General features: G+C 29.8%; 8 protein-coding genes across 15 annotated transcripts; 3 read left to right on the top strand and 5 right to left on the bottom strand.

Moving 5' to 3' along the window:
* Window positions 1–13,094: 13,094 nt before the first annotated feature.
* Window positions 13,095–19,188, bottom strand: LOC101503689 (uncharacterized). 3 transcript variants are annotated; one of them, XM_073365500.1, is made up of 9 exons: window positions 18,888–19,185; window positions 18,686–18,777; window positions 17,955–18,026; window positions 17,749–17,855; window positions 17,288–17,343; window positions 16,137–16,311; window positions 15,858–15,941; window positions 14,420–14,710; window positions 13,095–14,116 (listed from the first exon to the last, which is right to left on the bottom strand). In XM_073365500.1, exons 1-9 carry the CDS (start codon window positions 19,056–19,058, stop codon window positions 13,278–13,280), a joined length of 1,887 nt encoding a protein of 628 aa, XP_073221601.1. In that variant the 5' UTR covers window positions 19,059–19,185; the 3' UTR covers window positions 13,095–13,277. The 3 variants fall into 3 exon arrangements, with proteins under 3 accessions (XP_073221601.1, XP_073221602.1, XP_004491237.1); XM_073365501.1 differs by lacking the exon at window positions 15,858–15,941 and having other exon boundaries at window positions 17,273–17,343; window positions 18,888–19,188; XM_004491180.4 differs by lacking the exon at window positions 15,858–15,941 and having other exon boundaries at window positions 18,888–19,186.
* A 6,526-nt stretch (window positions 19,189–25,714) lies between these two features.
* On the top strand, window positions 25,715–33,386 carry LOC101502714 (dihydropyrimidinase). 4 transcript variants are annotated; one of them, XR_012162021.1, is made up of 15 exons: window positions 25,715–25,881; window positions 25,977–26,144; window positions 26,722–26,773; window positions 27,446–27,715; window positions 27,838–28,049; window positions 28,441–28,561; window positions 29,269–29,356; window positions 29,456–29,534; window positions 29,640–29,727; window positions 29,825–29,865; window positions 29,961–30,013; window positions 30,169–30,325; window positions 30,929–31,215; window positions 31,958–32,281; window positions 32,970–33,386. XR_012162021.1 is itself a non-coding variant. In XM_004491176.4 (13 exons), the coding sequence occupies exons 1-13, from the start codon at window positions 25,810–25,812 to the stop codon at window positions 31,118–31,120; spliced, it is 1,593 nt and encodes a 530-aa protein (XP_004491233.1). In that variant the 5' UTR covers window positions 25,715–25,809; the 3' UTR covers window positions 31,121–31,388. The 4 variants fall into 4 exon arrangements, 1 of the variants encoding a protein (XP_004491233.1); XR_012162020.1 differs by having other exon boundaries at window positions 32,967–33,386; XR_012162019.1 differs by having other exon boundaries at window positions 31,958–33,386.
* LOC101503143 (uncharacterized) lies at window positions 31,259–33,427 on the bottom strand. Of its 2 annotated transcripts, none has more exons than XM_004491178.4 (3): window positions 33,290–33,427; window positions 31,947–32,288; window positions 31,259–31,546 (listed from the first exon to the last, which is right to left on the bottom strand). In XM_004491178.4, exons 1-3 carry the CDS (start codon window positions 33,302–33,304, stop codon window positions 31,499–31,501), a joined length of 405 nt encoding a protein of 134 aa, XP_004491235.1. In that variant the 5' UTR covers window positions 33,305–33,427; the 3' UTR covers window positions 31,259–31,498. The 2 variants fall into 2 exon arrangements, with proteins under 2 accessions (XP_004491235.1, XP_004491234.1); XM_004491177.4 differs by having other exon boundaries at window positions 33,284–33,423.
* A 2,668-nt stretch (window positions 33,428–36,095) lies between these two features.
* Window positions 36,096–36,782, top strand: LOC101502414 (splicing factor 3B subunit 6-like protein). Its single transcript, XM_004491175.4, has one exon. It carries the CDS (start codon window positions 36,171–36,173, stop codon window positions 36,543–36,545), a length of 375 nt encoding a protein of 124 aa, XP_004491232.1. The 5' UTR covers window positions 36,096–36,170; the 3' UTR covers window positions 36,546–36,782.
* Window positions 36,783–38,780: 1,998 nt separating this feature from the next.
* LOC101502089 (calcium-dependent protein kinase 34-like) lies at window positions 38,781–42,224 on the bottom strand. The gene is made up of 8 exons (XM_004491174.4): window positions 41,430–42,224; window positions 41,144–41,287; window positions 40,712–40,864; window positions 40,477–40,592; window positions 40,022–40,189; window positions 39,766–39,893; window positions 39,571–39,670; window positions 38,781–39,214 (listed from the first exon to the last, which is right to left on the bottom strand). Exons 1-8 carry the CDS (start codon window positions 42,085–42,087, stop codon window positions 39,119–39,121), a joined length of 1,563 nt encoding a protein of 520 aa, XP_004491231.1. The 5' UTR covers window positions 42,088–42,224; the 3' UTR covers window positions 38,781–39,118.
* A 1,565-nt stretch (window positions 42,225–43,789) lies between these two features.
* LOC101501765 (rhodanese-like/PpiC domain-containing protein 12, chloroplastic) lies at window positions 43,790–47,432 on the bottom strand. Its single transcript, XM_004491173.4, has 8 exons — window positions 47,163–47,432; window positions 46,854–46,979; window positions 46,153–46,244; window positions 45,842–45,942; window positions 45,522–45,632; window positions 44,841–44,949; window positions 44,694–44,744; window positions 43,790–44,274 (listed from the first exon to the last, which is right to left on the bottom strand). The coding sequence occupies exons 1-8, from the start codon at window positions 47,368–47,370 to the stop codon at window positions 44,194–44,196; spliced, it is 879 nt and encodes a 292-aa protein (XP_004491230.1). The 5' UTR covers window positions 47,371–47,432; the 3' UTR covers window positions 43,790–44,193.
* An 831-nt stretch (window positions 47,433–48,263) lies between these two features.
* Window positions 48,264–53,356, bottom strand: LOC101501340 (protein CLT3, chloroplastic). Of its 2 annotated transcripts, none has more exons than XM_004491172.4 (10): window positions 52,706–53,350; window positions 52,128–52,273; window positions 51,663–51,700; window positions 51,258–51,373; window positions 50,788–50,887; window positions 50,664–50,699; window positions 50,358–50,408; window positions 50,129–50,252; window positions 49,444–49,569; window positions 48,264–48,776 (listed from the first exon to the last, which is right to left on the bottom strand). In XM_004491172.4, exons 1-10 carry the CDS (start codon window positions 53,107–53,109, stop codon window positions 48,616–48,618), a joined length of 1,302 nt encoding a protein of 433 aa, XP_004491229.1. In that variant the 5' UTR covers window positions 53,110–53,350; the 3' UTR covers window positions 48,264–48,615. The 2 variants fall into 2 exon arrangements, 1 of the variants encoding a protein (XP_004491229.1); XR_012162115.1 differs by having other exon boundaries at window positions 48,753–48,776; window positions 50,354–50,408; window positions 52,706–53,356.
* Window positions 53,357–55,776: 2,420 nt separating this feature from the next.
* On the top strand, window positions 55,777–59,148 carry LOC101501023 (vesicle-associated membrane protein 711-like). The gene is made up of 3 exons (XM_004491171.4): window positions 55,777–56,356; window positions 56,986–57,149; window positions 58,647–59,148. Exons 1-3 carry the CDS (start codon window positions 55,949–55,951, stop codon window positions 58,732–58,734), a joined length of 660 nt encoding a protein of 219 aa, XP_004491228.1. The 5' UTR covers window positions 55,777–55,948; the 3' UTR covers window positions 58,735–59,148.
* The last annotated feature ends 7,961 nt before the right edge of the window (window positions 59,149–67,109 follow it).

The following is a 67,109-nucleotide window of genomic DNA, read 5'->3' as shown; positions in this document are numbered from 1 at the left end:
GCACAAAATCAAACCTCTTCTGACCATGAACAGGATGAAGAAGAAAGAGAAAATGAAGAATATTCTAACAAAATTGAAAATTTAGAAGAAATCCCAGAGGATTTCTTGTTCGTTTTAAGAACAATAACAACAAGAAAATATTTAATCAAAATTAATTTAGTTTTTTCTGAAGATTTCAAATTTGAAACAATTGCACTTTTTGATACTGGAGCAGATTTAACAAATTTGAAACAATTTCACTTTTTGATACTGGAGCAGATTTAAATTGCTTAAAAAGTAGCATTGTACCAAACAGATTTCTACAAAAATCTAATGAAAAACTTGTTGCGGCTAACAACTCCAACATGATTATAAAAAATAAAACCGAAGCTTCCATTAAAAATGGTAACGTTTCAATCAAAACTCTTTTTGTTTTATTAGAAAATATTACTCATACTGTCATTTTAGGGACTCCTTTCATTAACATGATAACTCCCTATTCAGTCAATTACGACAGTATTTCTTGCAAAACAAAAGAAGCCAAAATTATTTTCCCTTTTATTGAAAAACCCAGAACAAAGAATTTAAATCTTTTAAAAGCTTGCTCTGTTTACAAAACTTAATTAAATTGTTTAATTCAAGGAAAAGAAAAACATTTATATTTCCTAAAACAAGATGTTTCTTTTCTCAAAACTAAACAACAATTACAAAATAGTTTCGTAAAACAAAAAATTTCAGATCTCCAAAAAAAGAATTGAAAACGAAATCTGTTCAGATTTACCAAATGCTTTTTGGAACAGAAACAACATATGGTAGACCTACCATATGAAAATGACTTTTCCGATAAACAAATTCCAACGAAAGCTAGACCTATCCAAATGAATTATGAACTTGAAACACATTGCAAAGCAGAAATCCAAGACCTAGAACAAAAGGGTCTAATTACAAAGTCTAGGTCGCCTTGGAGCTGTGCAGCCTTCTATGTGAACAAAAATTCTGAAATAGAAAGCGGTACACCTAGGCTAGTTATAAACTACAAACCTTTAAACAAATCTTTAAAATGGATTCGTTACCCGATTCCAAACAAAAAAGATCTTTTACAAAAATTACACTCTTCATCTGTATTTTCAAAATTTGACATGAAATCAGGATTTTGGCAAATACAAATTGATCCAAAAGATCGGTATAAAACAGCTTTTACAGTCCCTTTTGGTCAATATGAGTGGACGGTAATGCCCTTTGGATTAAAGAATGCCCCTTCAGAGTTCCAAAGAATTATGAATGAAATCTTTAATCCATTCTCAAAATTTTGCATTGTCTATATTGATGATGTCTTAATATTCTCTGAAACCATTGAACAACATTTCAAACATCTTAGAACATTTTTAATGATTACTAATCAAAATGGATTGGTTGTTTCAAAATCCAAAGTTTCGTTTTTTCAAACAAAAATCCGTTTCCTAGGACATTATATCTCTCGGGGTACTATCACCCCTATTGAAAGATCCCTATCTTTCGCAGATAAATTTCCTGACAAAATCCTTGACAAAACACAATTACAAAGGTTTTTAGGCCCAAATGATATGACTTTTCACAAGGCGTCGACAAGAGGATCACTTTTGTCTTTAATTGCGTTTAGTAGATACAGACGAATCAAATTAGGCATTAAGGCGCATTGATTAGAATCACAAAGAGACACATTGATCATAGGCTTGACTTGGCTAAATAGCGGAGGAGTGAAAAACAAACGTTTTATATTTAGGTGATCACTATTAGAGTTTATGTTAGAGAATCTTCTCATCTTAGAAAAATACATTAAAACATAATTGTTCTCACATATATTTTATTATCAGGAAAACAAAAATTAAGGGTCGTTATTCAAATCAACTTAGTTCTAAGATCGTCGTTGGTACATTATCCATTTTTCCTAATAAACATGAAAAGGGTTACAAAGTCATATTAATTATAAAGTCATATTAATAGGGACTGGGGAAATAATACGTACTACCATTATCTATATATATATATATATATATATATATATATATATATATATGAGACTTCTGTGGTACATTTGTACATTGATATGTTTTGATATTATCAAATTAATTGATCAATAGTTGAATAACAGACTTTAACAAATCAACGTAACTAAATTATAAATTTAACACCATAAAAAAAAAATAAGTTTTACATTTTGGCTCTCTTTTTATTTACTATGATTTTTAATTAAAATTTGTAGAGAAAATTACAGCTACCTCTCTGGAGATCACCTTAAATGACACTAATACCCCTCTAGTTTTGAAAAAACACTCATCTATCTTATATTTATTAAAAAAATTGTGCATAAGTTTATCTGCCATTTATCAAAAAGACACTAGAATACACGTTTCAGTTGTACTACTAAGAACTTAACCATACCTTTCAAAATTATATATATTTGATGTATAGTGGTACCTTTATAAATTAAAGTGAAAATTATAATCGAGTTATATAGTAAATGACATGAATAGATGTAAGTTTGACAAAAAAATATTTGATGTATTTTTTTTTAGTGAATATAAGAGAGGTGACTAATTTTTCAAAACTAGAGAGAGTGTTTGTTTAACGTGGTTTTAGGGAAGTAAATGCAAATTTCCCTAAATTTGTAATTATAAAAATAATTTATGTAATTGTTGGGAGCTGAAATCAATAGACTTGATTTAGTCAACTTTTAATATCACAATTTGAATATACATTGATTTGGTCATTTAGATTTCATAATGTTAACAACTATTTAGTAAAGTTTTATATTTTGTTATGGATGATCTTGCTTACTATTTTTGGAAGTGAGATGTTTCATTGACCACTAGACAGACGTTCCATCTCTATTGTGCTGCCTTCGAAAATTGTTATGAATATTATCAAAAATACAATCTCAAGTATTGATAACTGTATTGACCACAATATAAATGTGTTTGCTACAATGACATTTGGGTAAATGAAAAATTAATTATGTCAGCAAATAACTTAACTATATGAGAATGAAGATTTACATTGCATTTTTATCTGAAGATGAACATGGCACGTTACATACATTTTGCTTTGTTTTTAATTTTTAATAAAATAATAAATGAAATGTTAATTTTTTTATTTATTAAAAGTTTAGTCTGATTTTTCAGATCAAATCACTAATATTTACGTAATTGTAATGGTCGCATCGATTTTTTTAATGTAAATTCTAAAAAGTCAATATAAACAATGTTACAAAAATTAAATATATATTCCGTATATTTTATATTGTCTTATTGTAAAATATAAAACTAACGTAGAGTTGAACTATTTAATCAAATTTTCAACATTTAATTTTATCCAAGATTGTGCTTTTATTTACTATATATCATAATTGAATACTAACTTTTCCGTGTCTTTTCAATTTTGGAAAATAGTAAAATTCAAGATGAATTTTTTTTTTAAGTTTTTCTGTTTTTTCATTTTTATGATCAATAAATAGAAACAATTTTTAAAAATACTTTCTCAAAGATGAGTGATTAAACAAATTTTAAATTTTTAAGAACTAAAAAACATTTTTTTAAGAAAAAAATCATTCGGATCCTAATTCTTTACAATAAAACAATATAAAAGAAGCGGAAAAGTTTTTACCGACAAAAAATTCCTTTTATATATATATATATCACTAATAAGTTCACGTGAATATATGTTATTTGTAGAAAAATGTTTTTGATATATGCATCATCTCATAAGATATGTAGTTGAGATTTGGTTAACAATTAAGCCTATGATAAGAAACTTTGCATTGGTGAAATTTTGAGTGAATTACCTAGAAATACTGAGAGAATTTGAGAGTCGTGTGTCCTATTGATGAAAAGTATGTTTTTAGATGAGTTTAAGTCACTAATTTGGAAGTGAAATTGGTTATCCATTGGTTTTGTAATTTTCCTATTGCCTACACTTGAACTCAATGTTGAGTTCCCTATTCATGGTTTCTACCCGTCCATAAATTTTACCTGAAACAATTGTTTGAGGACAAGCAATCATTCAGGCATGGGGAATTTGATAAGTTAGAATTTGATAGGTTACTTTGATGCTTTTAATTTGGTTTTAGTTATTAATTAGATTGCAAGGAGAAGTGAATGAATAAGTGAAGATTTTTTGTGCAAAAGAATCTTGAAGTTAAGTGGTGCAGTCATGGTGCATCATGATCAAGAAAATGAAAGAAACTTAAGTTCCAGTCAGCATTACTGTTAGGCCGTAATGGATGAACGAGAGAAAAACAAGAATTTGCCACTCCAAGGCAGTAAGGATTATTGTCGTCAGGCAGTAATGATCATTATGGCCGTAATCTGCTCATCTTTTGTTGTTGAACCTCTGCTTGGCAGTAATGTCTGTTATGCTTATAATCTGCTCCTCTCCAGCTGCGGAACCGTTTTGCTTCTGTGGAATTATGATGGTTTCTAGTAATTAAAACTCATGAAGACACTTAAGGATATAAAAATGACGAAACTATTCAGCTTTAAACACAGATTCCTACTCGCAATCTCTTGTTACTCTTGTTCTTGTTTTTCGGTTAGTAAATTTCTAGTTTTGATAATATTCATTTTTCTATTTTTACTTTGTTGTTTTATTCTATTATTTTATATTTCCAATGTTTTTATATTTAATATTTTATTCTACTATGATCATGCATGAATAGATCTGCCTTGTTATGGGATTGTATGATCTTCAATGTTGGATCTTTAATAATTTCTATTTCTTTCTGTCATCGGTGCTGATCATTTAATCCAACCTTAGTAAGAATCATGTTCATACTTAGATATCAAATAATGTATCGAAAGGTAGATTTGATATTTGACCTCTAAGATTGGACAAGAGAATCAAATTATGAAAAATATATTCTCTTAAATGATTTTTCTAATACATCAACCATGAAAATAGGTTGGTTATTAGTTTAAAATACATTTTTGTTCTATGAAAAAAGACATTAGTGATAATTAATTATTTGATTTTTAAGAGTTTAACACTCAACTTAAAAAATGTTAATTTTATTGTTTCAATTATTGTGAAAAACTCTAATCCCAAAGATTTATTTTTATTGCGAATTTTAAACCAACAATAATTATCAACATTTATTGTTATAGCTAATCATCATACTAAAGAGATACTTGTACTTATAACAAAATTATTGTGGGAATGATAACTTTTACTACGTGATAATATCGTGCAATTGCGATATATCAATTATGCAATACTCAAGTTCAAAATTTTGAATACCGAATTGAAAGACGGAGAAACAAGTTGGAAGAGATGTATACATATACTATTTAAAAATTGATATTTCAATATTTTGTAATTGATTTTTCCTAAAATTAGAAGTTGAAATATACTTCTCTATTGAAGTTAAATTAAATTATTTGACTCAAATTTCAATTATTCTTATTAATTTTATAGTATATTTTATATAAATGAGTTTTGAAACTATGTTAAATAATAAATTAGTGTTTTCCTTTAGTAAACATATTTTGTAGTTTTGTTGGAAAACAAAAATGCACCATCAACAAAGTCTCTATTAAAATATGTGTATTATTGAAGTTGCCTCATCTTCTTTTAAGAAAAAAACCAAATAAATCAAAACAAGATTGTTATCTTTTAAAAAAGTAAGTTAAAAAAACGTATTTTGCAAAACAATTTTTCTAACTGAACACCATTTTATTTTACTTTCTGTTTCATTTCAATAAATCTGTATTAATACTACTGGTTTAACAAAGTAAACCAGCAGTATTAATACAGATTTATTTTTCTAAGTTTCTTGTTCTGGTACATCCCCTATTCTTAGGGTTTACTGTGTATAAAATAGTGATCTATTAAATCAATTTTAATTCACAAGTTTTTTTAATTCTTTTTTTTATAATTTTAATCTGGATTTCGAAACCTCAATAATATTTAATTTGGTGATCAATTGTTAATTTGTTGAATCTCTTCAAATTTGTTTACAGATTGAGTAGTACAGTATATCTCTTGATATTGTGCGATATTTCTCTCTTTAATTTCAGATATTCCTTTATAAAGAAAATTCTTATTCAAAGTACAAAATTATTCTCTGTGAATTTCTATGCTAGTATGAAATTTCTGTAGCTGGTGGTTATTGGTTGGTGAACAACTGTGATTGAAATTTATTTCAATAACTGAACAATATGACTTAAATTTTTAAATACATATACTTTAATACATCTAAACATTTCTATTTGTAAAAGCTAAAATAGAATATGATTACTTATTAATAATACTATATTGAAAGGAAATTAACACATTTACTTATTTAGAGCAATCTTTACGGTTAACATATGTATGGATACTCCCAGGTTCATTTGGAAATTGGATAAATTTCATTAATTAGATGGTGAATTTCCGCAAACTTTTGCCTCTTCTCGGCCATATCAGCTTGAACAAGTGCAATCTCCTCTAGTTCAACATTTATTTTTATACAAGTAGATTTCGTAAGATTATTTGTACTATCAAAACAATAAAAAAAAGGCAAAAAAAATTAAAAAAAAAAAAAAATATATATATATATATATAATCCCTTGGATTCAATGTATTTCATATTGGAATTTTGTTTTGAAGAAATGCCTAAACCAACTTTCAATCCAACTCTAGCATCTCTCATAGCTTCCAACTCTTCTTCCACCTTTGAAACAACCTCCCCATTCTTTATTTAGTGATAATTCCTCGTGCCAATTTTTATAAAACAATTCAATATCATTAATTTTAGACAAATACTTTGATTTATGTTTTTTTTGTTGAGATTTTATTTTTTTAGCACAAAAATTGAGACTTCTACGGTAGATTTGCAAATTGAAGTTTTGATCCTACCAAATTAATTGATCAATTGTTGGACAACAGACATTAATGAATCAATGTAACTAATTATATATTTAATATTATATATAAAAAATTAAGTTTTACACTTTGGCTCTCTTTTTATTTACTTTGATTTTTAATTAAAATTTTTAGGAAAAATTGCAGTTAGTTCTCTAGAGGTCACCTTAAATGACACTAATACCTCTCTAGTTTTGAAAAAATATGCATCTCCCTTATATTTATTAAAAAGATTGTACATAACGTTTTTATTATGTCACTCTTTCAACTTTATCTATCATTCATAAAAAAGACACTAAAATACATGTTTCAGTTGTGCAACTAAGAATATAATCATACCTTTTAGAATTGTAAATATTCGATGTATATAGTCGTACATTTATAAATTAAAACGAAAATTATAATTGTGTCATATAATGAATGACATGAATAGATATAAATTTGACAAAAAAAAAATATTTGATGCAGTGTTTTTAGTGAGTATAAGAGAAGTGGGTAATTTTTAAAAACTAAATAAATGTTAGTGTCGTTTAAGGTGACATCGAGAGAAGTAAATGCAATTTCTCTAAAAAATTTATTATAGAAATAATTGATATAATTGTTGGGAACTAAAATCAATATAGACAAATGTACCCGCATTATTGATTTAGTTAATTTTTAATATGTGCAATTTAAATATACCAGTATTATTGATTTGGTCATTTAGATTTCATAACGTGAACAACCATTTAGTAAGGTTTTATCTTTTTGTAATTGATGATTTTCCTCACTATTTTTGGAAATGAGATGTTTCATTGACCACTTGACGGACGTTCCAACTCTATGATGTTGCCTTCGAAAATTATTAATCTCAAGTATTGATAGGTGTATTGAGAATTAATTATGTTAGCGAAATAGCTTAAACTATATGAGAATGAAAACATTGCATTATTCTGTGAAGATGAACATCGCACGATACATTCATTTTATTTTGTTTTTAATTTTTAATAATATAATAAATGAAATTTTATATTTATTTTACTAAATGTTTAGTCCGATTATCCAAATCAACTTGCTAATATTTACATCATTGTAATTGTCACATCAATTCTTTTTATCAAAAATTCTAAAAGGTCAATAAATGGTACAAAAGTTAAATATATTTTCCGCATATATATGTTACAAAATTTTATATTATCTTATCGTAAAAATTAATGTAGAGCTGAATTATTTAACCAAATTTTCAATATTTTATTTTATACAATATTGTGCTTTTATTTACTATATTACCATTCTTAAATACTAACTTTTCTATGTCTTGTCAATTTTAGAAAAATACTGAAATTCAAAATCAAACTATCTTTTAGGTATTTTTGTTTTTTCAACTTTTAAAATCAATAAATAGAAACAATTTTTAAAAACACTTTTAAAAAATTGAGTGACCAATGTTAAGCATGAGTATGATTCACCATTTTATTAAAGATTGCATCACTTTGTATCAAGAAAATGTTTAAAAAATTTGATAAACAATTAAAGAGGGTAAAAATGGTAGATACTGGAAAAACAAAATGTGATTGTCCAATTAGAACAACTCATGGATTACATTGTGCTTGTGAATTGACAACTTTGTAGATATCTGATAATATCATCTCTTTAGACAATGTTCCTTTTTTGGAGAAAATTAAGCATGAAGCATGAATTGGAGAATGAAAATCTTTATCACAATATGATTTTTTAGAGGAGTGAGAGACAAAGAAAACATACATGAAGACACAAGATATTGTTGGTCAAAGAATATTCAAGACAAAGGTGTGTGAACTTGTATTTCCACATACAACAACAATGCATCCACACCGATAAAGTAAAAATCAACGAAGCTACTAAAAAAAAAAAGAATTAGATGTTCCTCGTGATCCTTCATATTGAGAGTATGTTAATGTCTCTCAGAGATCTCCAAACCAACCATCTCAACATTCTGCAAAACAACCATCTAAGATATATTTTCCTACTTTTATTCATCAATATATCGAAGACATAGTAGATAATGTGCCTGATGAAAATTGTGGTTATCACATAGTTGTAGCATTATTAGGTTGGCCGGAAGAATCTTAGTTTTTAGTTCGAATGCATTTGGATAAAGAGATCAATCTACATCAGAATTTTTATTCCAATATTTTCGATAACAACGTTGAAATAATGCAAAACTCATTGAAGATTTCTAGTTTGGATGCTCAAGAAAAAGATAAGTGGATGATTATACACGAGTTGGGTTACGTGATAGCGACAAGATATAATGTCGTTTTGGTGTCATTGTCTCATAATTTGAATATGATATTATTTCCGCTGAATAAATCACCATAAAAGGATTATTCTCTTAATTTTGTAATAGCAATTCAATTTGTCAATGAAAGTCATTAAGTACAGGTAAAATTTATGATTGATAGTAATGTTTAATAGTAAATTAATGTTTAACATTTTCTTTTTCAAATAAACTAATGTTTAATATTGTGTTAAGATAAACTAATGTTTAATATTTTCTTGTTCAGATAAAATTGAAGTATGATTGTCTTGTGTCACCTACATTACAGAAATGAAGAGACTTTTGTAGTGATGGTGCGAATACATGGAAAATAACTTATGCATGAGTCTCAAACATTGGGAATACATAGATCCAACATTTATCAAATCATCTTGTATTTCATTAAATGAATATTATGTATGTGTGAAGTTTTCAAACCGTTGTATTTCATTAAATGAAATTGTAAGTGTGAAGTATTGATGTTTGAAAATTCATATTAAAATAGAAATTTATTATACAAAATATTTGATAATACAACAAGCATTCACATATATGTTTCATTGACCACTTGACAGACGTTCCAATTCTATGGTGTTGTCTTCGAAAACTGTTACGAAAATTAATCTCAAGGATTTTGTAGGTGTATTGAGAATTAATTATGTTAGAAAATAGCTTAAACTATATGAGAATGAAGATTATCATTGCATTATTCTGTGAAGATGAACATCGCACTGATAATTTCATTTTGTTTTGTTTTTAAGTTTTAATAATAAATGAAATTTTATATTTATTTTACTAAATATTTAGTCCGATAATCCAAATCAACTCGCTAATATTTACATCATTGTAATTGTCACATCAATTCTTTTTATCAAAAATTCTAAAAGGTCAACAAATGATACAAAAGTTAAATGTATTTTCCGCATATATATGTTACAAAAGTGTATGTTGTCTTATCGTAAAAACTAATGTAGAGCTGAATTATTTAACCAAAGATAAGTGGATGATTATACACAAGTTGAGTTACCTGATTGTGACAAGATATAATGTCGTTTTGGTGTTATTGTCTCGTAATTGGAATATGATATTCTTTATGTTGAATAAATCACCATAAAAGGATTATTCTCTTAATTTTGTAATAGCAATTCGATTTGTCGATGAAAGTTGTTGAGTACAGGAAAAATTTATGATTGATAGTAATATTTAATAGTAAATTAATGTTTAACATTGTCTTGTTCAGATAAACTAATAATTAATATTGTGATCAGATAAGCTAATGTTTAATATTTTCTTGTTCAGATAAAATTGAAGTATGATTGTCCTATGTCACCTACATTACATAAATGAAGAGACTTTTGTAATGATGGTGCGAAGATATGGAAAATAACTTATGCATGAGTCTCAAACATTGGGAATACATAGATCCAACATTTATCAAATCATCTTGTATTTCATTAAATGAATATTAGTATATATGTGTGAAGTTTTCAAACCGTTGTATTTCATTAAATGAAGTTGTATGTGTGAAGTATTGATTTTGAAAATTCATATTAGAATAGAAATTCATTATACAAAATATTTGATAATACAACAAGCATTCACATATATGAATGGATTCACTAGAAAAATAAAGATTAACATATCAACATCACAGGTCTACAACATTACAACAAAACTTGACAATTGAAAGTTAAAGAACGAAAAAGAACAAGCATTCACATATATGAGTGCATTCACTAGTACAAAGGTGTCTTTTTCACATATATATCATAATCATAACAAATCTTGAAATCACACTGAAAAGCGAAACTCGTGTACACATTTCAATAGTTTGAAAGCAAATCTTGAAATTGACAGTTTATCCCTAACAAACATTGAAAACGTCCATTCCATAATTTCCATCACATAACGAAATCTATATTTTTTTCAAAACAAGTTTCTTTGCTAAGATACAGCAGAAACTAGTTTAGAACTTGCAACTTTGTTAGAAAAAATAGAAAAAACAAAATGCCTTCATTGAGTGGCATGATACCATATGGCCAAATGGTTATGGAATTGGAAATTGAGATTTGGATTTAACTTATCCTTATAAAACAGAACTTATACGGTAAGGAGATAACTCTCACTTTTTCAAGCCACATAACTTCTAATGTGAGAGTTCTCAAGAGTCAATAGTAAACTACCTAGCTAATAGCTAAGAGGATTATCTAACAAATCATAAGCAAGAGCAAAAACTAACAGCAATCAGCAGCTTTTCAGAAGACTAATAACTAACAGAAACTAATTATTCTTAAAAGTTTATGTATGGTTATACAGAAAATAATCAGTACTAAGTTTACTATATGCCTTTTCATATATAATTACTCCTCGTGTTTTTTTAAATGATAATTGTCACATAGCTTAGGACTTAAAAGACAATCTCCACAAACTTTATTTATTTATTGTGATAACTCCTCGAGCTTATTTTTTTAAAACAATTTAATATCATTTATTTAAGACAAATACTTTGATTTATATTTTTTGAAGTACAAATTTTAGTTTTTTTTAGCACAAAAATTTAAGTTTTTTTAGTGTAACAAATTAATTCTTTTTTATATAAATATTGGAGACTTCTACAATACATTTGCAAATTGATATATTTTGATATTATCAAATTAATTGATTATTAATTAAATGACGTGACTTTAATGGATCAATGTAACTAAGTTATATATTTAACACCGTCAAAAAAATTAAGTTTTATATTTTGGCTCTCTATTTATTTATTATGATTTTTAATTAAAATTTTTAATTATAAAAATAATTTATATAATTATCGAAAATTAAAATCAATAGACAAATGTATATTATGTAGCTTTTTTCCTTCATCGAAATCTTTATTTCACTTCAAGATGCATTAAAACAATTAAGTACTATTTTTTTTTTTGCATATATTTAATGTTGAAGTCTGTATGTATTTGATAATCAATAATTATATATATGACTTAAAAAAACATGACATTAAATTCATAACTCACACAAGCCACTTAAAAATCATTTATGGTGAAAAGAACATAAGAATTTGAGGGATAAAGAAATTATAAGTTAAACTTTCCTACGAATAACATATCGATCAATATTTATCATTTTAAAAAAAAATAATCTATTGCCATTTAAAACATTCATTAAGATTCAAAAGTGATTTTCATATAAAATACTTTAGAGATTTAGTAGAAAACAGAGTTAATTTGTTTTTGTTCACAATTGTAGAAAAATGATTTTTTCTCTAACAGTCATATTTTTCCTCATAATTAAACGACCCTAATTATTAATCAGATTTCACATTATGAGATTCTAATTATTTAAAAAAAAAACATTGGATGAAGGTCTTAACTTAAATTTAATTGTTTTCTTAAAAATATTATAAATAATCTGAAACAAGTGAATTACCAATTAGTCTTGATTATCAATTTATATTTCCTTTGTTTTTAGGATGACGATTGTATTTCCTTTTTAAAAACATTGACGAGATCCAATTATATTTGTAGAATTGTGTTGTGTGGCTAACGGGAAGATGTAGTACAACTAATTACCTTCTTTGATTTTGTGTTGAAAACTTGAAATATGAAGTACAGTGTAATTTTTTGTTTTAAATATGAAGTACAATGTTGTACTCTCACATATATAGATGGATGGATTCATTTCCGTGACTAGTACTTAGGTGTAGTACATGTACATCTAAAAAAAGTACCATGTTTGAGGCTATATATCTACTGAATTAAGATGACATAATTCAATATACATTCATACAACATGATTCAATTCAGCCAGAAGATAGAGGTAGAGATGTTCTACAGGGTCGTCCTAAGACCACATGAAGCTATCTTGTGTGCCTATGCTATCTAGCTCATGTGTTCTCAGGTCGCCCCTGCTCAACTTTCTCTGCCACGTTACACATTCCACGAAGTGAAATTGATTGATGTTAAAATGAAAGGATAAGGTAGGATGTGTTATTTCAATTGCATGAATATGATTGTAGTTGAGCTATAGGAATGTGCTATGTTCATCTTATATAATCGAGTAAAAAAGCTTATAAATAATGAATAATTGAACTGAATATCATAATCAAAGCTTGAGATGGACTAAGCTAAGCAATAATTATCAATCAAAATAAAATTCTCACAGAAGACTGAATGGCTAGTAGCTCTTCCTCCTTTACTCTCTTCCAAACCCCAGCTTCCATAAGGTATCCTTTCCCTGCTTCCGTTGGCAATTCATCCTCTTCCATTGGCAATTCATCATTTAATTCACCAACTTTTTCAGTCTCCTTCATCTTCTTAACAGTGGAGTTATCAAGTAGCTGAAGGTCTGAAGGGGCATCTCGCTTGGCACCATGTTTGATCAATTTCCAATTCTCTTTCCTTTCTGAGACTTGATTGTGTTCTTCATTATCGATAACATCAAGAACTGGAACGCAACCCGATGAACCAACAACACGAGGCAACATGCCAATTGGACATGGGTTCCATGTCTTTGCCAAAGTCCATATCTGTGTTTCTTCAGTCTCTTCAATCTCACAATCGACTTCCTTTGCCTTTTTATTTTTCATTATCTGTTGTTTAACTAACTCAAGCTTTTTACATGCTTCACGCATGGTTTCCTCGAGTTGGAAAACATTCGCCGAAGTCAATAAAGTGCTTTGATCATCTGCACTGTCAAAAACGTTGGACAAAGTAACACGAGAGAGCATTTGAACTTTCTTCGACAAAGATCTATCACCCACCAATTCAGCGAGGTGAAGGGCTGAATCCATGACCTCCTTGTTGCAAAGATGTGATATTAGAAGACATTTACGAACAAGTTCTTGCAAAACTCTCTTCGGCATATTTGCTGCTCCAGAAGATTGTTTTCTGAGAATTCGAACAAGCCATACAAACAAAGAAGAAAGATAAGCAACTCTATGAAAGTCTTCCCTCGAGTGTGAAATTGTAGTACTTGGGTTATCTGCAAAAGAACACAACATATAAGCACAAAAAAGAAGAAACTAAGCAAACAAAAAACATGTTCTGTCAAAAAGAACACATCCTAACTAAAATGAAGGATAGACAAGTTTCAAAAACTCAATTTGACTTGTCTTTAGAGAAGGGGTACAGTACAAAAGCCGCGTAAGTGTCTGGGGCTTGACAAGTAAATAGTGCATTAAAGGACACAGCACACAAAATACATCTCCAAGCACCCACAACAATTAAGCAGATATTAAACTTCCCATGAAAAGAAGTACTGTGGAAAGAAAGAACTGTTGCCTACCTTCTTCACACTTCATATCTTCCTGAGCCTCAATCATATGAAGAACTTCCTTAAGGAGGTTCAGAAGTAACTCTGGTTCCTTATCATACAATTTGAGTATGACAGGCTTCCAATCGGCCAAAACATTCTCTACAGTAGGACCAACAGATGCATCGTCTACATTCTTTTTGAACTCTGAGGAACTTAAAGTTTTCCACAAATAATCCATCAACACAGACACAATCTCTGAAGAGTAGGAGGAATACAACCGAAGAACAGATTTCAAGATCTTTCTAATCGGTTTCTTAGATCCTGAAAGCATCACAAGTTATTAGTGCATCAACACCCAGAACATTAATTATAACTGACGATACACTGTAACAAATTACTTCAGATTTTATATCTTGTAGACTGGCTCTAACAAAACATTAATTTTTCAATATCCAATATCTTGTAGACTGGCTCTAAGAAAACACAATACTTAAGATTTTATATGTACAACAAATTTTTAATTTTTTAATTAAATGGGGGAAACAGTATAAACCTGGAGGACCAGGAATGCTAAAGAGAGAACACCAACTCAAACAAGTAAACCAGCATCTAAGCATGATAGACAAAGAAACTCTTGAAAAAACAGCCTGCGATTTATCGCCCCGCAAACAGGCATATATAAAACAACAGTGTTTGATAAAAGAGGTGAAGTAGAAACACAAGTCTACCCTCTCTTCGGCAAGTATAAAACCTCTTAATTTTTTCAATAATACACCCCATATGTCTTTCCTTCAACACTCATTATGCCAAAACTTACCACCATTAGGTTAAATTGAAGCTATCCTTAACAAATTGATATATAAACCATTTTGCCACAGTTGTTGTAATCATTTAACTTTCTTACACTTGCACAAACATACAATTTCCTTACATTTTGCACATGCAAGCAATTTCCAATCTCTATTTTTCCAAGTAGAGGGAGAAACAAGTAAAGGGACAAAAGCTGATAATACTACAGTACACCCCATCCGTCGGTTATACATTCATTGTTCTTGTAACGTTCATATCTCAGCTCTGTACTTGCCACAAATTTATTTATCTAAGGAAACAGGTGTACTGAAGTTAATTTAGTTCATGAAATGTTTGACTAAACAAATACTTAAACAGTACTAAAGCTGGTAAGCCTACAAGTATTCCAAATTTTCTTCTATTCAACCATTTTTTTCTATGGTACTCTAATCATGCCCATGCAAAATTGTATTACTTGCAATTTTTCTTTCCTCTCTTTTGTATTACTTGCAATTTTTGTTTCCTCTCCTTATCATTTTTTTATTAAGTAGTCCTAGACAAAACTTGCTTCTCTTTTAGAGTATGCATTGCTCCACGACTCTCTTACATGCATGCAGATGCAGACATATAAGGTATACTGAACAAAGAAGATATACAAGATCTATTGTATTGATGATACCTCCAAGGCGTGATGTTTGGTTCTTGCCAACCACAATAGCCAAAAGCTTTTTACGTTTAAAAAGCAATTCACCATGCTTGGCCCCTTTAAAAGAGTAAGTACTCAACATCAGATTAGTATAAAGTAAACAAAACGATGGCAATTACAAGCAATTCAATATTGGAAAAAAATCCCCTACCCCACCCAAGTTGATCTGACAAAAAGAGCGTCCAAAAGCAGACAAGTGTAAGACATTGGTTAACGTTACAATATGATTTAAAAGGATTAAAGCTTACACACGTTTTCCCTTGAGCAGTGAGGTACTAAACTCGGGACTCCCACTGACTTTCAAGCAGATAGCTAATTCACGAATCATAGACTTGATTTCCTTTTTGACATTTGCATTGCCTTCACCTTGAAAAGGAATTGCTTTGCTCTGAGGTTCCCAATAATAAGATTTTAACCAATCAAGTGCCTGAAATTATCAGTAAGGTAATAGATGAGTTTAATGCAGGGTGGATTGAAAATATTTGATATGAAAGGAACGACTGTATATATTGAGATTAAGATCTTGGGAAGAACCCTTTTAATTAAATAGGTAAATTCATGAAGAAAAAAAAAAGCAGAATTTTTTTCATTTTTCTTTTCAGTTTGATGTTAACAACAAACTGAAGTTTTGTTAGCAATGTGAATTGGTGTTATGTATGTATTAATCATCAAAAGTCATCTGCACAAGTGTTGCTCACTCTATGTTAAATGTAAGTGCATACTTAATCCAATAAAAGAAATTCAAATTCTGTAGTTCAAAGTCCTGCTCCTGCCTCAAAGTAAGAAAAAAATATTATATTCTAATACCATGGACCTATTAAGAACTATATATTCTATTCCATGTATGTCCCTGAAAAAGGAGTTAAACCAATAAGTTTATGCTGTAGAGATGATAACTTCAATCCACAAGCTAGGTTCCCAATGGCTCTTTCTAACAGAGCATGCTGACGTTGGCACATTGAAAATGATTAAATGAAAACTATTACCTAGTTCTTAAATACAATCTTCTAAACCCTAAACCCTATGATATGAAATGAGATTTTCGTGGAGAAGAGGATATTCTATTAATATATGCCACAACTACCAAAGCTAGAAGTTAAGACATCATTCTTTAAAAGGTCGAAGGGTGAAGAAGAACTCTAAGCAAGTGATCTCCTTTTATAAGTTACAGCAGCTTATCAGGTGATAATGACAAACTACCAGACACACGTGAATTTCACTATACATACTCAAAGTCGTGTGTTAAAAAACAGAGTTCAGGAGATAAAATTTGGTCCAATTATTTCCTAAATTATAACAAGGTAAACCAAATCATAGACTGCACACACTTGTTTACAATTTAATCCCAAAGAAGTAAATAGATTGTCAAGATAGATGGTTAAACAGACCAAAATGATCCGCACCTTAATTGAGGCACTACGAACAACCTTGAGTGATGGAAGCTCACGATGTGATCCCTCTGGAATAGCAGCAACAAGTAAAACAAAAAGGAGGGCTTTAATTAACATACTAAAACAAATTTATTTCAGGTTTCAGCATTACAAAGATCATGATTGCAATTAACACAACTCAAACAAAAACAAGAATAAACAAGAGTTATAGAATAAGACCTAGTTTCAAAATTTGGATTGCCTTCTAGCTTAAAAGAGCAACTAAAATAAATTAATTGTTCTTTATAAGATTACAGATGCTAACTGGGAAATTAAATATGAGACCTTATGTCAAAAATTGATACGGCGAAGTTAATTATAACTTATACTAAAAGTTGTTGTTCAAGCGCTCATTGCTATTAAAACTCCGAATATTTCATTCCACATCAATATAATTTTGACAAATTTATCCAAAAAGGCACTAAGGTTTTTACCGTGGCGAATATCAATCAGCATGCGTGGAATGCCAATTGCCTCCGCAGCCACAGCTATTGACACCACTTCTTTCCTCCGTGTCTTCTCTACAGCACCATTCACAAGCCTTTTCAAAAAAAACACAGCACAACCAAAAGTTTGAAGAATCATAAACAAAATTATCAGAAAACTGAAAGAAGAAGGGTAATGGAAAAGGTGATCTAACCTCACGATAGCCATGCAATACAACATTGCAAGAACCTCCTCCGAAACAGAAGCATCATCCGATTGATCTTGTCTACAATAAAATCAAAAAATCTAAATTGATTCAAACAACATTTGGTATGTGTTAGGTTCTGCAACGACAAAAATTGATTTTCAATGAATTGAATTTGAAAAATTGATGTTAGTTTAAAGTGAGTTGAACAATAAATTTAAGTATAAAAGAGACGTTTGGATTCAAAAGTTACAAATCATAACTTCAAGTTAGAATTGATTCGGAATATCAACTCTACTCTATATTAATTTTGATGTGTTTGGTTATCCGGCAACTAAAATTGATCTAGAATGAATTGATTTTGTAAAAGTAATTTTAGTTAAAAGTGAGTTCAATGTTAAGTGATTTTATGTTTTTATATATTAATGTAAAAGTGAGTTGAACAATAAATGTCTGCCGGAAATCATGGTTGGAGTCAAACTACAAATTCTAGCTTCAAGTCAGAATCAATTTTGGAGGCAACTTATTCTGTTTGATATCATCTAAACATGTCAAAATCAACTTTACACCTCCAGCAAAGATTTTGGCTCCTCCAAACGCGGGACCAAACATACACCTTCAAACTTTATTTTGCCTCCTCCAAAAGTGAAACCAAACATGCACATAATACATTTTTTCCTCAACAAAAAATATGAAAATTGTGACATCAATTAAAAAGTGATGGAACTAGTTATGATTACCTAAAACAGGGATCCATGTGCTGAATTTCAACTATAGAAGCAGTGACATCGATTAGAACAGGCAATGAACCTCGACTTCGCCAGGAAGAAATCTGAAATACAAAACACGGCTGAGGTTACTAACCTTATGAAATTACAATTACAATTACAATGTAGTATAATAATAATAAAAATAAAAAAGAGGAGAGAGAGAAAAAGTTACTCGTTTAAGCGCGGATGAAAGAGATTGAGGAGAATCGGAGAAGAGAGCGTCTCTAACGAAAAGCCACTCGTTCCAGTTCAACCAAGGAACTAATTTACGCGAACTTGGAGAAGATTTTGTGTCGTCTTCCAAATCTGGAACTTCTTTGAACCCTAGCAATGGTGCCTCCATGTGAATGAGGGAGTACTGTGACCGAATTGAGGAGAGGGTGCCGATAGTGAAGGCGGTGAATAACTGAATGAACTAGGTTATACTGTGTTGTTGAAAGGTTGTGAAAATTTTAAATATCTAAAATTCGAAGGAGTTGGAAGTAAACAAAAAAGTTCCCGTGTTTTATTACACTTACAAAGTCCAATTCTAAATATTTTCATATGTTGTTACAAAACATTTTGATACGATTATAAATAGATATTTTGATACAAATAAAATATAAAAGATATCTTTTATGAAAGTTTTAATTAAATAAATATAAATAGCAAGATTCTGAAAATTTGAAACTGTACTATACAAAATAAATATTCTAAAATATTAAATTTTAACTAAAATATTTGTCTAGACAAATCTTCAATGTTAAGGAAGTACCAGTCTTCATAGATAAAGATAAAAAATATTGAATTATGTTTTACAACAAAAAAATTAAAATTGGAAAGATAAATTGATACTTGAAATCGTAAGTACGGTCAAATTAATATATAAATTTTGTAAATTAACAATACATCCTTAAAATAGTAAATTGTCTATATTTAAACTTTTATGTTATATAATTAATTAATACATAATAATGTTAAGGGTTTTTAATTTGATCTTAATTAAATAACTTGATCCTTATGTTACAGAATGACTCAATATTAATTGTTAATTTTGTTTCCTTATATTTCGTTAGGAATTGGCCCCTAGAAATTAAGAGTTTCAATTGTATCTAACCTATTTAAGTTGACAAACTATGAATAATAAAGGCATCAAATTTTATCTTTCTAATCTATAACAACTTTGTACAGATTTGTTCCACTAAATTGGTATCAGAGCTCAATTAGAGCCTCTAGTGAAAATAGAGAGAGAATAAAATATTAAAGTCATGGCACGAGAAGTGTAACGCCCCAAAAAATTTTATCCGAGGATTACTTAAAAATATTTATTTCTTTTAGAAATAACTAATTTTTTTTTCTTAGTAGTAATTCACCATGTAATAAATTGAAGATGCGTAGGAAAATCACTTGATATTTTTTTTTTTGTAAAAGAAAATGTAATTTACTAAAAAATTATTTATTTATTTTTTGCAAAATTAATATTCCAATTGTTATACCGATATTTATTTATGCTCCAAAATAAAATAAATTATCTTTAAGTGAAATTCAAAAGAAACAAGGTTGACTCAAATTAATGACATTCGATTATTTATAAGCAAATGAAATCTACTTTACACATTTCTATTAAAAGTTAATGATGACGAATAAATAACTTACAATGTACCACAAAAAATTTAGTAATACAAAACATTATTTTTAAGTAAAAGTGACATGTTTCCCCGAACGTGCACCAATCAAATATGCAACTCTTTGAGATCATTAATACATAAATGTTGGTGTAACGGGTCACTTCATCCCACAATAAAAATTAAACCAAATAATAAATTAACAGCCATAAAATATGAATATAAAATCTTTTTGTAATAAAAAATTTAAAGAAATTGATTCTTTAATAGTTCTCAAAAAGGGTATCAAAAATCATAAAATATATCTAAATAAATCAAGTAGCAACCGTATAGCAAATAATTAGATCAAAATAAAAATAACAATAAAATGTATGCAAGTTATGCATGCTCCTAAATATATCTGATCCGAATATAACCAGCCACACAGGCGTCCACAAAGATACATATGATATGTGATGAGATGGTAATGATGTTCAAAATGTAATGTCACCAGTCACTTAAATAATCATACAAACCATCAACCATTTAGGCAATCACAAAGATAACAATATTTAAAACACAAATCACCAGTCACTTAGACAACCACAAAGATAACCATATTTAAAACACAAATCACCAGCCACCTAGGTGGCCACAAAGATAATGATATTTAAAACACAAGTCATCAGCCACTTAAGCAACTACAAAGATAACAATATATAAAACACAAATCACCAGCCACTTAGGCAACCACAAAAATAACAATATTTAAAACACAAATCACCAGCTACTTAGGCAACCACAAAGACAAAATATTTTAGATCAAATTTATATTCTCATGGATGTTCATATTTATAGCTCAATAACTTTAACACATCAAATATGCACGTAGACAAATATCTCAAAATCACAATTTTTTTTTAATAATCCATAAGGTTCGATTTGACTACGTGTTATTGATAACCATTAAAATTCATATCACTAAGAATAGAATAACAACATAAATTTCATTTCTTTTACTATAAAGTTTTCAGCATTCTAAAAATGGACTATTCATTAATACATTAAATAATCAATTTCCTCATATTATTAAAATTAAAAAAATATAAAATTCTCATCAATTTCCTCGAGACACATATATTGTTCATAAAAGTCAAGTTTTAAATTTAAAATACTCAAAAGTCAACGCTTAAAATCAAATACATCATAATAAACATATTACTAATTACATCATTATAAAAATTATAACTTTATAATTAAATACTATAAAACATGTAAAACACTAAACATTTTCACTACAAACATATTTATCAAGGTATAATAATGAAAATATAACTCTATAATTAATTTCATCAAGATATAGGTATTAAAAAAAACAATCAAAGCATTATAGTTAATTTTTTTACGACAAAAATAAAATCAATATTTTTCTTTTAAGACATCCAAACGTTATATCAATATCTTACGAATCGCTAATTTAATATCTAGCCTAACTTTGTATGGGGAAAAACCCTTACCTTAGGCGCTTTCTTTCTTAACATCTCTAAATTCGCACGAGAAATAGCTTATGAGGCAATGATGAATTCAACACCGATAGATATTATGATTTATGACTTAGAAAATTATTTTAGGAGTGTACGAATGACACAAATAGGTGTGACAACAAGAGGCCTAACGAAAATGTATAAACATAATAGCTATTTACGTTGTAATATTATGATTGAGTTGTTGTCTAAAATTGAAGTACACTTAATTCCAAAATTATGCTATCAATAATTACTATTTATTTAATTTTATTATGTTGTTACAAAGTCAATTGAAACCATGTATATTTATGTGTATAAGTTAATTATGATTAACTAATAAAGTTCATCATATATTGCAGGGTGTCACACAATCCATTTTAATTAAATAAATAAATTAGAGGGTGTCACATCACCCTTTTAATTTTCTATCTAATAGTTGCGAAACCAAAAATAGCATAGGATTATTTTTGTAGACATTTAAAATAAAATTATAATTTTAGTTTAAAAGAGATGAATGCATGAGATACAAAAAGGAGAATAGTCATCTCTTAATTGCACAAAAAAGAAACTCATAATTAAATTTACAATCTTCCTTTAAAAAATAAATTAAAGATGTTAAAAATGAATTAATGCACATTATGTCAAGAAAACATCAGTCATAAAATCTTGTCATTAAGGAGAATAAAAGAATGAGTCAAGTCACTAATTTTTTTTTGTAGGATGAAACAAAAATATTTTCAAAACACTTATATATAAAGGTTGGATTTCACTAACTCTATAATATCTCCTAAAATGAATACTTATTTATAAATTTTATAAATTTTAATTTAATTAAATAATTCAACTAATATTTTATCAACTAAAACAAATAAAGCAAGACAAGAATACCACTCACACATTATAAAATAAAACAAACATATCTAACACATCAATTTCATGATTATCGAAATTAATCAAATAAAAAAAATTGCACAATAGTCCATTTAAAAATAATCACATCATAAATCATTCTCTTGTAATTGTCACGCCAAAATAATTAAATAAAAATAAAGGTTATAATTATTTAAGTAGAATAGACTGAGATAAAATTTAGTAATAAGATACATATATAATATATAATATATGAAAATTCAGGTAAAATAATTTAATTTATTTATACATAGAATAATTATTAATTTAATAATAAATTATAACAATTACTAATAAGACACATATATAATATATGAAAATTTTGAGTGTTACAAGAATGGCATAATATGCTGACCATACCCAAAATTGATGGGGACTATGAACACTTGAGCATGTTGATGGAGAATCTCTTGAGATGGAAAGAATGGTGGACTCTGATTGATTGAAATTGGCTATGTTGAGCCAACTCCAGGATAAGTGCTCAGTGGCGTGCAGAGACAAGCTTTGGCGGACCTCAAGCTTAAATATCTCAAGGTCGAAAATTATTTATTTCAAACTATAAATAAATCAATTTTGACAACAATAAGTCAACCATTGCAGAATACTTTTCGAGTGGGTTGGTGCATCTATATTTGTGAAATGATTAAATTTTATTAATTTTTTTTCTTTCAAAAATATAACATTAATATAAAATTAAAATAGCAGATAAGTCATAAATTTAATTATAATATTAATACAAATAATTATTTTAATTAATATTTTATAATATTAAAAATATATATTTGTCGATTCATGAATTTATCGAGAATTACGATTTCTTGAATATTCGGTCAAATATTGATGTGGATATTTTGTTTTGCTCAATTCGAAGCTGTTGCTTGTGTGCCAATAACCCGAAGTGGGTTGGTGCATCTATATTTACATTGTTTATTAAAAGTTCAACTTAAAATATTGTGGTTCATATGATCGTTCTAATACAAAATCCAGTTAGCATAATTTCCAACCAATATTCAGACTTTAGTTAAAAAAAAAACAATGTACAAACTAATATTCAATCAACAAAGTGATAATTTCTCGATATATAAGATGGTATTTCAAAATAACAATACAAATTGAGCAAAAAAAAAATGAAAATAAAAAATCATTCATTCTTAATGATAACTATAGTTTTTTTTATATAAAAAAAATTGTTGTTGTAATTTGTTTGATGAAATTAAAAATTATATATTAATGTAAAATTATTTGATATCCACCACTAATCGTATATTGAAAAAATCAAACAATACTGAAGTTATGCGTGTGCGTTAATAAGTTGTGATTTTTTATTAATGTAAAATTAAAAATAACTTCTTAGTACATGCCCTCTAACATGTTTGATATAAATACATTATGTATTTTATGATTATCACCAAAAGTTATTATTTCTATGTAATGAATTTATATAATTATTTTTATCTGTGTTATAAATTATATTTTATTTGCTTAGGATTCAATTAATTGAATCACGTGATAAAAATAAATAGTGTATTCCTATATATTTTAGTTTATTTATATAATGAAGAAATATTATGTAATCCAATATGAGCTAGTCAACTTGTTGTTTGCATGGATGACTCTACTGGTAAATTTAAAAAGAAAAATATAACACGATTATAATATATTGGATTGCGAAATGAGAATTATCATTAAACAATAAATAAGAAATAATGCAACATTTCAACTTATGCAATTAGAAATTAATAATGCACTTATAAATGACATCTGTACTACTTCATGAGATATATGACATTTATTTATTATTTATATTTATAATTTAATTTATATATAATGATAATATAAATATTTTTTACATTAATGTGGAATTACAACTATTTAATTTAGAAAAATAGTTGACTATATGATATTTATCTTTAAAATAATGAATACAAATAATTGTGATGTGTAATACTGTAAAATATTTTAGGTTACCGGTCAATACAAATTAATTTCTTATATTTATACTGCTATTTTTTATCTATATATTTATACCACTATATTACTACTTGTACTATGTATAAGTATATAGTTTGTTTTGACAAGATGTATAAGTATTTATAAAGCATGGTATTTTTGTTTTATACGTGTGACATTTGTTTGATTATTAATAATGCACAAAGCTATGTGTATTATCCCGGTGAGATGTATGACATTTGTTTATATTATGCATGACATTTATTTATACGTTAATTCTATAGACAAGATATCAATACTTTAGACAGACAAATTTAAACCAAATAGAAAAAAAAAAGAGCATATATTATATTTTTAAAGAAAGAATTGTGGATTTGATTAATTAATTAAATATATATAAAAACAATATAATTGAGTATATTTATATTAGATTTACACTAATTTTTATAGTAAATAAATAATTATGCAATATCATTAAATTAATGTACATCATTTATTTCCATTCTCTACGATTTTCAAAATTAATCATTATCAATATTAATCATTATATAATATATTTTTTGAATTATTATTGCATGTGTATTTATGAACATAAATATATTTGTTTTTTTAATTAATAATATCTACAATAATATTTATATATAATATATAATATATAATTAATATCTTACTATTAATATTAAATTATAGAGTGACTTTATAGTAATGAAAATATTTATAAATTGAATATTTTTAATATATTTAAAAATTAGAATTACCATTTTATCAAAATTAAATTTATGAAATTAATAGAAAAATATTTTATATTGGCCTTCAATGTCTAAGATCTAACTGGTAAGGAGACATGTGGCACAATAAGTTATATGGAGGCACCATGTGTACAATTTTACAATTTTTGTTGGAATGAGGTAGTATAGATAGATAAATATTGATTACATTTATTCTACGTGGTTCTAATAAAAAATTATGTATATTTTCGTTAAAAAAAAAGCAATTGTGTTTATATTTAATCGGATGAATAATAAATGAGATGGATTGCAACCCGCTTACGGTGACCGGTTTGAAAATGCAAATAAAGAAGGAGAAGATGAGATCGAAATCGAAGCATTGGAGCTAGCTAGCTATCATGACTTTTATTCTTTTCCTCTTCTTCCTTATCGTTCCTTCTTTGTTTGCACAATCACAACCCAATCACCAGGTACAAGTAACTTCACTCACTCTCTCTATTCTCTTCTCTTCTTTTTTTAGTTGACTTTTCTCCTTCTTATCAACTATTTTGACTCTCTAATTCAGTTTTGTGAAGCTGGAATCGGATACGGAGACTCCACATGTGGAACTTCAATTCCATCATCCAACAAATTGTTGATCAAAGGTGGCACTGTTGTCAATGCTCACCACCAACAAATCGCCGATGTTTATGTTGAAGATGGCATCATCGTTGCCGTCAATCCAACTATCACGGTATAATGCTCTCTTATCTATTTTTGCTGCTATTTCTTTCTAACGCCTTAGCTTTTGAATCTGTTTCGACAAGGATTGACTTATCGTAGCTTATAACCACTTGCATTTCTGAGACGAGTTTATTTAAAACAACTTAAAATATTTTTCATAAGCTTTTTTCAACTAATTTTCACAAGTTATCCACAATAGTTTATGAAAACGGATTATACTCCTCTAAAACAAGCAACTTACTTTAGAGAATAAGTGACTAATATCAACTCTTGATAAACAAATCAATAATTGATATTATATGTACACAAATGACCAAACGTAGTTATAATCTTAACCCTTGATTTGTCTACTTTATTAACTTTTTACTTTAGAGGATCCAAATCCAATGAAAACAACTTATAGCATTAGCGTATATAAAAACAATTTCACTTTACTTTATCTTGTCTTAGAAAAATAGTTTATACATAAGATATGACACTTATGTTATAAGTGCTTAATTAAGCTGTTTATCGGGACATGTATTTGATTCTTATACTTGTTACTTTCTACCCTATGATTTGTTCTTCGTCTTATTTTCCATCTGCAGGTTGGAGATGACGTGCATGTCATTGATGCCACTGGCAAATTTGTTATGCCAGGTTAGACCTTTGAGTTTTTATCCTAGACCAACTCCAATGATGATTCATACTAGGTTCTTAACTATGTATACACTGGCACTTCAGGTCCAAGGCATGTCTGAGTGTTTGAATGTGTCGGTGTTCTGACACTCGTATGACACTCACACATGTGGTTACATATAGTCAATACAATTTTCTCAATCTATTGTCCGTGTCATGTCAATGTTGGTTTCATTTTTGGTGTCAGTGTTAGTGTTTTATAGTTTCTTGATAGAATAGTTCTTGGAAGGTTTTACCATTGGAGTGTTCCACATGATATGTAGGGTGAAAATGTGTTACACAAGCAATCCCTTCTTATTAGCACTAAACAATGTTCGAGTGAAATTGAAAGTGACACTAAGGCCCACTTAAGCAAACACAGGTGGGACACTGTGACCTATTGTGGCTCTTTAATAGTTGCACCATTGGTGTGAAAAGTGGTGATTTGCTTAATTAAAAGTGATGTGGCATAGTGGAATCCACTTAAACTGCTCAAGGTCTACATGTAAACACTTCAGAAATGAATCAACTTAGTGATCTCACTATCTAGTTAACTTTTTTTTATTCCGTCATGATGTCAATTTGACGTCATTTGTCATCATCGTCATCATATTTTGACAGACTATTTGATTGCAACTTTTTGTTTACTAACAGGAGGCATTGATCCTCATACCCATCTAGAGTTTGAGTTTATGAACACTGTAACGGTGGACAATTTCTTCAGTGGCCAGGCCGCAGCATTGGCTGGTGGGACGACTATGCACATCGACTTTGTTATACCAATTAATGGGAGTCTAACAGCCGGTTTTGAAGCCTATGAAAAGAAGGCAAAGAAGTCTTGCATGGATTATGGTTTCCATATGGCTATTACCAAATGGGATGAAACTGTTTCAAGAGAAATGGAGCTCATGGTCAAGGAGAAAGGTTATAATTCATTTCCTTTTTGCATTTTTCATAATTTGGTTGATTATGAGGCAATGACCCGATGGAAGGTTTCTGCATGGGGAGTTTATTTCAAGTAATACATCTATGTTTTCTAATTGCAGGTATAAACTCTTTTAAGTTTTTCATGGCATACAAAGGAGCTCTTATGATCAGTGATGATCTGCTTCTGGAAGGATTTAAAAAGTGCAAGTCTCTCGGCGCCTTAGCCATGGTTCACGCAGAAAATGGAGATGCTGTGTATGAAGGGCAAAGGAAGATGATAGAGCTTGGAATAACTGGACCTGAGGGGCATGCTCTTTCAAGGCCTGCAGTGGTCAGTCTCAATTTTGTTCTTTTTCATAAAGAATTTACAGAATAATCAAATTCATAGAATACACAACATTCATTCCCCATTTTTCAACCTTCCCTTTATATCTAAGTAGCCTTCCTTCATAGTGCATTGGATTTAGGTGGACATACTTGAGCCAACTTAACTATTTGTACTAGCGTCGAAATTTGCATACTGGTAATTTATAACCACTCTAGTTTTACATTCATTCTGATAAACTTTTCAGCTCTGTTGATGAACCACATTTAGTTGGTATGTGATTAGATTGATTTCTTGTATTGTTATATTGTGATTACTGTAAAGTCTAAAATCTAAATATCTGTTAGAATGATTTATAGAACATTTCGTTATTTGATTCGGGTACCTACGTGTGTAGTTGGAAGGAGAGGCAACTGCCCGTGCTATACGCTTAGCAGATTTTGTCAACACTCCTTTATACGTGGTTCATGTCATGAGCATTGATGCAATGGAAGAAATTGCGAAGGCCAGGAAATCAGGTTCTTAACTTTAATCCTTGTAGTGTTATTCTAAATTATTTAGAGAAAGCATACAATTACAACATTTAGAGATAAGGTTAGGAGTCCATTTGTAGAAAAACTCAAACGTTTGCACAAAATATTCTTGTCTTTTTATGAGAGAAAAACAATGTAAAAAGAAGACTTTTTGTACTTGAATTATAATAGCCATAGTTAGATTAACCTGACAACACTTCACAATTCCACTATTTTGCAATGCGATTAAATTGAACCTACGCTGTCATACAGAAACTTGGGGCCATTCAAATCACTTGAACTTAATTGTGAACATGAGACTTAGAGCCCATTTGCTGAAACTTCTAAAAAAAGTGATTTTATAATGCTGATTTTGTGATTTTGGTTTGCTTTATTACTATGATAGATGTTTAACATTTACTGTGCACATAGTTTTAAATTGAGTTTACATATTATCATAGATGTTTTAAATATTTTTTTATACTATTATAATGTATGGAGATTTCACGAGTTTACTTAGACCTGAGTCTAGGGTTTTGGGTGACTTTCCAAGTGTGACATTTTAAGTTTTACATAATTTTAGTGAGCTCCCCTACTTGTATTGAAATTGCAGAAAAGAGGGTTTCTTTATATGTTTCCACCTCGACATTAACTGTTTTTTTTCTCCAAATGACTTAGTTTTAGTAGGTGACCTGTTTGTTTTCTAACTTCAGGACAAAGAGTAATTGGAGAACCTGTTGTTTCTGGGTTAGCCCTTGATGAATCTTGGCTTTGGCATCCTGATTTTGAGACTGCAGCAAAGCAAGTGCCTTCACTTGTTTCATTGTTTTCCATACTGTTATTCTTTTATTGTCTTCAATTTTAAGAATACATAAGCCATATTTCATTCTCATGTTTCAGGTATGTCATGAGTCCCCCTATTAGGAAACAAGGACATGATAAGGCCCTACAAGCTGCCCTCTCAACAGGAGTTTTGCAGGTTTCACATTATGAGTTAGTGTTAGATTCAGTAATCATTTAAAGACAACGGTTCTCTTCGCTAAGTCGTTAATTTGACCAAAGGATACTTTTTACAAATTTGCAGCTGGTAGGAACTGATCATTGTGTCTTTAATTCGACCCAAAAAGCTTTTGGAATTGACGACTTCCGCAAAATACCTAATGGTGTCAATGGTAATCACATGGTGACCTTACATATTTATGGCCTAAATCCATTCTGATTGATTTTGAATTGTTTTCTTACTAATGCTATGCAACCTGAAATCTGTAGGTATTGAAGAAAGGATGCACGTTGTATGGGATATCATGGTGGTAAGTTAATAAATTTCCAGCGTCTTGCTAGGTTGAGGTAAAAACGAAGGAGATGATAGCCTTCTAACTGGATTTTTCCCATATATATCTCACAGGAATCTGGCCAAATATCTGTCACTGACTTTGTCCGGTTGACAAGCACAGAATGGTAAATTTTATGGTCAATCAAAGTAAAAATTGGCAATCCTGTTCTTACATGGAAATAAGGGGAATCCACAGTATTTTATTTTAACCATTTTAATTTTAAAAAGGTGATTGAAAAAGGTCCCAAAATTAATTTTTTATTTTTATTTATCATTTCAGTGCTAGAATCTTCAATATATATCCAAGGAAAGGAGCGATTCTTCCTGGCTCTGATGCAGATATTATAATTCTCAATCCGAATTCAAGCTTTGAGGTAACTGCAAAGTCACACCACTCTAGACTGGACACAAACATCTACGAGGGAAGGAGAGGAAAGGTAATTAACTGGCCAATGACTTCTTAAGGTGTCTGGGTTTTTCTTTTGGGTTTTAATTTTGCGCAATTACCAGGCCTCCATGTTCACAGTTAGCTAGCTAGGTACAAATGGTATATTAGAATTGAGACACAGTCCTAATGGAATAAAAGAATTTCATTCTTGCTGCTAATTTTCTGGTTTTGAATTGGGTAGGGAACATTAGTTTTGCATATGGTACAGCACTTTGTTTAATGGCCTATTTTTTTACAGCTAGAATTCATTCTAGCCTTAACAAAAGCCTTAGGCATATTATTTATTTATTTTTTTACAATTGATATTTCCTTCTGTGGTCTATCTATCTATTTTAAGAAATGTCTTCTTCTATCTCCTGACTCATGGCGGAATTTCACACCTACTTTGCACCATTTTTCCCTCACATGTATGCAATTTTTTTTTTAAAACGACATCTATGCAATCTTTATTTGTTCAGTCACTGTTCTTTTACCTTGTCTGTTTCCTATGGCTCTATTAAACGTGTGCTTTTTTGTATATATTGTTCAATAATTGAAGTTTTGTCATGTGATATCCAGATTGAAAGTTTTTTTTTTTAAATTGTTGTTTCAGGGGAAAATTGAAGTGACTATAGCAGGAGGAAGAGTTGTTTGGGAAAACAATGAATTGAAAGCTGTTCCTGGTACTGGGAGATACATACAAATGGAACCTTTTAGTTATGTGTTTGATGGACTGGACAAGAAGGATGCCAGTTATCTAAGTTCTCTTCAAGCCCCAGTTAAGCGGGCAAAGTCCACGGCATAATTTCTGGCATCATTGGTTACGTGGGCGGGGAGGATAAAATATGTAACTCAAGTTTTCTGATCAAACAAAATAAAATATGTACATTTCATCCACTGGTAAGCATCATATGTATATATAATTATGTAATAGTAATAGATATATTTCGTGCAATATTTTCCATTGATGTAATGTACATTGCTTAGACTGTATCAAAAGCAACTGGAATAAAAGAGACCGTAGCTTTTATACGATACTGTACAATGTGTAATGGTCAGTTTTCTATTGAACTTGTCTCATCTACACAAAAATATTTTACAAGTCATATATCCTAGTACGTTTAATAGCATGACATGGATTTGAATATGAAGGACTGACTATGTTTATGTGGTTGTTATCATATCAAGGCCTAATACAGCAATTTATGTAGGTCAGAATCCTCTTTTTCCCCTGCATGGTAATAAATAATCAACATATGTATTAGAAATTGTATTCACTCAATTCCACAGTATTGTCTTTTCTCTTCATGCCCCTCTCTTTGTGTGTTCAAGTTAATAGAAACACCAAAGAAGTAACTTATGTATAAATTTAAAATGCACATGTACAATGTATAAAGGAAACAAAATGACAGAAGTTGAAATAGACTTCTAAACTTTTCTAATCTATGTTTTGTGCTTTTGATAATTGTACTCTCCCTAGTAAATGATCCATGTGCGTTTATCATGGGGGATATGGATCAAATCTAGAGGGAGTATTTAATCTTGAAGAGTTGAAACTCACAGCATAAAATCTCAAGTAATAACAACAAAAACCATGCAACTGAATTAGTAACTAAAGAAAATGGTCTCACCATGACTACAGGATCTTCTTGTGCATGAGCATGAACTTGGGCATGAGCATGACCATGAGCAGGATGGGCATGACCATGAGCAGGATTGGCATGACCATTGGCAGAACGAACATGACCATTGGCAGAACGAACATGACCATGAGCAGGATGTGCATGTCCATGACTAGCTTTGGCGAGGTCCTGTTCATTCCCAATGCTGTTACGCTTGACTTGGGTCAGGTCAGTTTTCTGATGCTTTTTGTTTTCACGAGCTTGGGTAAACACCATTGAATAGTCAGTAGCTCCTGGAGCCTTTTGGTCCCACCCTCCAAACTGAGGCACAGATGATTTAGTAGGTATTTTCTGCATACATATTTAGAGTCATACATATTAATCAGTATTTTTGTTGCTTCTCATGATTTTACATGAAATAAAAAAAAAAAAACAAAACAAAGTTTGTTTTGAATAGGAAGCTTTTTCATGAACTTGTATTGGTTAATATCCCCTTGATCAACGCACATTAACCATTTCAAGTTCAATTTTCAAAACTTCTTATTCGAATGCAAGAACATATAAGACATTAATCTTGAGTTTCTTGACCTTGTATTGGTTAATCCCCCCTTATAACGCACATTAACCAATACAAGCTCAAAAGTCTCATAGACTTGACTACAATATTGGAGTTTACATGTTTTATGTTGTGTTTTTATCTATAATAATATCATGACAACAATACATCGGAAGACAATCAATTTTTAACAGTTTGTTTCGAATCAGAAGCTTCATCGTGAACTGATATTGGTTAGTCCCCCTTATGAACACAGATTAACCATTCGAAGTTCAATGTTAAAACCTCCTATTCAAATGCAAGAACATATAAGACATTAATCTTGAGTTTCTTGACCTTGTATTGGTTAATACCCCCTATAACGCATCTTAACCAATACAAGCTCAAAACACTCATAGACTTAACTACAAGATTCAAGTTCACATGTTTTATATCGTGTTTCGATCTATAATAACTTGACAACAATATTTCAGAAGACAATCAATTTTTAACCAAAGGCGATAAAATGGACTTCTACACAAGTAATGCTGCAGCAAGCAAGAGAAATTTTGGTTAGAAACGTCCAAAGGTACTATCTGATGATAACCATCTGAAATGTCTATCCAAAATAATAAAGTTCGGTAACAATTACAAATTTAGAATTCTAGCCTATAACCATAAAGCATCATAAATTTTCAATTTTTTGCCATGATTGAATACAATTGCACATTTTCTTTCAATAGTTCAGAAGGTGATGAATTTCTTCCAAAATTTTCTTCCTTTATATTTCATTATATAGATTTAGGCTTACCGATACCTCCTTTTGTTCCATGGCTGAATGAAGAGGTGAGGGACCTAGGAACAAGAAGCTGTACAAATTATACGGTGTTTATTATGCTATGTTTTTCAAGATATATGCCCAATTGAAATGTATCTGATGTTAGTCATGGGGTATTTTAACTAGAGAAATTAGGATAAAACTAGACATTTTGTTATGCTTAGTATTTTAAATATCCCAATCTACAATGAACGGATCAACGGAATTAACGGATTTTTAGATGTGAAATATTGACGAGAGTGTATAAAAGTAGGACAAAAAAATGAGGTTGTCCATGTTTAGTGAGTATACGGTTATTTTGAATTGAAGAAGATATTTATCAATGATTTTGCTCCAAAGATATGTAACTTCTCAAAAACAAAATCGTAACTAATTTTTGGTATGTGCCACTTTTAGATACGTTACTTTTCATTAACATCTTTATCAAAATTTTGGCATGTGCCACTTTTTATACATCTTTAACGAAAAACTACAAAAAAATAAAAAATAAAAAAATTAAGAATTATTGTGTATTAATTTTATTATTTGTTTTAACGTGTCTCATAAGTCATTAGTGACCGTGGCATATATTGGACACTTTAATTAAAGACAAAAATATACATTTAGTCTTTTAAATTTAGTTCAAATTTCTGTTATGTCTTTTAAGTTTATTTATTTTTTCAATTTGAACATTAAGGTGTTACATTTGATTTATACCATTAATTTTTAAAATATACTAAATTACGCATGTAACTTTTTAAGTTTGATAATTTTTTTGAATTATTTTTATGAAATGTTAAGATCTAATTGAAACATGACAACAAATTGACTATTGAAATTACTTTGTATGTGAAAGAAACTAAAGACATTGATTATGTGAATAAATATTTATTACCTTGTTTTTAAAGTTATGTATGTTTTAAATTGTATTAGAGAAATTTAAGAAATATAGACAATTTATAAAATTTGATAAATGGTTTCTAAATGATTAGCATGATATATATATATATATATATATATATATATATATTATTGCAGTATTTTGTAGAGTTTTAAATAATCAAAAGATTTCAATTGAATTAATTAAATTTAAAAGATTATAGTTGTATTTTTGTCACCATTTTAATTCTTAATCAAATAAAATTGTATTGTTTTGATGCACTCCTTGCATCTTTTGGCCTATAATTGTCAATTTCAACATCTATTAATTATTGGTCTTAGTTGACATATTGGAAGAGTTAAAAAATTTATAGATATTAAGTCTTCAAAAAAAAAAAAACCTCCAAAGCTAAAAAATTCATAAAACTTTGTTTGATAAAAATGTTTTGATTTTTTTTTTATTTTTTATCAAAATTTATTGATTCAAGAATATTCTTTTTTGATAAAAATAATTTTTGATTTTTCTGACAAAATTTGTCGAGAAAAAGATGATTTAAATCAAAAATTGTATTTTTTTAAAACAAAATTTTTAATTTATAAAATATTGAGCTCATGAGTCCCCTCGTTTAGACCCACGAAAAATAATGAAATAATGAATAGAATTTTAAAATATTATTTTAATAGGAGACTTAATATTAAAAGATTTAATAAGAGATTTAAAAAATAATAATTAAACTTCGAGCTTTATTGACAGTTCTAATCTTGATAAAATCTCATATGTAATTTTAAAGAGGGTACAGTTGATAAAATAAATAATTTTTTTAGAACATAGGGGTGGAACAAGTGGTCCATATAATTTATTACGGTAATTTTATCTCCACTTTACGTTTTTAAAAAATTATATGATTTTATAAATACAATTCTAAACAGAAAAATAGTTTTTTATTTTTTGAAAGTACACATGTGTACTTATGAATAAGTTGTTTTCACGTTTTACATTTTGCCCACAAACTAGTATCTCACATTAAGAGAACTACTTTAATCCCCACTAAAATACCACTTCGGCAGTATATTTTTGAATAAAAAATAAACAATATTTTTATTTAAAAGTATACTTTCAAAGAGAAAAAACAATCCTATTCGCGTGTGTTTTTTTTTGAAATCACATATAATTTTTAAAAAATGTGTACTAAATAAAATTGTTCTTATAGGAGTTATTTCTCTCATACAATCAAAATTTAAGAAAGTTGTATTTCGTAGTCTTCAATTGAACTTATACTTCTAAATTATTAAAAATTTAAAATATTTCTTTTAATTTTTAATTAGTAAATAGTAAAAAAAAATTACTCTAAAATCTGACCCCTTCAACTAAATATTCGGTAAATAAAATTTTTCACTTGAAAATTCGATAATTACTTTTACCCAATAAGAAATTTTAAAAATTCGGTATGTATTTTTTTTTTTTTGAAATAGAGATGAAAAAACACAACTATTATGTGTAGATTTGACTGAAGCATTCACAACTGATCAATTTTTTTAGTCACGAGAAACTGTCATATCATGGGCAAAAGAGATTGACCGATAAAATCACGTAGCTGTTATCATTACTCCTCTGATTCTTACTCGAAAAAATAGAATGAAAAAAATTACAAAACTCACTTTAGTGAAGGATTTTTTTAAACAAAACTCACTTTTCTGAAAAATAAAAATTGTAGAGTTACAAAGACCACTTTTTAATTTTTACAGTTTATTTAATATTATTTTAGATATTTTAAATTTAATTTTTTTTTAATGAAGATGATATAGAGTTAATTGGCGATGCGATATCCAACTTTCCCAATTTAAAAGTTCATCTCCATACGAGATTTGTAGGCCCAACCCAAAGCCCAACCCAACATGATCTATATACATAAAAGCTCAAACAATTAATCTGATTCTTTTTCACTTTCTCGCGGAAACTTTTCCTTCACTTTCTCATCATCCAAACACCAAAACCATCAACATGACAACAATCAGTCTCCGGAAGGGAAACACACGTCTTCCACCGGAAGTTAACCGCGTCCTCTACGTTCGCAACCTTCCCTTCAACATAACAAGCGAAGAAATGTACGATATATTCGGCAAATACGGCGCGATTCGTCAGATCCGAATCGGAACTAACAAAGACACGCGCGGCACAGCTTTCGTCGTTTACGAAGATATTTACGACGCTAAGACCGCCGTCGATCATCTCTCTGGTTTCAACGTCGCTAATCGTTATCTCATCGTTCTTTATTATCAGCATGCTAAGATGAGTAAGAAGTTTGATCAGAAGAAGAAGGAAGATGAGATTGCTCGTATGCAGGAGAAGTATGGTGTTACTACTAAAGAGAAGTAGTTCATGACACGCGCGCTCTTCTTTCTGAAACTCCTTTTGATTTATTTTGCTAATTTCTAGGGTTTCTTCGGTTGTGTTAGGGTTTTGTGGTAATTCACTATGTATAACTTGTTGATGGATGTTTGGATTCGCAATTGAATAGTTTTATTGATATATCAATGTAAAGCAGGATTATGATGTATGATATTGTTACTTTTCCGCTAACACTACTTGATTTGAGAAAAGGTTATTATTCAATTTTGAGTACTGGAATTTAATTTTTCCTGCATGAGATGTTTATTAGGTTTACTTGATGCGAAATTCTTCAAGGATAATTAGGTAGTTTCGTTGCTTTGTGAGTTTGTTGTACTAGGATGTTTAGATTGTGGAGATTGCTAAGGGTGAGTTGAATATTTCAATAATTTAAGGAACTGGGAATTGTAGCTTTTGATCCAAGGTTGCATTAGCCTTCTTTATTTTTCTATGCTAATTGGGATTATTTTACCGATTAGTTTATTGTGTGTGCATCCAAAAGGTTCAATGTGTTGTTGATAGTGCGTTATAGATGTGCAGTAGAGGTGCCCGTGGCCACTAGAGGACATGCAGTAGCGGATCAGTTTAGTGTAGTGTGGCCGCTGTTGCGTTGCACCTCAGAGTGAGATCGAAAGTTCCAAATAGGCATTTATAATTTACATGTTTCGGCTCTTGGTTGGGGTATTTTAAGAATTTTTCAATTTAAAACACTAGAACAGTGCTTGGGTTTCTATTCTCAACCTGTCTCACTGCTGCTGTCATTTTACAATTACAGCTCGTTTTGTTTTTAGTTTTTATGTATAGAAGTATAAAATATAAAATATTTCAAAATAGGGGAAATTCTGCAATCTGCTATAGTGTTTTTTGGGGTCAGCTGCTATGTAGGCTGTTCTATCAAGGATTGATAACATTAACTATACAGTCTATACTTCCATCTTTGGGATGTATAGACCTTTTGCTCTTTTGAGTGCAGGTAATCTATTGGGTATAAACTTCTAATTTGATTTCAAATATAGCTGATATAAATATTTCATTACTGTGGTATTATTTCATTTTCTTGAGTTTGGTGAACTCATCGAAACAAGAAAAATTACTTCCCAAGAGCATACTCAAATATTTTAGCGTAGATTGAAAAAGTAGTAATTGAATGCTAATGTGCTAGCAATTGTTAAAATTTACTCTCTTAATCATTGTCTAATAGCTACCACTCCTATAATTCAACCCTTGCTCTGACTCTGCTAGGGAGTTTTCTTAGGCTATTTTTGAAAACTGACCTGTTTTAAGTTTTATTGGTGGATTTAAATATGTTTACGTCATGATATAAGCATAAATATGCCTGTATAAGTCTAAATAAGTCTGAGTAAGCCTTCCTCTAAATCCATATGTTTACCTGTTTCATTAGAGATTCTGCTTATACATCCTTGTAGTTAAAAACCATTCATTCTTAGCTGTGATGGACTTGGAGATTTATGTTAAAGGTTAATTTTTTACAAGACCCAAACATGCTTTGCAGACTGATAATATGTATAGCTCTATGCAGCAGCAGTGTTATGTTTCACTTAATTCTAATTCTAAACTGTACTGTAGCAATTAAGTGTCCATTTTCTTGTAGTATCTCTAGCACAACTGAAAATCTGCTTTCAAATATTGATGCACCTTGATACACTACAGAATTGAGTATTAATTCAAGTTCAAGAGTAGCAGAAAGTTTACATGGTGTTTTAGTGTTGGTTTGTGAATTGAGACGCCCGATTCAATTGGGCAAGTCAGATATTTGTATCAAGTAATGAATTGCAAATGGATATGGCAGAGTATAAACTAAGATATATCGAAGAGATATAGCATTCATATATTCGAACAATTTTGAATTCTTTTGAAGCAGTAACTTCACATATTCACTATCTGCGTCTTATTTGACTACTATTTTGTTGTCATTCTTCTAAAACACATGCACTCACCATATTGTACACATAATTTGGTTATATCCCGGCTTTGTTTTTGTTGTAACTGGCATATGGATATGTTTCAAGTAATTCATTCATTGTGTCTGTTGAGATTTACTATTCGCTATTCAAAAATTGGGTTGGCAATTCACTATTTGTTTGTTTAATGTTTAACTAAACCCCACAAATATACATGTATAATTTCCTGTCAGTGATAAAAACTGCATTCAAAATCAAATATTTAAAGTTAACAATGCAAATATTTAAACCTAGTACTGAATAAGAGACAACACATAAACACCCTTTTGATTTGATTCCTAAGTGAGCAACAATTACAATACAATACCAAACATGTTACAAGGAAACGAAAAAAAAGCATAACCAACCGACCTAGCATAATTTTACAATTTTCAAAGGTTAGTTTAAGTTCTTTTCCCCCTCCTATTTTGTTTGTTTTCACCTTAACCCATTCCTCACCCATATGATAGGATATCCCTTTCCAACCAAACAACTACCAAGCGTGATGTGATTTTTCACTCATTAGCAACTGGAATTTTTTAATAATACAAGGCTGGAAGAGATTATTGTCTCCGTTGAATATCTTCCCATAATCGCTTACTAAAACAAGGTTGAATCACGCCTCTTCTTGGTATTTGCTTCTGGGTTTCCCTTGCTCATCATTGCAACAAACTCATCATAGTTAATCCGACCATCCTACACATACATGCAATTAGGACACATTCTCAATTATAAAAATAATACTCATGAAGTTAACTACTTTCACTCTTATTTAATTATGCCATTTCCTTAATATCTATCTCAATTAATATAGATTTTATTTTCAAAAACTCTTCATAAAGTAAGTTCTTATGAATGCTATAGTCTGAAAACTACAATTTCTCTTGTTTAAATTGAAGGGAAAAAATCAGTAACTCACAATATATAAATATCTCATTAGTATGAATTTAGATATTTTTGTTTATCATAATCGAGGTCAATTGGAGAATGTGCAACAAGGTTGTTTCTATTAGAAATGGAAAAATATTTAATTCACTTTATACAAGACTTACGTTATCTGCATCAACTTCTGAAATGATTTCCTTGATGTCCCTGCCATCATGCATGTTATACTCATGGAGAGCTTGCTCTAGTTCTTCAATGGTAATGTACCTAATTGCGGAAAAGCAATGAGATTAGAAAATTTACACCAATTAAATTTTATTATATGAACTTGATTCAGATTTTATTCATTTGTTTTTCTTTACCCGCTATTATCTTTATCAAAGTATTGGAAGGCAGTATAAACATGTTCTTCTCTGTTCAATCGGTTCATGTGCATTGTTGCTGCGATGAACTCATCATAGTCTATGATTCCATTACCATCAGCATCTGCCTGTAATTTGTTAAAAAAAGTAAAATAAAAAAATTGTGTTAAGTTATCATGGAAGAGAAGCTGCTTTTGAGCAGAAGTTATTTTGCCATGCAGTACCCTACAAAAATGAAGGAGAGACAACTACTTACAGCTTCCATTAATTGCTTAACTTCTTGTTCTGTTAGCCTAGTTCCTTGCTTTGCAAGCCCTTGCTTGAGCTCTTCAATTGTAATGGTTCCACTGTTGTCAGTGTCCATACCCTTAAACATCTGCTTCAATCCCATGATTTCTTCTTCTGATAGGCAGCTAGCAATAACCTATCCATATGTAAATTTTATTATACTATTAAGTTTAATATAATTTCAGTTGGAAAATATAAAAATGCCGGCTAAAAAAGTCTTATTGAGCAACAATATTTATGCAGTAGGTGTTGTTTATTATCAATTATAAGTGTCAAATGAATTAAATTTTCTGTTAAATTTTGAAATAAATGTTTATATTATTGGCTACATAGCCCATGTGTTAAATTATGATTAAAGAAGAGTAACAATTGCGCACAAGGTATTGCACCTAAGATTTGTCTTTGAGCAAAATAGCACACTACCTTTAGAGCAACTTTCTTGAATTGGTTCATTGCTCTGAACTGTTTGAGCCTATTGAGCACTGCATTGTCAAGAGGTGTATCAGGTGCTTCTCCATCTTCCTTGATCCATGGATGATCTGTTTTTCGCGTAAGAAGTGATTTGTTAGAAAATCTGAAGTCAAATTAATTTGTATACCATGCATAACATAATTGAATTCTAGCAGTTCATACAAAGGAAGTTGATGCATATACTTACTCAAAACCTCATATGCTGTTAGCCTCTGCTTGGGATCAGAATTCAACATTTTCCTTACAAGATCTTTTGCTGCAGGTGAAATGGAGGGCCATGGATCACTAGAAAAGTCGATGTGGCCTCGTAGGATGGCATTGAATATCCCATTTTCAGATTCTGTCAAACCAAATCATGGTTTCAGTTTCAAATTATGTAGACTCTAGATATATTTACACACACTATAACAATAATTAGTACTTAACTAAATATTTATACGTACTATTTAAAGAAATTGGTACCACTCTAAATATTTATCTATGATATACATATTACTACAAAAATTTGGTAGCCCCTTAAGTATGAGACCTAGGTGATGATCCCTTTTGATTGTGTTGAGGGTCACCACTTATATGTTCTATTAAGAAGTAGATTAAGTTTAAGGGATTGAATATAAACCTGCCCAAAATGGAGGAACGCCGCTTAGAAGAATGTATAACATGACACCAACACTCCAAATATCTACTTCTGGTCCATATTTCCTCTTCAAGACCTCAGGTGCAATGTAATATGCACTACCAACAATATCTTTAAACACTTCCCCTGTCAAAAAGGATAATTTCCATGTTATAAAATGCTTGATTTGAACTTGCAAATTGTAAATTTATGTCATATCCTAAAATTACTACAAGCAAACATATTGATAATTTTGGCAAATGTAACTAAAGCTGTAAAATTAGAAAACCTTGCTTGTAAAACACGGATAACCCGAAATCGGTGGCTTTGAGAGGCGAATTCTCGTCCTTATTCAACAAAAGGAAATTCTCAGGTTTAAGATCTCTATGAATAACACCCATGGAATGACAAGTATGAACAATTTGAACTATGGTTCTCAACAAGGAAGCCGCGGCGCGTTCTGTATAATGACCCTTAGCGATGATTCGATCGAATAGTTCACCGCCCGCACACAACTCCATGACCAAATGAACAGATTGTTTATCTTCATAAGCACCAACAAGTTCCACAACATTAGGCTGCCCTGTGAGATGGTGCATGATCTGAACCTCCCTCCTAGCATCTTCAATATCCTCTTTGTTAACAAGCTTTCTCTTGGCTATAGTTTTGCAAGCATATTGTTTTCCAGTGGTTTTATGTGTGCACAAATATGTTACACCAAATTGTCCTCTCCCTAGTTCCTTCCCTATGCTATAAGTAGCTTTTACATCTTCCATTGGTCTTTCAAGAACAGGACCAATAGCTGCTGGTTTTGATGGTTTAGAAGATGGTTTTGATGATGGTGGTGGTGTTGTAGCTGAAGAATCTCCACCTGCATTATTGTTTTGTTGATTTTCTTCTCCCTTGTCTTCAGGGTCATCAGTGCCACCTGAGCAACAATTGCCCATGGTGGAAGGGAGAATAAACTCAGAAGGAAAATGGGTGGAAGGAAATTTTGGAGAAAAGGGTTATAGAGGTAATAGGAATGGGAAGAAGAAAAAAAAAGTGGTGAATGTTAGAATATTGTCATTGGAAGAAAAATGTAGAAAGAATGAAGAGAAAAGAGAAAAATTTCTAAAAAAAAAAAAAAAACTAAGGAGAAAAATAAAAGGGTGTTAAATAGGATATAGTTTGTTGCTGATTAATGACAGATTGGAATGATGATGGAAAGGAAAAAATTAGAGGAACGTGTTATTGATAGTGTGATTATGATAGATTGTAGGAAGGAAAGAGTCTTTGGTTTGTGTCATACGTTTGTTTATTGTAAGGGGTAAAGGTTATTTATTGAGACAAAGGTGTGGAGGAAATTTCGGAGATAGGAAAAATAAAAATGGATTTTGTTATCTTACAACAAAGGTCAAAGGATCTTTGTTATTACATCGTACAAATGAGTTAAGATTTTTGTTTGTTACTAACATCACGTTACATGGTTTTCTTCTTTTCATAGCTAAAAAGTGAAAAATCTACTCATGCATAATACTAGAATATACTATTTTCATTTTCTTTAATAACATTATAGAATATACCCTTTTTTAAGGTCCATATTAGAAGTACCTTAAAAAATAAATTTTTTATACATATATTAAAAACGAAATTTTAAAATTATTTACGGATTAAAAATTTATTTGTTTAAAATTATTGATTTTTTATGGTCAAATATAAGGTTATTTGTTGAATCAAACATAGTGGAGGCTTTTCTGAAATATACAACTCTTCACGTTTGTACATTGTTGTTTAGCATACCCTATGAAATTTCTGATGATAATAATAATAAAATGCAAGAGTTGGCTGCACGTTGAATGAAAATAGGCACATGCATAAATCAGCATATAGTGAAATCAAGAATTGGCATATAGAGACAATTTAGACATTAAGGATGATAAAAACACGGATTCTTTTTCTTTTTTCATAGATCATTTTATCTAGTATAAACAGAAATCACCATTCTTTCTTAATATAAAAATACAATTAAATCAGTGATATAGATAGTAAAAAAAACATAATTATATGTATTTTATTTCCTTATTTATATTTAAATTTAATTGTAATTTTAATTCTTCTCTTTTTACTCATTTCCGAAATTGATTTTTCAACAACAGTTTTGGCATTTTTTTCGGATTTAATACTTATGAAATTACAATAAATTTTTTAAAAAACTTCAGTTTCACACCTATAAAATTATTCGTTTTTGAAATTTAATTACTAACATATCAATAATTAACAAATCTAGATGGTTCTATTTTATAAAATTATATATTACGACAATTAAAATATATCAAATTATAATTTTTTTAATTAAAAAATATTTTGGGGAGACTAAAATTGACAGCATTTTAAATTATGAAGATCAATTATGCAATTCAATAAAAATAAAGCTCAAAACTGCAATTAAAACTTATATTACTATTTATTAAGGTTATTTTTTATATATATAAAAGGAGACTCGTACCATTTTGTTCGTAATAATATGTTTGATACATTTTGGAATTTCAATAAATAAACGAATACTAGATAAATATATGATCACTCTTGCAAGAACATGAACTATCTCATTTGTTCGTCTTCTAATAAACTTAGACAGGAGAGTTATAAAATTAGTAGAATATAAAATTAGTAGAATATAGACATGTAGATTAATAATGGTCGACAATCTTTTGGAATCTAATTCAAAATCCATAGGACTCACTTGTAAATCCATATGAGAAAAATGAATTAAGACGGAAAATAAAACCTTGTAGGCACCTGATATTGTAACCTTAATTTTGAAGCAAAACAAACACATGTTAATACCAACATTAATTGATCTAGATTATCTATTTCCTTGGTATTATTTGTTAACTAAATAGAATTCAAATTCTATATGTTGCATGCCTTGCCTCTCAAGCAAAAGTTTGAAGTTAGAGTGACTTGCTACAATAATGAATGCATTCCTCTCAAAATCTTGCTCTCATGTACAAGTATGGAAAATTGCTCACATCTAAGGAGAGGAAAGTGTGGCATAATAATCCTGTTATTCAGTATGTGGGAACCGACGGATCAACCTGCTCTGCATAGGCATGGATTCCTCCAGAAATATTGTATACTTTCCTGAATCCCTGAAACATTGACACCAACACAATATAAATGAAAGAGTGCGAATAATAATTTTATGAAATTAACCTTATGAAGTACTGTTTATTTACTATTACCGTATATGCAACGTGAAAGATAGTGACTTAAGAGTGATGCATGTAGTATTAATTATATGGTACAATTGAAAAAATGTAAGTAATAGTAAAAAATCACCACGAAATTTATCGTGAGAAGCGTTTTATTCCACTAGTTCTCTACAATCTACTACTCTACAGCATTCTCTATCTTAAAAGCAACGTGCAAACATTACATGCTTAAAGCAACAATTGTGTGCAAGGCTTCAGAATTACACTAATATCAGTAAGTGGACAACAAGTTATGACACAAAACACGCATGATCATAGTTACACTTTAAGGCCAAATGATCAGACAAATTATTTACCTGTGACTGCAACCATCTAGCAACCTGTAACGACCGCACGCCGTGATGACACTGCATTCAGAAGTTAAGTTATTGAACATGCTTGCAACAAAAAGACACCTACTAATGAAATTGACATGTATTGCAAAAACAAAAAGTTGTATATACCAGAACATATGTATCCTTTTCAGGGTTAAATTTGGAGTTTATTTCAGGTCCCCAGCTTCCAAACTGTCGGAGGGGAAGGACCGTAAATCCTGGCAAAGATGCTTTGGTTCTGCGTATAATGAGATTATCATTAAAAGATTCAGAAAACCAAAATCAGCCACTGAAGTAAGCATAAACAATATAAAGACTATTAAAAAAATCTGAGCAAAAGAAAAATATATGCATACAAGTGTAAGCTACTAAATGAATATCCCATACATACAATCAAATAAAGGTAGATTGTTCAAGTCTATGAAGTACTATGGAGCACCGTCACTTCAAATTGAATGCACATCTGATGTCTGATATATATTGTTGGTATTAAATACCACCACTGCACTGACACGCGTAGTTACATTCAATTTATTCCATTTGTCAAATTATCGGTGTAAACGTGCCAATGTTGTGTCCGGTGCATATGTCAGTGTTTCATAGATGAGATGTCAAAGGTGCACTAACATTGAAATGCTCTCAAAACTTTCAATTTTATTATAAACTTCTCGTGTCCAAGCTTATATCCTTATCAGCTTATCACCACTCATTCAGCTTACTAACAGAGTTAAACTAAAATGCAAATCATACAAGAATGCATTTCAGTGATTTCCAACACTAGTTAAAAGATGAAGAAAATTAGGAGCATACACTTCATCAGGCTCTCGAACATCAATTAACTGTGCCTCCTCCGAAAAGTTGGGATCTTGAAATTTCACATGTAGTGCATCAGGTTGAATGTCTTGAAGTACTGATTCTTCCCTAACAATTAAAGGAACAAATTTACAAAGCATAAGAACACTTGTTGAAACAAACAACTACTACTAACAAGCCTAATCATATAAGGTGCTGTTGGCTAATTGGATCAAACAATCAATTACGGTTTACCAACAACAAAAAACTCAATAAATTTCCCATTGGAACTAAACACATTTTATCATCCAACTAAGAAAACATATGCCAGGAAATACCTTTCAGATAAAACCTGCAGCAGGTGCCATCCAAATTGTGTCTTGCACCTTACAATTTTGTTTAAAGGTGCACCAAATGCAGCCTCCTCAAATTCGGGAACCTGTTGCATTTTCATCATCAAAGATATGTCCAATCAATAATTATACTCTTTATTAAAATAATTTTTTTTTTTTAAAATGTGTCTTTAAGAAATTAAGAAAGTTATGCATACCAAATGTAACCACTTATGCCAGAAGCACAAAAAGTAGCAAATCATGAAGAAAATAAAAAACCCTAAGAACATTGGTTAAATTAAACCTGAACAGCATACCATTTGTCCCTTTCTCACCCACCCAAGCATTCCTCCTTCTTCTTTAGATGGGCAAATTGAATACTCCACAGCAAGATCACTCAAATCTTCACCTGAACACACAACAAACAACAAGAAAGTCTTAGAAAATTAGATGGGTCTAAATAGTCATTTCAGCCCCTAAATGTGTGAGGCATTGTCACTATAGTTCCTAAATGTATTAAAATATAATAAAATCCCCGAGCATGTCCTTTGTTTTAGTAATTTTATCGAACAAACTAACTAATGGAATACACATTTAAGGACCAAACCAACTAATGAAAGACACATTTGAAGAGCAAATTAACTAACGAAAGAAGCATTTAGGTATTTTTTTGTAATTCTAATACAATCATAGAACATTGTGATAGCTTTTCACACATTCGTGGACTAAAATGATTGCTAACTCATAGTTAAACTGTGGATATAAATATCTTCCAAAATCAAAACCTAACGAGTAAATAGTTTTTTTCCCCTAAATGTTTGAGGCGTTGTCACTATAGTGCCTGAATATATTGAAATTATAACTGTGCCTCATATATTCAGGTATCAAAATGGTTGTTTATTCAAAACCTAACCTACAAATTGAGAGGAGAACACATCTCAATTCAAGCAATGATACAAACAAATAACAATTAACCACACTACATTAATTGAATTGCACAATCCAAGTTTTTTTTAACCTGAAGTGATTCTCTTCTGAATATCCAACAATAATTTCTGGTCATCTTCTTTCACCAACAAATGCTGCACCAATAATTCCCTTTCTTCACCAACTTCAACACCAGTACTCCCAGTACTATATAAAGCTGAAAAAAAAAAGTATCACAATTTTATCAATTTTTGAAAACACTTCGTCACATAAAAATCAGATTTTTATTGATTTTTGAAACTCATCATTACATAAAAAAACAGAATCTTATCAATTTTTGAATTACATAAAAAAAGTTGGAAATGAAAAATAAAAAGTGGGGTTTGAAGAGAACGAGTACCTGTTAGTTTGTGAGAAGGCATGATAGAAGTAAAGGGTGAAAGAGGAAAAGAAGGTGAATGAAAATGGAAGGTTTTTGAGGAAAACGTGTGATTTTGTTGTAAATGAGAATGTGAAGGAAAAGAGAAGGAGAAGATTGAAGGAAGTGTGGAAAGTGAAGAGGGTTTTGGAATTGTTAATCCAATTCGCGAATGACAAACTCTCAACATTGTTTCTTCTGATTTGGAAATATCAAACTCAAATGTATCGGACACAAAAGAGACAACAAGAAATGAAAACTAAATAGTATATACTAATACAACCTCAAAATTAATGTTTTCATCCGTTTTGGGAAATAAAATATATAATTTAATAAATAAAAAGATATTGATTTAAATTTATTTATTTTTGGTCTTATTGTTGATTTAGTTTATATATATTATTTTTAAAATTTTTACTTACACATTTTTCAAAAGTTTTTATGCTACTAATCAATCACAACTATTGTATTATTAAAAATGAATGAGATATATTAAAATTAATATTTTATATAATTTTATTAAATTTATAGATTTTAAATATAGATGTAAAATTTTATAAAGATAATTTATATGATTAACTTATTCGATGACAACAAAAAAAACGATAAATTTTTTCATCCAACAATAGGATTATACATGCTAAATAATTATTCAACAACGTAATACAATTAAAGATTTTTTAATAAAAGTTGCTTCAAAAAAAGTTAAATTAAAATTCCATATCAAATAATGTAAATTTACATAAAAGTTAATAAAAATCATTTATATGGCATAATTTTTTATTCCAACGGTGATTTTGGTATTTCCTCAAATATCAATGTATTATTAAATTAAATTCTATGAATATATATATATATATATATATATATATATATACTTTATTATAATCTAACTCAACACAAAAATACAGTTCAATGTTCCTGTACAAAAAAAAGAAATGTTCAATGTCCTATTCCAATTCGTGGAGAGGCCATAAAATAGTTTATTTTTAATTCCCTTCTAAAAGTTGAAGAGATGGCATCAAAATTGTCTTTACGCCGAAATCTGAAATATTGTTCTCGAAATTTGAATTATTATGATCATTTCTGTAACAACCATAGAATTAAAAGACGAAAATATATACAAACTTATTAACTGTAAGTCCTTAGTCAACAAATTGACTTTTTTATTCTCCATTTATTTATTTTCTCAGCTTACACAAAAATTGGATAGGAATAACTTTTCTATCCCTACCTACCCTTCCTTTATCACTTGAGCTTAAGTTCATCAAGAATTCCTACTAGCAATTCATTGATTAAGCATACTATATATACAACAACATTTTCCTTTCTCCTTCATATAGCCATCATTGAAAAGTGAGCTTGAAATTGTTACTTAATGTTAGAGACTTCTACAATGAAAACTCAACTCATCTTAGCCTCTCTCTATGGAAGCCTATGAGAAGGAAGCACTTGAGGAGCCATTTGAAGGGGTCCAACCATAAATGAGTGAACCAGTAATAAGAATGATGGCCCCTGCCACAAACCCTGTTGGAAGAGAGGAGGCAACACCAAGGTATGGCAATGGCAGTGTGAACACATAGACGGATATTGGGACTGCCACAAAGCCAAATTGTATCAGTTTAGTATACCTCATAATTTCATTTCATTGCAATTTAATTTTGGTTTAAACATCTGGTCCCTCCAAATATACTTTATTTATTTATTTTTGGTATCTATAATACTTTTTCTTGCATGTTGTCGTACTCGCAAATATATCATTTTTCCGTATGTTTTGGTTCTTATTGTTTTATTTTAATCTCAAAAATATTTTTTTTATATTGGAATTGTTTCCTATAATATATAGAATAATTAATTTTAGTCCCTGCAAATATGAGCTAAATAAGAAATAAAATAAAATAAATATTACAAAAACCAATTCCAATATAAACAAATTTTCTAAGGACTAAAACAAAACAACAAGGACCAAAAGGAAAATGTAGTATATTTGCAAGGACGAAAAACAATTTTTTATGCAAGAATTATAAACAAAACAAAAACATCATATTTGCAAGGACCAAATGCATATTTAAACCTTTAGCTTTTCTAAATAAATTTCTCATAACAAAATCATGTGAATTAGTGAGGTAAGAAGATTCATTTCCATAACATATGCGCTTGCGCAAACACTGCAAGAATAGTAAATAACTTGATATTTCATAGTTGTCGTTACACAATATATCAGCTTCAGTGTAGCTATACTTCAGTGAAACAAGAAGCATACCTGAAAATGTGGAAGCAAGACAAGATACAACAGCTGAAGAGATCTTGAGGAGGTGAAGCAATGCAACATTGAAACCAATGTTTACAATAATAAACAGCAATGGAAGCATGGGTGCACCATCACATCCTGCAACCAAGAAAACTTACTTTTTTTGTATCATAATAATCACAAAAGTAAGAATACAAAATTAAGATTCTAAGCCAACCCATCAAAGAGATAATTGCAATTATTGAAATTTTACACGCAAATTCATCTTGCCTTGTAACTTGAGGCAATATAAGAGAAGAAACAGATCTAATAGTAACACAAACTGAAGTAATGCATTTAATACTAAGCTAGACCTAACATAATTCACCAACTACCATAAGCTAAAGACATTTCTGGTTAACACTTATAGTCGGTATAGTATTGTTTTTTGGTTTAGACAATTGTTAGTGTATAATAATTTAATTCGTTATATGAAAGGGGAAATGTTAGTAGCAGGATAGAACTTGGAATCTCGTTAATAATACACCTTTGTTGTTCCAAACCAAACCACTAGACTATTCCTTCAGAGATAGCCAGTATAGTACATGCCTGAGTTGTGAGTGAAATATTCACCGATTATTTTTCATCCACATTTTTAAGTGGACACCAAACTGATCCATAAAAGAGATGACAATATGGAAAAGGAAACACAGCTTACCACTTGATAGTGTACCAACATTTAGGAAGCAAGCTGCACCATCTTTGAGGTACTTTGGTAGTTGACTGAAGGGGACACCCCATAATTTTGACAAGAAAGGGAGAAGAAGGCATATGAATAGTGCCTACACTGAGCATATACATTTAGACATTATTTCGTAAGCATATTTGTAATCATTTCTATGTAATCCAAAAGTTGAATATTTTATGAAAGATTGAAGGATACCTACTTGGAATGCAGATCCATATGAGTTTACAACAAACAGGTCAACAGAACCTCCCTATTTCAGATAATACTGATTAGTATATTCTCTTTGCATGGGAAAAATGAAAAGGACAAGTTTAAATAGCTTAGCAATATGCATCTAATCTTTGTGTGGTTTGGGAGCTTTAGAGTCTCGAAAAACCAATGGAGGTTGCATTTGATCGCGACTCTCCACAATACCAAGGATTGCAATGCAATATCATGCTTTTTAAAGCCATAATTTGCAGAACTTTATGAATGAAAACAACTCGGCAGGCGAAACTGAACATACCTTCAGTTTTGTGGTTGCATCCAAAAAGATTACCTCCTGCAGAGTAAGAAAATGAAAATGTAACCATAAAAAAACAATAGTTTGAAAGTTGAGGAAAATGAAATGAACTTTAGAAAACAATAACCTTCAACACGGTACCAGCTGCTTGGAGTAAAAATGAAACTATCATCAAAAGACTCCAAAATAAACCACCATCCTTCAATAAATTTCCAGCATCAGCTCCACTACAATAGGGAAAAGTAGTATAAATCAAAAGGCCTTAGACAGTAAAAACAAATTTCACATAGCTTCTACCAAATAGCAACATATATTTCCAATGTTGTATAGAATAATGTTTCCAAAGTTTTATAACACATCTTAACGGGAAATCCTTTAGACCTTGATTTTTAAAAATTGTATACGAATATAATAGAAGCAATATGATATATGCAGTGACTCATAAGATTTAACATATGAAATCATAATCTTTTAATTTTTTTTTACTATGTTTTTAACTACAGCCTCAAGATTGTTAAGAATGCATTGCCCTTAGTGCCACTCAGAAACTGAGCCACCACCATCACATCCTTAAAAAAAATAACATGTTCCACTGACCTTGTTACAGTAACAACTACACCCATAGTGACAAGAAAGCATCCAAGTAATTGGTTGAGTTTATATCTTCTCCCAAGAAAAATAATTGACAGGAGAATTTGCCACACTAGAAAAGTCTGCAACATAATAAGTTGTTGAATTAACTATCCATCTTTAGTTTACTTTTTGCAAGAAACCTACACATAGGCCAAATTGGTTTAAAATTTTATCAAAAGTTTGTAGATAATTCTGAAATGCATATATTCATTTGGATACAAATATCATTAACTAAATAGTGCAATTCAATTAAAAAAAACATTAGTTTTAGAAGATTTAAAATAAAGATTGTCATCTGCTAGATAAATCAAGCAGATGACAGCAACTAAGGATAAATGCTGGTAAGCACATAATTGATGATTCATTTACCTGAGACAAAATTGGAATGGAAGCTCCAGAGAGAATTGCTGATACAAGTAAGAGCACAGAAAATAATCAAATTAAACTATGACCATATGCATGAAGAGATAAATTGTGCAACTTAAACATAATATATTGTTAGCATCTAATGATAACAAACAAAGATGAATCACAAGTTAGTGTTGAACCTAAAGAGGGATGTGAAAATATATTTAATTCATGCCAATAGTAATTAACTTAAGTAAGATATTCTTACATGTCTAAGAGTTGATGTCATCTGAAGAGATCATAAGTTTGAGTCATGAAGCATGCAAAAAGTATATAACCCAACATGAAATGTAATTTGATTTGAATATATATTTCAAAGTTCAATAACCATACACTCTAGTCTTAAACAAGTTTTACGCATAAATCTAATTAAATTTTATCAACTTGTTATATAACATAAATCAAGAAAAAAGGATGGAAAGTTACCTCCTGCAGCCATTCCAGTGGCAGCAGCAAGAGCCTCCAAAAGACCAATAACAACAAATGGAGTCTTTGGAACACTTAACATCTCATCAGTAACAATGCCAGCATGGTGCCGGATATACATAATGCCAAAGTACACAATCACATATCTGAAGTCATAAATAAACACATCAGTCCCTCAGGGTTTAAAATAAAGGTCTGCGATCACAATCTAAACCACGACATCATAGTTTTTTATATCATCACAACTCTGTTTGAGTCTATATCACCCACATTTGAGCATAATTTGTAACAGTTATTTAAAACTTTGATCACATGCAACAAAATTCCATTAAATAATAGTGTGTATACATTATCCAAAATGAAATACAAAAAAAAAATATATTTTAACTAAATTTAAAATCGAATATATCAATTTTTCAAATACTTTTTTTTTTTTTCTTATATTTCATTCTAGATGATCGGTCTCTAATCTAAACAAATAAGTTGCAAACAAACATAGGGAAATTATTTCATAGTGTAAATAAATAAATAAATGAAAAAACTAAGATTGAGAAAAGAAATAAATGTGAGTTATGTACCCGAAAGTGGAAAGCTGTGCAAGAAAGAAAGGATAATGTTTCAAAGGAACCAAAGCCAACTTATAAAGAACTCTGTTTCCGACACCCATCACCACCGTAGCTGCGGCTGCCACCGCCACCTCCGCCGCTTTATTCCCACTTCTTTCTGCCACATCATCATTCCTGACACTCCCATCCTCCACCGCGTAATAGCATGGTCCCACCTTCTTCTTGCTCCGCCGTACGTTGCCGTCGCCGGCGATCCCAACCACCGTCAACCGCATTCTCAACAGCCTCATCCGCCGAGGAGAATAACCATATCTGATCCCGCAAATTCCGGCGGCCACCTCCGGCCGCCGTAACTGAACATCAGCGGTTAATGAAAGAGCGGCGGCGTCGGGCAACCGCCAGCAGAATGATTTCATAATTGGAAATTTAAACAGTAAAGTCTACAAGATTGTAAAGATGATTCTGATGCGAATTGTGAATGATGATCAGCGAAATGAAAATCAAGAAATTGAATTATTTATTAATTAATAATTGTTAAAAGAAATAGAAGTGTGTATGCGTCAACGTGACTCTGCCACCCAACGGATCCCACTTTCACTATGATTATTTGATACATCACATCACATCACAATGATACTTCTGATCATATTTAGAATATCAACCACAAATACAATTCACTAGATGCCTATACTTTATGTAATTCATATGCTTATATTATCCATAAATCACAAAAGTTATAATTTTAGCAATATTTCATTTTATCTCTAATTATTCTTAAAGTTATATCTATAAATAATTATAATGTGTCAACAGTATAAATTTTTTATAATGAAAATTAAATTTATTTTGTAATATAATCGATGGAAAGATAACTTTTCTTTTTATTTTAAAAAAATATAACTTTTTTTTAGAGTAAAATAGTTTTTTTATAAGTAAAATATTTAACTTTTTAAAAATAAAATAATTAAAAAATCGTACACAATTACAATATTTTAAATAAATTCAAAATATAATATTTAATTTAATAATATCAATCTCAATTGAAATAATTATTATAGGAGATACATCTAAATTTTATATTGAAATTAAATGTGTTGTGTTTGTTATTTTGTCAATGAGTCGTTTTTTATGTTGGCACATGGCAATTATAATACTCACGATTTGATGGTGCTCAAAAGAATTATACAAAAAGAAAAGGATTTCAATTTCAAATTGATTTCTTCACTTGTGTTTGGTGGAATAATGCATGAACTCTACTGATTGAAAACCCATTTTGTTGTTTGAAACTTGGAAAGATTCAAAGAATTTCTACTTCATAGAATATATTTAAGACATAATCATGCATTTTCATATCTGTAAAAAAGAATAGTTCCAAAATATTTTACACTTTCAATTAATTATATATTTTTCAATTATACCTATAATTATTTATAAGTGCGTTCTTTTTTTCAAATGTAATTGTTCTATTTACTTGAGTTAGTTAGTCTTCAAAAATTTGTTAGGCATATTACTATATGTAAAGATTATTAGAGATATTAGTAGCTGATAATTAGGAAGCATTTAGTAAGTAGCTGTTTCTCTTAGTTACTTTTTCTCATTTGTATCATTTTCACATTCATCAATATAATACAATTTTAGATTTATTTATTTCCCTTTTCATGGGCCATGTTTACTAACATAGTTGCTAGTTTGCAACAAATTTGTAAGAGTACTTTTCAAGGCTCTTGTAATACTGATAGGACAATTAACTAAAGTTCTATTCTACTTAGAAGGTAATTAATGAGCTGATTATGATGGATGTCGATGTAAACATTCTCTCTTTTTAGAAAGAAAACATGTATTCATTAGTTGGATTCCTTATTTTATTAATATTTTCTCTTGACATTTATAGAATTGCCTCTACTTAATTAATATGGAACTTAGTTGTATTCATTAGTTGCCTCTACTTAGTGCATTCACAATTGCAAGCGTTTCACCTATATAACATTAAATTACACAAACAAATATTTCATTTGAGTGTCTTAGAAGAATTAATCTCTTCATTTTTTGCATATCCATTAAATAAATTGTATTAAAATAAATAAACTATGTGATTGTTTGAAAAATATTTAGATATTGAGTTTGAAAAATTATGTGATTGTTTGATATTAACATCAAAAAATTATAAATGAATGATATGTGCGTACAAGATTTATTAAGACAAAAAAAATATATAAATGAAGTTTAGTACTTCAATATGTCGAGACTTAGACTATCTTTGGGCTTACCTCAGCTGACCACGTTACCAAAACATACACTTAACAACCTTATAATCCTATTTTTTATTTATTAGAGTCATGCTATCTATGTCTCCAGAATATCATTTGAAAATGTTAAATAAAACAAATATATTGAAAAAATGTATCAATTTACACAATTTTTAATATAATTGTATTATTTTAAATTTATTAATATTAAACAATATTTTTTAAAAGTTCATTAGACATTTATCTTTTTATTAAATTAAATTGTTCTCTCTGTCGTGTTTACTTTTCATATACTTAATTAATAGATATAAAAAATTCAAATAATTTTCTAAGAATACAGAAGTATATAATATACTACAATAAAATAAAAATTGAACTAGACAAGCTAATAAACTATAATTTATTAGCAATATTATTTCAGCATCAGATTTATAGACAATGTAAATGACACTATATAAAATACAAGTAAAATAGGTGTGTGTTTAGAATCGATGAGAGAGAAAAAATGATAACCATTTGCCTACAACATTTCTGACCAATCTCATCTCATTGGATGAAAATGTCATGAAAATAAGAAATTTAAAATATATACATAGTACATTCATTCAATTTTAAAATATTCAAAAAATCAACTACCTGAAGTAACATCAATTTTTTATTACAAGGAAGTAATAATTTCATTGTTTTACCATCCCAAGTAATTGGATTGGATTTGACTTTAGAATTAAAAAAGTAGAAAATAAAATATATGAATGTGAAAGCAATTTATTAATATTAAGAAATAAAAATTAACAGCTCTTCTTTTTTTGGGTCAACAAAAATAAAGAGCTCAAGATAGAGATGACACAATCATGAATCAAAAAATTAAAAAGAGAAAAGCATTTAGAAAGCGACGTGTGATGAATCATGAATGAATAAACGAAGAGAGAGTAGTTGAGTTTATTCAAACATTTACAAACACAACATCATCCACCGTTCATTTTGATCATCAACGGTTCAAATTAGAAGAATGGGTGTACTCTACGCGCTGGTGGCACGAGGCACGGTGGTGCTAGCGGAGTTCACCGGAACCACCACAAACGCCAGCACAATCGCCAAACAAATTCTCGAGAAGATTCCCGGTAACAACGACACTCACGTTTCTTACTCTCAAGATCGTTACATCTTCCACGTCAAACGCACCGATGGACTCACCGTTCTTTGTATGGCGGATGACACCGCCGGCAGGAGAATTCCGTTTGCGTTTCTGGAGGAAATCCATCAGAGGTTTGTTAGGACTTATGGACGCGCTGTTCTTTCTGCTCAGGCTTATGGAATGAACGACGAGTTTTCAAGGGTTTTGAGTCAGCAAATGGAGTACTATTCTAATGATCCTAACGCTGATAGGATTAATCGTCTCAAAGGTGAAATGTCTCAGGTATGTATGAGTACGCTGCTTCATCTTTATCGATTCTTGTTTGTGTGTGTTTCGATTGACTATATAAATTGAAATTGATTTTGAATCTTATAGGTTGAATTACAAGTGATTAATTGAATTTACACGCTGATAAGTTGGAACAACACGTCACTTGGAACTCAATTTTGATCAGATCTAGTTTATAAAATTAGTAGTGCATGTTTGGATTGATACCGTGTTTGGCGAAATCACGATGAGACCATGATTTTATTAGAAACTATAAATTGTAGCTTTTTGTCAAAATCATTGTCATTCTGTCAATCTCATTGTCAATCCAGAGATGCACTAAGGCTCTATTTGGATAAACCGTTTAATTAAGTGCTTATAATATAAGTATTCATTTGTATGTTATTTTGTTATGAAAATAAGATAAGCTATAAGCTATTTTCGTAAGAACTGTCGTGGAGAGTTATGAGCATGTCATAAGTTGTTTCTATATACTCATTCAAAGTCTTACAAGTGTTTATGTTAGTAGATAACCTCACATAAGCAATTTAGATAGGCCCCTAGTTCAATCAGAATCACGTTTATCAAACACAGGAATGTGCTCGTGGGTTGGTTTTGCTCATGTTTCTCTTTTTTGTTGATAGGTACGAAATGTCATGATAGAAAATATTGACAAGGTTTTGGATAGAGGTGATAGATTGGAATTGCTGGTGGATAAAGCTGCTAATATGCAAGGAAACACAATTCGCTTCAGGAAGCAAGCTCGTCGTTTTAGAAGCACTGTCTGGTGGAAAAATGTCAAGCTCATGTACGTTCTATGCTAACATTTTTGCTTGTAGATCGTTCCTTTTTAGAATTAGCATTCGCTTATAAGCTGAACTTATAAAGACAGAACTGTTGTCTCTTGAATTGAGTGAACCTGTTGGCGAAACCTTTTCTTCATTTGTTTTAATTATCATGCTCGGAATGATCAATAGGGTTTTCATTTTTCAATTTTCATGTATGAATGTATGCTACTTTCCTTTGAACCATCGAGATTAAGAGATACGATGATTTGATAGACTTTCAGATGATTCTGAATATTCAATCAGAAATTCTGATTAAACTATCTCCAGCTTAAGCTTAGGTGGTGGGTTATGTGGGGATTGGGGTAGAGTTTCTAGGTTCAAGTGTTGGCAATGTGCCAAAAAATAATCCCAATAGAGCTAATTTTGCTGTTAACAGTCATTTATATATGTAAATGTACTCACTCACAAACTAGTCAATGTTGGAGAGTTATTCTGTCTCATACTAACACCCTTTAGTAAACCATGTGCTGACCAGAAGAGAAACCATAGAATGATTATATTCCATACAAGGTTTCAAATTGCAGTCATAATCACAGTTAATATTTATGCCATGATTCCTGATATTGCGGATAACTGTGAATGATGAAGCTGCAATAGTGCCTTTAATGCGGTCATGGAAACCCCAAAAACCTAGATTTTATAGACTTCATTTAAAATTATGATCTCATAACAAGTTCAAGGGTGTAGATGTAGGGTGTTTCTTTCCAAACAAATAATCCCCTACAAGATTTTTTTTCCTTCATACTTAAACCTGAAACCAGTGTGTAGAAATTGATCCAATGAACTAGGACACAGCAATTGTACCAAAACAACCAAAATGTTTTTTCTAAAGCCATCACACAGCTAGGCAATGGAGAAGTAATTGCAAGTGTGCACAACATAGTTTGAAACTTAGATTTACACATTTTACACATGAGGGTATGTAACTTGCAAGTTGCAACAAGGCATTAGTAATTTAGTAAGAATCCTATTGAGTAAAGTTGTCCTAACAAAAGCTTTGACCTTAGAAGGAGCTTTAGAATTCCAAATTGGCTAATCCAAGGCAATTCTCTACTTTGTAGGAGACTTCGCACGAAACTGAAAGCAAGATTTGCAGGAAAAACATCAGTAGAATCAAGGCTTTAAATTCTCAATTCAAGTGAAATTATAACATGAAACGAATTCCTGTATACTGGGCAGACTTCTATATCACTGAGAGTGCAATATCCTTTATATTTGTAATAAAATGAAAATTAAGTGTGTTTGTCTGGTACGAGTTCAATTAAGCAATTTCGAATTTTCATTTAATAGTGATTGTCTTTGCTAGTGTTAGAATAATTTCGAGTAGTGTCAACAACAAACATGTTACATGTGGCCTTCATAGAGTCTCAGATTACAATTCATTGAACTTTAACTTTAATTGAGATGCTCAATTATTTTGGATCTTAAACTGCTGACAAAACGTTTTTATGTTTCAGGATCGCTCTTATAGTCATCCTACTTGTAATAGTTTATGCTGTGATGGCTTTTGTTTGCCATGGACCAGCACTACCGTCTTGCTTCTAGTGAAGAGTTGGAAAGTGAATTTCATGTGTGCTTTCATATCATCTCGGGCGTGCAGAGGTCACTTATATTTATATTCAATTGTGGCGCCGACTCCCATTTGTTTTAATTTCAATTGCTGGGCTGTGGACATGTGTGCTAGTGAATTCCTTGCTACAGATTTCTACTGTTTTGGGTTGTGCTTGTCATTACGAGGCTTGAAGGAAAAAGATCGTGTATCATGTCTTTTATGTATTCTCATACACCCCAAGAAAGACTGAACTGGAGCATGATTGGGATTTTGAGTTATTTAAAGTGTTATAATAGCTTGATGGAGTCATCAGTGTTAACTTTTGAATTCCTGTGTCCCTTCATAGATTAATGAAGAGAAAATTTTAAACTTCCCTTTCATTATTATTATTATTATTATTCCTATTATTAAGGTTAATATTTATTTTCTTTTATGACTTATGGATGCCATTTTTTATGACCCAAAGAGAAGTGTGATCGCTTACTTGTTTTCAATTCAATATGTACATGTTAAGTGACATAAGATTGGATAATCAGCAGCAACATTTCTGATAGTGGTTTGGAAATTAATGTTCTTTTTTTCTTCATATCATGTATCTGAGTTTTGTCACGTTATATTAATGCTCTTTCAAAGTGATCGTAATTTTGAATGGTTAGATCAATTCTAAGTACTTGAGTAGTAGCAGCTTTAGAAACAATTGACCTTGCCCGTGGTGGTAGCTAGTATATTTCCCTCTTGATCGACAATATGACGAGATATAATAGATTTATGCCCCAATTAAACAAACCCATGGAAGAAGACTATAAATGACTAAACTAAAAAGAGGGTAATAATAAACCCGTGAACCTGAAAAATCACAACAGGAAAATAATAGTCAAGTATGTATGAGAAATTTTCAACCCATAAAAACCAGTCATTGTTAAAATACTCAAATTAAGATCTGATGTGGGCTGGAACAAAAAAGTGATGGTTCAATGGGCTAGGCTCAACAGGCTATGTGGCCCGAGAATGCAGCAGCCTGTAATCCCTCCACTGTCAAGAGCAGGAGGTATTCACTGCTCTGTGAAGCCAGCCTCATGCGGTTCCTTCCTTTCTAGTGACCAGGAGATCCAAGCCTTCCGCCCAAACCCCATGGCCCATCTCTCAACTTGGAGTGGGCAGGCCAGATTGTTGCAGCCAACAGACCGACCTGGTAAACCAAAGCCATGTTCCACCACACTATTGCCCCCACTCGGGTCACAAGCTGTAGTAACTCAGCTCGGCGAAACTTAAAGCGTGACAAAGGTTTATAAATAATCTTAATTTCCATATTCTAGCCGATGTGGGACTTGTAAACGCTTTGATAAATCATGGATCCTATATGCTATTGAATTGGAAATATGCACATCACCTTATGCATATTCACTTCGGATTTACCTACTCTCCTCGTAATGCATCAATAGGTAATAATTTATTTGCTTGTTTATAGTGGCATGTACACACCTGGCTGGATCCTAGTAATGTCAAATATTCAACTTCATTTTATATATGAACAAAACTTTAGATGGTGATGATTTTGCTGAAAGCTTGAAAAATATCTCTCACACCTTTTTTTTCTTCAATTATTCTCGTGCCTTTGAATTTTTCCATCTATCAAAGCTATCTTCTCATTTTTAGACAAATATTCTTCTCATACGAATCCATTATTTCAAAGTTCTTAATAATGGTAAAATCATAGATCTCATATAATTGTGAATGTCTTCCTTCAAACTCATGGTATAGTTCTCTTCAATTGTACACCAAGACAATTCTAGCAACCTCAATTTGTTTAGCTTTGTAATTCCATAAGGCATATTTTTTACTTTATATTAATTGTTCAAGAATTTCAAGTTCTCTTATGCCAACCAATGGAGAGATGTCATCAAAGTCTCAATCAATCATGCTTATAAGTCAAAGGTCAGTCAACAAATGCATTGATTGTTGCAGTGGTTTTAAAGCTGACAATATCGAATTTGGACATGGCCTCACCTAGATTCCTTCATGGATATGAAAAAAGTGGAAGAAGGGAACTCTTGCACCCAAATATTTTTACTTGAAGTAGAACATCTTTTTTCATTTATCGATAGTGAAATGAGCTTAAGCTCATTATCTTATTATCTTAGGTCGGAACAAGTTGATAATAGCACTTTTTCCCCATGTTGAAGGATGATATTTCTCTCGCTTTATGCATAGTGGGTCCCTATGGGAGACCCACACAACAGGCTATTAGCTAAGTTGTATAGTGCACCCCTGATAATTGTGTCATTGTGTCTGGACTGTGAGGGCTCTCAGCCACATAGATAGTTTAATGTGATCATTGGTGCCTGACCCTGAGATGTGGATCATCCAAGACACATATTTCTCCTGTTTGAACTGGAGTTTGAAACCAAATTCTCTCCTCAGGAGGATAGATGGGGCGATTCAAGTGAGATCCAACTTTTATTCACTTGTGGGATCCAGGCGGTCTGAGGAGGACCATCACGACTCTTATCTTCTCAAGAATTCAAACATCCTTGATCAGTAGATGGACAATTGTCTCTCGAGCACAAGTTTGGGTTCAACCTCAATGGAAAAAGAAAAACAGAGCATCAAACAATGAATCTTCACATACCAAGAACTACGATATCAACCCTTTCATCATTGGGTGACAAATGGATCATACCATTCAAGGCTTTTTCATTTCATACTTTCCTGGGGTTTGGAGAAATTTGCAATCAATGGGATATTCTTAATCCTTATTTCTCGAAAGGAATAACATATTATTTTTTCTTATCCACAAAGACCCGGAGATTGGATCTAGCCATAAGAAGAATATAATGCTTGACTTTAAAAACTTGTCGATCTTCAACCTTCGATCAGTGCAATGGGATGTGTCTATTTATCTATTTCTTGACTCGAAGTGGGAGTAGGTTTGAAAAAGGATCTTAAAGTGTCTCTTAATACCTTATTTTTTCTTCTCATCAGTCTTATTGAACAAAGACTTATCGTGGTAAGGAATAAGGGGAAACAAGCACACTTGGAGAATGCGATACAATGGATAGTTATATGTTTTGATCGGGAAAGCTGAATTGCTCCAGGAAAGGAATATATTGATTTCTCCTTATTGGATAGACCATAGGTGGGATGATTTACTTTACGGGTGAAGTATTTGGTTCAAATCTAGGATGACTCAATTATGCTAAGGAAAATAATAAAAGATTGATTTGACTCATTCATGTTTGCTCCAATTTGGTTCCAAGGAGTATAGCTCAGTCGGTAGAGCTCTGCTATTGCAATTGGGTCGTTGTTATTACAAGTGATTATAGGTTGGATGTCTAATTGTCCAGGCGATAATGATAATATATTGTACCTAAATTGGTGGTTCACTTTTTCTAAGTAATGGAAAGAAGACTGAAACATGTCATTGAAAGATTGTTCCCCACTTCTTCTGAAATATTGTTTCTTTAGTAAAAAATTGTTCTAACTACTTATATGTGAAGAGCTAATTACTCCCTTATTTTGCACATGTATTTCATGGTTTCGCCGAGTAAAAACATGTGTGATTGATATGTTCTCCTAGTTAGTATATGAATTATGGGTCATTGTGATTGGAAATTGGATCCATTTGGCATCTGTGTAGCAAGTTGATATGTTGGTTAAAGTTGTGAAGATCCACATTCCTTCTAGCATAAGACTTATAAGGGTGAGACTCTTAAGTTAAACATGACGATTCTCAACTCTTTAAGCATGAGCCTTATAAGGACGAGATGTTTAAGTTGAAGGACAAGATGTTTAAGTTGAACATGATAGTTAAAATATGATGGAAGATACGACAAATATTTATAATAGAAAAGACGAGAGTGAAAAATATATTAAAAATTATGGGAGAAAGATTAATATATACCACTTTAAAATTGATAAAAAAATGTACGAGGGAGATATAAACAAAAGAAAAAAAAAAACAATAAAGTATTGATCTATCATGCACTATTTATTAAATTTATCGATATTAAATTTACCTTTAAAAATATCATTACTATTCCCATAAACTTTGATAGAGTGTGTCCCTCGTGTAAATAATATTTCATGAGTCAATCTAATTATACTAAGTGATGTTATTTATATTTTTTATTTAAAGTATTGAAATATGGTGTTAATGAATTTGGACCACCATTGATTTGATGGTCTATGATGTGGTGGATTGAGTGTGTTCCAAAAAGCTATACCCCAAAAGACAATAACTGGCAAATGTAAACAACTCTTTCTTCGTTTCCTTGTTCTAACCGAAGATGACAAATTGTCCAGAGCAGCATACCACCGGTTACCTCTACAGCCGGTTACTTCTAAACACCTCTATTCTAATGTTACTTATTCTCCTCAACCGGACAAGGCATTTCCCAAGTTCTCAACGAGACACTGACCAATTAAATGGTTTCAGTTTCACCACAATAGGACTCAGATTTATTTCCAATTCTTAATTAATACTAGAATATATTCATGTCATATCAATGGAATTGTTGCAGTATAAGCTAAGGTTCATTAATAAATGAATGATTTTAACTTTGACGGCTCCTTTCATAATTAAAAATATATATTTATATAGAGAGAAATGTAGGTGCCTCTAATATAAAGTTACAATTATGTCATCTTTATGCAATGCTTTTTTTTTTTTAATCTTCTTTTGGCCTTTTATATTTGTAATGTGGAAGTGGGATTTGTATACTGCCTTATTGTCATGATGGTTTTAAGAAAATAATAATTGATTTGATAGTTCAAAATTATTTATTATACAAGGCGAAGTTGAATCAAGCTAAGAATACTTTATTTTTGAATTATGGTTTCCATACTTTTTCAATTTTTAGTGTAAGTTAAATGGTACGTAATATTTCCAATGAAATAATTCATAATAAGTATTTTTTTTACGGAGAATAATTCATTATTATTAGTTGACTAAAGGAGAATAATGCATTATTATTAGTTGACTAAAGGTAGAAGGTAGAATATGATAGATTATATAATTAAAGAAAAATAGATTTATTCATGTTTTTTTTTTTTTTACAATGAATAACGTCATTTTGTTAATCTCATCACAAAATAAAAGTATATTTATATAAACTTCACATAAATAGATATGTCCTATTTAAAATTAAATATAATATTTGAAGATATCTATAATGTTAGTATATATATAGTTTTTTCTTTTTTTGACTAAGTTAGCATATAATGTTCTTTATTTTAAGTTTAGTTTGACATTTTTCAAAACTCTTTATAATTTCTTAGTCTATTAGATATCTATCGCGTGTATAAGATTTTTTTAATGGTTGTTTAAAATCTTTAATGATATGAGATTTTTTTTTTTGACTCAATGATATGAGATTAATAAAATCAGATTTTAATTTATTAATTCTTACTATATAAATATATTTATTTTGTTGAATTATAAATCTTTTTGAGGTCATACCTAATATTTTAGATAATTCAATTCAAAATATAATAACTTATTTTAACTCTATTTTATATAAGAACTTTAAATATGTAAAATATTTATATAGATTAGTACATCTAAATTACTAAAAAAGTTAACAATTGCATGATTAATATGATATACAAAATTTAACATAATAATAATAACAACATTATTTATATTTACGAAAATAGGCTGGTATGTTTAGTCTAAAAGAATTTTGGGTGACTGAAACCTGCCACTTTCAATTAAAAATAAATTTCTAAAAAAATATAACCATTTATAAAAAAGAAAAGAAAATAAATAAAAACTTAGTCCCACTACATAGATCGCTGTCAAACAACTGGTCATTTCAACATTAACAATAATTCAAGGTATCCCCTCCCATGTGTTGCATTAATACATCATTTATTTTTTGTACAAAATTCTGTATTCAACATATTTCATTCTCCAAATTCAACCTACTTCATAAACTACAAACTTCATACTTTAAACAAAATTAATTAAAAACAGAAAAACATTTACATATAATACTAATTAAATACTTTAGTTTCTCATGTGCACAACAGAAGTGGCGATTATTATGGAATTGCAAAAATTTAACCTATAGTTTTTCTTTAACTTGTGTGGAACAAACAAAATGTAGCAATTATTATGAGACATATAGTGTGTTATTTTTTAACTTCATGTCACTTAAGCAATATTATGTTGATTTAAGTGGAATTAGACTTACATCTCTTGAGTAGTGTCTCGATTTTCATCATGTAGATGAAAAAAAAAATTGATTAAGAGGTTAAATTTTATAAAAATTAATAAATTAATTTTTTTCGTGGGAGATCAAACATTAATAAAATTAATGAATATTTTACGTTGAGAGTGAAAATTTATTTTAACTATTGAGATAAACTATCCAATTTGATATTTATAAAAAATAAAAGGAATTTTAAATCCGTGAGAAAAAACTAGGACAACTTAATCCATATAACTACTTTCATAATATAGATAAATTGGTCCTTGATAATAATAAAATAAACAAATATTTTAGTTCAATATTGACTTTTTTAATTTAAACCTAGTGATATATTAAAGTGTTTTTATCATTTTTTAATTAAAATTTAACACATTTAAATTTCTAAAGTAAAAGTAAAATAATTAACTTTAAATTAAATTAAAAATAAGTACTCAAATTTAATCTCTAATATGTTTTACTTACCTCATAATCAATGTCACATAATTAGAGTCTTTTTTCTTTTGAGTGGGAGGAATAACACCAAACATTAATTTTATATTCAACATTTTAAATTTAAAATATTAGCATCAAATATTCAAGAGAACTAAATATAAATATTTTTACAAAAAAATCGATCTGTTTTTTAAATGTGGAATGACAAAAAGTTAAATGTATTCAAACTAAATAGGGGAAAAAAATTAGTTATATGAAATATTTGAATTTTAAAGTATTCAAACTAAATTTAAATCTTGTATTTTCTTTATTATCTCTCCATCTATAAAATTTTTGCTCTCGCTTTGTTGGATCATCCATCCCAAAAAGTGTTTTGGCGTACACACCTGTAGCAATAATTTATTATTATTATTATTATTATTATTATTATTATTATTACTATTATTATTATTATTATTATTTTAATAAGTCTCTTGTCTCATTTTATTTCTATTACATTAACATGTTTTTATTTCTAGTTTAATCGATCTTGTACGGAATATTGAGTCTTTGGAGGAGTCTTTCAACAAAAGTTTACATAAAGAAAACATGCATATTAATGTAGTCATAGAGCTAGTAAAATGTTTGATTCAGGACATACAATATAGAAAATCTGAATTTATAATTATTATTTGTTAATGTTGAAAAAATTTAAAGTGAAATTAAAATTGAACGTTTGTTTGTTCAAAAATATAAAGTTCATATAAAAAACACTATGATAAAATAACATTGAGTCTAGTACATGGTCTTCGTGGATTCATTATTTTATATAAATTTAATTATAATTTTAGTCATCATATTTTTAGCAATTCACGAAACTGATCTCATGTTTTTAAATAAGACAATTTTAGTATCTCATTATGATTTTTTAACTAAAAAATTATGATATGATATTTTTAAATACTGACATATGATATGATGGTATGAAATTATTAACACTGATAAAATTGTAATAAAATAATCCAAAAACTTTAGTTTAAATTTTGCAAATTACTCATTTTTATAATTTAATTAATAACATATGAATAATTAATGCATCTAAACTATTCTATATAATGAGATCATATACCATAAAATTTAAAATATGTCACAACATCATTTTTTTAGTCCAAACATGTGAGGAAAAACCAAAATTGTCGAATTTTAAAATAAGATATAATTCCACGAATTAATAAAAATAGATGAATCAAAACTACAATTAAATATTTTATATATTGTATATCAAACAACTAGTTCACTTGTTAAAAAGATTTGTAAAATATACCACACACGAGGGTATACTATTAGCTACGAGGTGATATTTATATATTCTACATCAAATAAATGATTCACTTATTTTTAGATTTTTGTTTACAGTTGAAAATCTTGATTCATTCTCTTATAATGATTTGAAATTACATTTCAAACATTGCCATACTTATATAAAACATGATATAACTCTCGTAATCTTGACGATAAAGTTCTATTTGAACAATTAAAAGTAGTAAGATATAATTTAACAAATGATTCAAAACAAAAATTTATGATATATATTAAGTTATTTAAAAATATTTAATTTAATTATTTTCAAAATACATAGAAAATTGATAGAATTATATTACTATCCTTGTTATCTTGCATATGATAAGAAACATTTTTCAAAATTAAAATTATTAAAAAGTTATTTGCAATCTACTATGCCGTGA

The sequence above is a fragment of the Cicer arietinum genome, chromosome 2 (genome assembly GCF_000331145.2).
Source record: "Cicer arietinum cultivar CDC Frontier isolate Library 1 chromosome 2, Cicar.CDCFrontier_v2.0, whole genome shotgun sequence".
Lineage (NCBI taxonomy): Eukaryota > Viridiplantae > Streptophyta > Magnoliopsida > Fabales > Fabaceae > Cicer > Cicer arietinum.
Note: the sequence above shows the minus strand (reverse complement) of the source record. Positions and strands in the feature narration are given on the sequence as shown.

Bases quoted from the DNA above. Each gene is read 5' to 3' on its own strand.
- LOC101503689 (XM_073365500.1), bottom strand. From the start codon at position 19,058: ATGGAGGCACCATTGCTAGGGTTCAAAGAAGTTCCAGATTTGGAAGAC. The intron at 17,856-17,954 runs GTTAGATCACCT...TTTTTTGAAAAG, and splicing joins TATTGCATGGCTATCGTGAG to GCTTGTGAATGGTGCTGTAG. The intron at 15,942-16,136 runs GTGTGTAAGCTT...ACTCTTTTAAAG, and splicing joins CTCACTGCTCAAGGGAAAAC to GGGCCAAGCATGGTGAATTG.
- LOC101502714 (XM_004491176.4), top strand. From the start codon at position 25,810: ATGACTTTTATTCTTTTCCTCTTCTTCCTTATCGTTCCTTCTTTGTTT. The intron at 28,050-28,440 runs GTCAGTCTCAAT...CTACGTGTGTAG, and splicing joins CTCTTTCAAGGCCTGCAGTG to TTGGAAGGAGAGGCAACTGC. The intron at 30,014-30,168 runs GTAAATTTTATG...TTATCATTTCAG, and splicing joins CGGTTGACAAGCACAGAATG to TGCTAGAATCTTCAATATAT.
- LOC101503143 (XM_004491177.4), bottom strand. From the start codon at position 33,304: ATGGAACAAAAGGAGGTATCG. The intron at 32,289-33,283 runs GTAAGCCTAAAT...ATATGTATGCAG, and splicing joins TGGAACAAAAGGAGGTATCG to AAAATACCTACTAAATCATC. The intron at 31,547-31,946 runs GTGAGACCATTT...ATTACCATGCAG, and splicing joins AAGAAGATCCTGTAGTCATG to GGGAAAAAGAGGATTCTGAC.
- LOC101502414 (XM_004491175.4), top strand. From the start codon at position 36,171: ATGACAACAATCAGTCTCCGGAAGGGAAACACACGTCTTCCACCGGAA.
- LOC101502089 (XM_004491174.4), bottom strand. From the start codon at position 42,087: ATGGGCAATTGTTGCTCAGGTGGCACTGATGACCCTGAAGACAAGGGA. The intron at 41,288-41,429 runs GTTTTCTAATTT...CCTTTTTGACAG, and splicing joins ATCCGTGTTTTACAAGCAAG to GGGAAGTGTTTAAAGATATT. The intron at 39,671-39,765 runs GTAAAGAAAAAC...TTCCGCAATTAG, and splicing joins TTTGATAAAGATAATAGCGG to GTACATTACCATTGAAGAAC.
- LOC101501765 (XM_004491173.4), bottom strand. From the start codon at position 47,370: ATGTTGAGAGTTTGTCATTCGCGAATTGGATTAACAATTCCAAAACCC. The intron at 46,980-47,162 runs GTACTCGTTCTC...TTTTTTTTTCAG, and splicing joins GCCTTCTCACAAACTAACAG to CTTTATATAGTACTGGGAGT. The intron at 44,950-45,521 runs GTATGCTCCTAA...CATTATACGCAG, and splicing joins GTTCGAGAGCCTGATGAAGT to AACCAAAGCATCTTTGCCAG.
- LOC101501340 (XM_004491172.4), bottom strand. From the start codon at position 53,109: ATGAAATCATTCTGCTGGCGGTTGCCCGACGCCGCCGCTCTTTCATTA. The intron at 52,274-52,705 runs GTACATAACTCA...TTATGACTTCAG, and splicing joins GCACAGCTTTCCACTTTCGG to ATATGTGATTGTGTACTTTG. The intron at 50,888-51,257 runs GTCAGTGGAACA...TCCCTATTGTAG, and splicing joins GTAGTTGTTACTGTAACAAG to TGGAGCTGATGCTGGAAATT.
- LOC101501023 (XM_004491171.4), top strand. From the start codon at position 55,949: ATGGGTGTACTCTACGCGCTGGTGGCACGAGGCACGGTGGTGCTAGCG. The intron at 56,357-56,985 runs GTATGTATGAGT...TTTTGTTGATAG, and splicing joins TCAAAGGTGAAATGTCTCAG to GTACGAAATGTCATGATAGA. The intron at 57,150-58,646 runs GTACGTTCTATG...TTTATGTTTCAG, and splicing joins TGGAAAAATGTCAAGCTCAT to GATCGCTCTTATAGTCATCC.